Source organism: Rhyacophila brunnea, unplaced genomic scaffold, assembly GCF_057557595.1.
Source record: "Rhyacophila brunnea isolate RB1 unplaced genomic scaffold, BYU_Rbru_1.0 scaffold_12, whole genome shotgun sequence".
Lineage (NCBI taxonomy): Eukaryota > Metazoa > Arthropoda > Insecta > Trichoptera > Rhyacophilidae > Rhyacophila > Rhyacophila brunnea.
In genome coordinates, this window is record NW_028232774.1 from 34351534 (window position 1) to 34423622 (window position 72089).

At 33.4% G+C, this 72089-nt stretch overlaps 2 protein-coding genes across 2 annotated transcripts; both read left to right on the forward strand.

The window, feature by feature from the left end:
* The first annotated feature begins 7647 nt into the window (after positions 1–7647).
* On the forward strand, positions 7648–51945 carry LOC147078087 (putative divalent cation/proton antiporter TMEM165). The gene is made up of 7 exons (XM_085961194.1): positions 7648–7776; positions 12692–12817; positions 46908–47091; positions 47832–48007; positions 49073–49258; positions 49633–49738; positions 50113–51945. Exons 2-7 carry the CDS (start codon positions 12701–12703, stop codon positions 50184–50186), a joined length of 843 nt encoding a protein of 280 aa, XP_085817320.1. The 5' UTR covers positions 7648–7776; positions 12692–12700; the 3' UTR covers positions 50187–51945.
* Positions 51946–62948: 11003 nt separating this feature from the next.
* Pex10 (peroxisomal biogenesis factor 10) lies at positions 62949–66211 on the forward strand. Its single transcript, XM_085940196.1, has one exon. It carries the CDS (start codon positions 63181–63183, stop codon positions 64012–64014), a length of 834 nt encoding a protein of 277 aa, XP_085796322.1. The 5' UTR covers positions 62949–63180; the 3' UTR covers positions 64015–66211.
* The last annotated feature ends 5878 nt before the right edge of the window (positions 66212–72089 follow it).

Consider the following 72089-nt stretch of genomic DNA (forward strand, 5'->3'; position numbering starts at 1 on the left):
TATTGTTGAAATTATAAATATAATTTTCACAGAAAATGAGCTACATACAATTTTCACGCATTCCTTAAAACTAATGTGAACAAAGACCTTCCTTGCCTTTATTTGGAGAGTGTCTGTATGTTTGGCATGAAACTTGTAGTTTTCAATTTAAGCGCGACTCCAAATTCTCGTCGGTTATTTAGCTTCTCTAAATGTTCGGAAAGCTATACCATGTATTAAAAATCGTAGTATCTACCTTATTATGTAGATCTTTTAGAGCGCTCCGTGTGTTGTGAAATTAAATTGCATTTTTCTTTCTTCAAATCCTCAATTTTGGTGGCAAGACTTACAAATTTGGAGCTACATAACTCTTTGCTTGTTAAATCCACCAAAAAAAAATCTATTTCAAAAAGTGCTCGTGTCAATATGAAATGGAGACAAATTTAATTTGTCGACTTTTGCTATTGACACGAGCACTTTTTGAAATAGATTTTTTTTGTAAAAAATGTGAATTGGGAATTTGGCAAAGAGCCGCACGCCAATACCCAAAGAGCCGCATGTGGCTCGCGAGCCACGGTTTGCCGACCCCTGCTTTAGGTGGTCATAAAACCAACGCACCGACTGTCCTCCAATGTCCTCAATTTACGTGACAAACTTTAATAATTTACCTAATGCATAAATGCATAGATAGATGCTATTAGGTATGAGACAGACGTTGAAAATAACATAACACGTGTTTAAGTTTATCCCATATTTTTCCACATTAGAGATCCGTGGGTACCCTGTTATATCACACTCGGTAGGGTAAGCCATTTCTCATTCATTCTGTGTTTCATAATGTTTATTAAATTTTGACATGTAGCACAACATGCATTACATATTTGAGAACAGTCTAATCTCGCGTGTCCCTTCGTTTTATGGGCTAAAATCATAACTTTAGCTCAATTTAAATCATAACATTTGAACTCTGGTTCAAAACTACTACCGTATGCCCTCAAACCAATTGGTAATCCTGACATAGGCAGTAGGTATGTACCTACCTAAGTATTCATTTTATGTTTCCTGGGATTTATGATTTGATGGTTTTTATTTTGGAGGGTACGTACCTACTCAATCAGTGCCTCGGGTCTCCACATCTCTGAGTTCGCCACTGTAGGTATTCACATCACAAATATTAGGTAGGTACCGAAGTACCTATATCCAGTACCTATCCATCCAGAGGAAGAGTGCTGTTTAGGAAAACGAAATGGCAGTGGGCGTCACGATCGTTTATCTTTACTCATGTAGTTACAGAGACGCTCCGCGATAATTATCTTGTAGGTAATAGGAGATCCTACATTTTTAGGGGTAGATAATTTTGAGAGGGATTGGTATGTCTTACAGTTTTAATGATTCTACTATTCACGGTCTATGACCTGATATTTCGGGTGTCCTTTTTTAATGGTGAGTAGGTAGTGCTAATAGAGGCAAATAATATGTAGGTAGGTACATGCAATACATTTTATAGAAAATAAAGAAAATTACATTTTAGAGTGTTCAATTAGGACCATTGCATATCTAAAACATTAAAATAAAAAATAATTAGTACCTAGGTAGTAGGTAGGTACTTATGTGTTTGTTTAATACTCTCATCGTAGTAGGTAGGTACTTACCTACCTACCACATGTTATTTAATGGCCACAGAACAGATAATAAATAGAATACCGATAGGCTATATTCAATACGCCGCATGTTGAAGCAGGATTTTGAATGTGTGAGCGTCCTACGAAAATAATAAAAGCACGCATTATGCACGTGCAACAGTGTGTGTAATACACCAACATTAAATGAGCGTAAATGCATAAACCGAGAGCAGTTTTCAGTATTCGACGTAAAACGTATTCTTGACACGACGTGTGTAAGTTTAACACGGATTCTTCCTTACTCGAGTCGGTTATATAGGTACCTGCTATCGCCTTACCCGTTATGTATTTCAGTTCCCATTATTTCTGAGTTCCCTGTTAATGGCTATTCATCAAAAAGTTTTGAGTTTGGACCCCTCCAGGAATGGAAAAATAAATTACCTATTTAAGAAATATTACTTCTTCCTGCTCTTCGTTAAGACCGCATGACTGGGGATCGTGACCTTGATGGTTTGGCTGTTGAACATCCTTCTAACCGGGTTGGGCCCACTCGGTATTCTACGACACGCAAGTGGCCATCTGGGGAATCAAAATGTTTGTTTTAATATTCTGACGCATGCCTAAAAGATATAACAGCGCGGATGACACAAACGGACACTAACAATTCTAATAATTATCATCATTTTGCAACGCGCATTCTGTAACCACTTGTGGATGCGGCAGCTCGCAACAACTCGTAGGTGAGCTCCTTATGGCAGGCTAGGTGTTTATCGCTAGACTCAAAGTGTGGAGTGTCTGGGTATAGTGAATGTACCCTAAAGTGCGGGGGTCCTCGGTTGAAGCGACGAGAAGCAATAAGTGAGTAGTAGGTAGATGGGATAAATGTGGAAGTCAGTGGTAGGTAGGTACCTACTTGATAAATTTTGATCACCGCACTCCCACCACCTTAAAAATGAATACTACCTACCTAGCTACTATTTTTTATGGATATTTTTTCTAAAGGATTTTCTATGTGCGCGCCTGCACGTTGGTAGATACCAGTGGTGAAGGGTGGAGGCAGGCTGCTAAGATCCGCCATAAATAGTCATACGTGTTTGTTTTCATTGAAATAAGACTACAATTTTATTGAAAGTGATAGTGTTGGATAGTTTTTATAATTCAATTAAACGCTGCGAAAACCAAGCCATAGTAGATAACAGTCAAAAAATACTCGTCTATCTATAAAATACCTATCTAAATTTATGCAATTAAATCATACATATCTACTTAACTTTGAATATTTTATAGATATCTAGAATATTATTTTGTATCTAGGCAGGACTTAATGAATTAAAAAAATGAACCAGCAATATGTGTAAGTAATATGCATTCTTAATCCAACGAAAACAAATAGGTAGGTAGGTACCTAAGTAGGTATGAATGAAAAATAATTTTGTCGTATCGCCCAAAATATACGAAAACTATTATGGCTTGGTGTACCCAGGGCTTAATTATTTTTTAAATACTATCCAATATCATCTGGAAAGTGTAGTTCAATATAAACAAATACGTACCTACCTATGACTAACAAGGTTTAATGTGCACTATTAATGGCGGATCTTAACAGCCTACCTCCACCCTTCGCTACTGGTAGATACATATAGGTTGGTATAGGAACCTAATTAACAAATTGGGTAAATATACAATTATAGTGGAATGTCATAGTAGAGGTGTGAAGTGCTCTTCAAATGAACTTACAAACAACGCGAAGTCACTTGTTTGTAGTTAGCTTTATCAGTTGAGCAGACATGGCCCCACTTCTTTAAACTGGCCTCCAGGTCAGGATTTTTGGCAGGCCCACCTACTTATCGCTAAGGTTAGTTAAGTTAAATTATAAAATTCCTATGAAAAAGGTATGGTCCCAATATTTAAGCTCGATTTGATATAAGTACCTACTTAAATAAAAAGGATTTCAAGTTACGTACATTTATATGTTTTTTAACTTAATTTTATTAATAAATATGACCATAAAGAGGAGATAAATATGTAAGTAACAAATTCTGATTTTTTGTAAAATTGTAAGTTTATCTTTTAAAAAAAATATTTTTCACTTTAATGTTTTCAGATAGATAAATATTAATTCATTAATACAGTTGAAATTTTAATTATCAAAAAAATGTCTCAAATTGCAAGCTTCGTATTTTTCCGCTAGGTGCCTCTGCTGGTAGGATAAGATAGATATATCAATCATCATACCATATCAAATTGCAATGCACAGCCAAATATTTAAATTATTCGACAGCCTTAAAGTAAAGTAGTATCCATTCGAGTAAATTTGTGATGCGTGTTAATCTCACTTATCTGGTCGACCCGCCACGCTGGGTCCTCCTATGCCCGGGCCCCCAGGCTAGAGCCCTGTCATCCCCCCTTGTGGGAGGCATGAGAGCAGATGTCCAGTATAAGGTATTTTCAACGTCTTTAATTCAACCACAGTCTGAGACAGTAAGACCTGCTCGCTTGACAAATTAAGAGCGTACTTCAGTGAAACGGCAAATAATTTTCAACAGTAGGTGCGACGAAATTTCTAACTCGTCGCCAATCGGAGACCGACAGTCGAGGTGTGCGCACGTCGATTTGTTTTGTCATGGCGTCGGTGATAGCGAAAATATTCTTACATCGTGTAAAGATGACTAAAAAACTTTACGTATGTAGGTACTTAAAAAAGGAAACATGTCAATGAATATACCATTATTATTCGAAACATAACATTAAACGGAGGCATGTTGGATTTTTATGACAAATTATATTTCGTTCGGCACGCATCATTTGCACAATCCGCGTATCGCCTAGCCACGATCTTTTTAGACCATGCCTCAATTGAAGTGATAGCCGTAATGATATTATTATGCACAGTGGCGCACCCAGGAATTATTATTGGGGGGGGAGCCAAGGAGGAGAATGTAAATTAGTCCCATAGGCTCTTTTTCTTCTTCATATAAATATTTATACATATTTTCAAGCAAGGGCAGTGGTCGGCAAACTGCGCCTCTTTGGCTCCTTGAGTGCGGCTCTGCCACAGATGCTCTCTGTCATATTTGACATGGCTAAAAAGAAGAAGCAAAGAAAATGGAAGAGGATAACCGTAAATGTAATGTTGAATAGACCGAGACTTCGCGTTTATTCAAAACTTAAATGGCTTCCCGACCTGTATTTATGTGTCGGGAAAAATTGGCGCATTCAAATTTAGAGAGATAGGTACTACAAATAAAAACTCGTAATTTTGCGCTAAATATTCTGTTGATGATGCAAGGAAGAAAGCAGCTAAGGAGATTCAAGAAAAATAAAGTTCTGTATTTAATTAGGTACTGAATAAAATCTTTCAACAATGTTAATATTGCAAGTTTCATGGTTAGTAAAAAGATTTCCAAGAGAGGAAATCAAGAGTAAATTGAGAAATCGATTTATTGATGAGAAACTGGAATCGTGCTTAAAATTAAATCAACAACATACGAACCTGACTTACCCAAACTTTATAAGGAGATGCAAGGCCATTATTCACATTGAGTTTGTCAGTCATTGTCATGATTCAATTTTATGGATACCTTATTTACAATTTAATTTTTATTAATAAATAAGATCATTATTACGTATGATATTCAGTTTTATTCAGTGTACCTACCTATAATTTAATAAGGACTTTAACTAAAGTTTATTAAGTAAATTAGCAGTGTACCTACTTACTACCTACGTATATAATTTAAGTTTAAGAAATTTGGCTCTCAAAAGAAATCTCAACCGTTGTACTGTTGATATTTGGCTCTATTGACTAATGAGTTTGCCGACCACTGGGCTAGGTTATTTGACGGGCCCCCTATCCACCGCTTAGATTAAAGGCAGTGTGAAACACTACATTAACGTTTTTCAAATTGTGTTTTAGTTCAAATTGAGGGTACTTATACAGTGAATTATTGGCGATTTTCAATACATCTACTTTAATAATGGAGCTGTTGAGTATCGACACATAATAATCAGAAAATATATTGGACATTTATATAAATTAAAATGTTCATAATTATGAAGTATAACAGCGCCGCAGGCGACTTTTTTTACTATTAAAGCTAATTTATGATGTGTGTTTATCTCACTTATCTGGTCAACCCGACACGCCGGGCCCCCCACAGCCCGGGCCCCCAGGCTAGAGCCCTATCAACCCTCCCCAGCCATGACCTCTACCACTCCGGAATTCGGGTGGACACCGAGAATTTCATTAGGGAACGGATTTCTAAAAAAACCTGCCATTAGTGTTTCGAAATATTACTAAAAAGGGTGCTGGAGAATTACAAATCATTTTTTGCCGTGTTGTTTGTCTAAGCCCAAGGTATAGTTTATTGTCTTTCGATTTCAATATGTAAAATCATTCTGATGATTTTCATATTTGGGGGGGGGGGCAAGGCCCCCTGCCCCCCCCCCCCCCTGGGTGTGCCACTGATTATGCAGCACCACGGAAATAGTTACGCCGCTGCCTGTCTAACTAATGTCGGAGTGATAAAAATATCCAGTGGAATGCGCACTTGCGCTAGTAAATTTGGTAAAAGGCGGACGTGCAAAAGATGCCCTAAAAGACAGCGTTTCCGGGTCGACGCCACTGCGCGGGTAAAAAGCGGCAATAAGTGTATAGATTGTAACCCCTCGGGGAACAGTTAGACGTTAGACTCCCCTAGGGGGCCGTTTTAAACTATAAAATAGTGTTTGAAATATTTTCTCATAAAAAATAACGCACACCATGTACTTTTTTGTGTATGCGTGTGTTGTACCTACCTAACTAATGAGTAAATCTTGGGTTAGGCCGGCGGATTATAGGTAATCCGTTAATTTTAAATTTGGACGGGTAGGTACCTAGATAAATATTTTATATTCTATGATTAGATAAGGTGTGTTCTAGGTAATAGGTGGGTATGTAACTATCGCACCGAACAAATTACCAACACGTCTTGTGCTGTCATGCAGAGATGGAGATAAAGACGTTGAGATAGATAGGTATAGTGATTCACTATCTCTAATGTAATAATAATATGTAGCCAGTGTACTGTCGACGATACCAACCGTAACAATAATCACATTAGCCTTTCCTAATTCTTGCGAACTAGATCGATCCATTATAGACTATACCTACATACGGCTACGCTCTATAGGAATGTACCTACTATGCTGAATATTCCGTGTAAAATATTTTTTTTTCCAAAATAAAATAAAAATCATTACCCACCGTTATATTATATTTATCTTGGTCAACATCGATTATGTTGCTTCTTGTGTGTTTAAATAACAAAAAATAATAAGTACTTTAGTACTTAACATAACGACAAGAATTGCATTATCTAAAAAATGTTTTTTATATAAAAATGGTACCTACCTAATTTCTATTTATTATTATTTATGCATTATTTTGATTTTACGGAATTTTAATCGTCTAAAAGGTCAATCGAAAATTAGGTGAGATACTGACATCTGTTTTACAAAATGTATATTTTTATATTAACTACTGAATAATAAAAGTAGATGTCACTACTTTTATTGTTACTAGTTATAGCAGACAAAATAATACATTCGTACCTACAGTAATTGAGCATTGTTTCAATTAAATATAGTACAGGTAATAAGCAAATTTCAATTAACTAATAACATGCACAATATATTCTGTTTTAGGTAATTGGTAAATACCTATATTATTTTAATGTAATAATAAATTACAATAAACAACATTGTTATTCAACAAAAAGTAAGGTGCATCTTATTTTTAATTACCTGTTAATTACCACATTTAAATAACACGTTAATTTCATCTAATGGCCAACTGCTCCAAACGCGCGAGTCGCGGTGTTAGCACTAAATGAATTATGAAGTTACTCTTTATTATATTTTATTTAAATGATGTTGTATAAAGGTTGATAGAACAAGTACTGTTAATAAGAGATTATTCATTAAACCTTTTTGTAGTGAAACGCGAAACTATGCTTTTTCGGAACGTATGAAAAACGATATGGAAACGTCATCGATGTCAATTTTTGACAACTTGTGTCGTGCCGTGCATATCTATGGTGTCGTGAATGTTATCAATCTCTATTTCCAACAATAGGCTGCAATTCATTTATCAGCTTAACGTTATCTCTGTTCATCTGGCTGTGAGTAATCTAACGTATGTATTGTTTAATTCTTTCGCTGTCAAACTACCTACCGGCAGAATAAGTTGCTACTGAATATAGCTGCATTATTAAAGGTTAAATTGAATCGGATACTGTCAGAGTCAATTTGCTAGTTTGTCTCATTATTGCCCGTTTTAAATTTAACGAAATGAGTTACAATTTACATTGACAGGTTCAAGAACGTATTTTAAGAATAAGTCTTTGGAAAATAGCCACATTGACATAAATTTCTGCCAAATAGTGTTAATATACTTATTGACTTTCAAATTCTTTTGCAAGACTAGGTACACAGTAGAACAAATTTTTCCATCTTATCGAGCTGAAATTTGAAACTATTATTAAGAATGTATGTTGAATGCAATAACTGTAACAATTTGTTTGTTATATCAATTGACTTCCCATTAAGAATGACAGATTTATGTAGACTTTTCTGAAATATTCACTTTGTATAATTATGTATTATATTTCTTATTAAAATGCTTATGATATAAAGTGGATGTATTCAATTAAAGTGTGTCGTATCAATTATTAGACATTCAGTTTACGTGTGAGCAAAACATTCCATTCAAAGATTCTGCATCAAATAACTTGGTGTATCTATTTCGGGCATCTAATGTCTGCTTTAATATTCTGATACGGCATATATAAAAGACAAGACAGCACGGACGATACAAACGGACACTAACGATCCTAATAAATATTACGGATAAACCACACACGTTTAATCATTTTTGGATGCGACAGCTTGCAATAAGTTGTATGTGAACAGCCGTAGTTATACCTGCAGGTTTTTATCGCTAAATGCAAAGTGCGAATTGTATCTGGGAAAGTGCAGTACCTATTTTGCAGTTGAAACAAAGCTATCAGTAGCAGGCGGAGTAAATGTAGAATTCAGTCACACCTGCTAGTTTTTCTTAAACCCGCTCCCTCCTGCGGCATTGAAAATCAATAAAAAAAATACTTCAAAATGGATCCCCCTAAATCATTTGGTACTGTTCGATTATCAGGAATACAGCGGAAAACACATTTTAAAAATAGCCGATAAACTGGATTATTTGTTAGGTTAACCTAACCAAACCTAACCTAACCTAACCCAACCCAACCTAACCTAACCTAACCTAACCTAACCTAAACTAACCTAAACTAACCCAAACTAACTAACTAAACTAAACTAACTATGTCATTTTTCCATGTACACTTGAAATACCTAATTTTAAACCTAATCTATTAGGATTAACCAAAGTTGCTCTAGAAAACCTTTTGTAAAGGACTGTCTAAAAATATGAAAGTAAATCGAAGATAAAGTTGCGTAGTGTTCATATTTAAATGTTAAAAAGTTAAATTTTAACTCTTTTACTACCACGACAATTTACTGTTTACAACTACTGTCGTAAAATACCACACTGTTTTATGCCGTTTCATGGAGTTTTGTTAAAATAATAAAATCTTTTTTAAAAATAACAATTATTCTTATATTCTATTATTTAATGCTTTCTTGGAGAGAGCGATCCATCCTAAATATTGACGCTTCCGTGTTGATGTAAATTATAGACAAAAATAAAAGATGCATTTTATATCTATTAAATATGAGAAAATATACATTTGATAGCATAATGAAATAAATATCAGCTTTCAGCACTTGCACTATCCGATGTCATGATGAATAATAGTTGAGAATCCATCACACAATCACCCAAATTGTACTAATAACTTATACTATGTGCAAGAACACAGTGGTCGAGCGGGTGTCAGGGCGGTAGCGACGTACACGACTCAAATGTATAACCGTGCGTGAAATGTACGTAGACAGTGTCTTTTTTTGGGAATTTCACACACGGTTATACGTTTGAGTCTCACGCGCTGATGCCGCCACGCTGCCTGCGCGTTCACTCTGGCCAAACACTATGACTCATTAAGATAGTGAGAACAATTAATAGGACACTTATTTCATGCCTCAGTTGACATGTTTTGAAATATAAACACTCATTATTTATAAAATATGGCATCACCAATTTTTTTTTAAATTGTGTAACAAAAAATTCCATCAAAACCCGCTATAATACTTTTTCATTATGTTGAGAAAATCAATAAAAACGTTTCAGTAGTGTTATAGCGGGTATTGATAGACGCATTAATTTTGTTTCATAAATTACAGTTAATCATAGTAGATTTTGAATGAGGCGATAAAATTTTCATGTAGAGATTTTAATAACGAATCTATCGATATATATATATCTTAATTATTTAAAAAAAGTATTATAGCGGGTTTTGAAACTCAGCGACACATATATCGCCTCTTGGTATTTTTAGCAAAGTACGCAAAGCCGATATATTCAGTGCTCGAAATAGAAAATTGTATGACCCGGAGCGCTCAAAAATTTTCCGAAAATATTAACATAAGTAGTTATCTAATTTTATCTAGCGTATCTAGCTCAGGCTGTCAAATTATTTTTTCCACGAGACAGAGCGATAATTTTGCCAAATTCTTGAATCGGAACAGCGCTCCAGTATGCTCCGGTCCATTTTGACCTGATCTGTGGTATTCTAAAGGCGGCCATAGACGGACAGTTTTCGTAGCAGTTTGAACATGGCACAGATAATAACTGTTCAATAACTGTACGTTAGTGGACACACCACATATCAGTTTAACTACCCCATTTAAATCTGTCGAACTGTCAACAGACGTGCCCATATACGTACAGTTATTGTCTGTGGCAGATCAAGTGTCAAAAACTATGGAGGTTATGTTCGCCGAGATCATACACAGGGGTATCATGTTTGTGTTAAATTAGTTTTAAGTAGGGTATACTTGAACGAACGATTGATCTACGAATATTTTTACTTTGTTAGATTTATTATGATTACAATTTATTGTTTGTGTAAATATATGTCCAGATTCTTTTATTTTGAATAAATTATTCATAGTATACTAATTGTTGTTTTAATAAAATTTAATTAAGATAAAATACATACGTATTGTTTTATTTAAATCAGGGTTATATACATTAAATTTATGTAATATGTTTTATTCAATCACCAAAACAATTTACTTATTGGTTTTGAATAATATAATATATTAATTTGGTACAGACATATTAACAACACACAATAAATATTGTTTGCGGTACCTAGTTGACACTTCACAATATTCGTAATTATATAATATGAGTAGCAAAAGAATACGCAACAAAAATAATATACTTCTTATCGAACGAACTTAGAAGATTATGACAGAACTGTCAAAATTTGCCGCCAAATCGCGCCAGCTACTCCTACTTTACGACACAGCTAGCTAACGTCACCCGAAAACTTTCGGTGAGTTGAAATTCCAACAGTTTTACAAAAACACGGGAGTGGGAGGTCGCTGGCAGTTTGAACATGGCACACATCTGAAAGGTCGAAAAGTGTCCGTCTATGGGCGCAGCAGATTATCTACCAAAGATAACTGTATGGTTATTAACTGGCATGTTCAGCCTGTTACGAGAACTGTCCATCTCTGGCCGGCATAAGGGCAAAAACAAAGATACTGAATGTAAGCTGCAAATTTTCAATTTCAATCAGCCAACATACAAAATTTTAATTTTGTAGGGCTCGCAGGGCATGACATAAGTATGAGCAGCTTCGGATATAATTTTCGTGTATCTATCGAAGACAATTGGTGCCGGTTTGATACCGCCTTTGACGAAGTGATTCTGTACAATCGACATCAATTTGTGTGCCGCTTGTCCTAAGTAAACTTTTTATTTTTAGATATTTCTCAAAATTCTACATATTTGAAAAGTCAGCAGTATTAGTAAACTCTTGTCAATTCTACAAAATTAAATCTGGCTGTTGGTCCTTTTTTTTACCTAATGTCAATGCTTGAAATGTGTTACAGGGATAAATAATTTTTGAACATCAATAGTAATTTGCGATATGTAATGAATTTATAATCTGAATGATTTAGCAGTCTCTTATTCAGCCTTTCATTTATATACGAAGAATCTCACGACTGGTTTATCTATGTACTTGTGAATATTTCCCACGATTGGTGGATTTGGGAAATATTTGTGCCAAGAGCCTAATGCAGAAACATTTAACTTAACTAAAATTTCCTCAGTACAAAACACTATGCAGAAACATCGTCCTTAGCTAAGATCATGTCGTCTATGGTTGACCTCGTCTTAAAAGCTTCGTTCGTTTTATCACCTCGTCTTAAACGCTTCGTTCATTTTTTCAATTGAAAATAATACCATATTTAAAATTTCTCTTTCCTATAGTTTAGGTAAATTATTTTGTAATTGTTAAACAATGTCAAAAATATGACAACTGCACTTTATAAATGCTATAACTGTAAATACATAATTAATATTTAATTATAATACTCTTATGTTTCCATTATCAGTCATTATACGTGATTTCGCAGGCATCGCAAGATATTTTTTTAACATGGTAACACTAGCTTCAAGCTTCAAGCCGTCACTACTGACTTCACTCTTCTCCAATTTAAATTCCGGTTCATTAAATCTTGCGTATGGATCCTTCATGTCCCTGATGTATCTCCTTGGTAAAGAAGCCTCGGCATTTTGCGCGAATTCTACCATGCGTACATTGTTCGCAATAACTGCAAACTGTTTATGCATATTATGCATGTACATGCTAAACGAATTAACATTATCAATATCCATATTGAGATAAATTGTTAAATGAATATGAGTGTATGGACTGTTTTATAGCACGCAAATTTATTTTGACAGCAGCTAGTCATGAAATTATTCACGTGTTAACTTTACCAACAATCTCGCGGGAAAGATAAGTGGACGTTCCCATGACTTGTCAAGTATCCGTAACGTGACAATTAATATCTGCCTTATGACTACCCTTATAGTCCAACGAGCAATTCAATACAATGTTCTGTTTGATTTGTAGAAATTGAAGATGGAGCGGCTGACACTATGCAGTGTCCTCATCTTCGGCCTACTGATGATAACCTCGCAGACCAGTTCAGCCAACAAAATGCCGGAGGAAGAAGCTGAAGTACTTCCATCAGTAACCGTAAGTAGTCTAATATCTACAGATCTAACAATGATATTATTTGCATGTAATGCCATATTTAAATAGATTTCAGTTGGCAATCAAGCGAGATGTGATCACTAATTTCTGACGAATAAACAGAGTGGTATAACGACTTGTCTTGTGTAATCCCTTTAGTATGACGTAGTATGAAACAATTATTTTCTCTAGTAAGAAGCAATTATATTGTCTTGTAAATAATAATTAAATTAGAAGAATTCATATAACATAATAATTATACATGATGCAATTGCCACAAATTGTGCATTTTGATTTATTTATTCATTCGTAAGTACAGTAGAACCTCGCTAATTCAGCACAATTATCTGAAGACATTTTGGAAGAAAGTTTTTAAAGAAAGCTCGAGTGTCAGAAAAGAATCATTGATAAGAGGTTATTTTGGTTTATAATAGAAAGACATGTTTTGCTACCTATAAAACCTTATTCATTATTTGTAGACGATTAAGATTACACGATTGAGGTACATCATATCGTGCCAGATCAGTGAGATTCTACTGAGAATATATAGAATATACAAGCTAACGCTATATATATATATATAAACAATTTGAAATTATTCGCCAATAATAATACTAACTAAAAAATCTATGAAACTCATTAGCGCCATGTAGCGGAGTTATAGGAACTAATATTGGAATCTTTCAGCTGCCTGTAAACTTCACATCCCAATACGTGTGTTACATCATTAATTCTGTTTTATTAGGGCGCTATTGATAGTCACACTTATGGAAAAAACGTGGGCTTATGCATTCATTCAATGGAGTAGAAAAAAGTGAAGGTAGTTTCAAGTAAAGCATAATCCATAATACCACTTATTTACATATGTATAAACTATGCATAGCTTCCTAAGTGTTCACTTAATTTTTTTTTTTAGTTTCCATTAGTTTTTTGCGATGCGGAATATTCACATTAGCTATTTTATATTTCTTGTAAGTTTTAGAAATTTCATCTAATTTTGTATGTCGCTTTCAGTCAGTTGTAAGATAATATACTGTGACAGTGGCACTGTTTTAAGGTAATTTATTACAGGGATCTGCTTTGTCAATCTTATCATGTGTTAGTTTTTACAGGTGTCGCTACATGTACGAATTCTTATGAATTTAGTATGTAATTAATTAATTTAGTACGGTCCGGTCGTTTATTTATCATTTTGAATAATATAATAGGTTAACTTTCAAATCATTTTGGAAAATACTAGCCGGATCATGGATGACATGTAAAAAGCGTTGATTTGATATCATACCCTTCATCATTATATTCGGAATTAAATAATAAAATAATTAAGTAAAGGTTTCTCAGTGTTTCAGGGTTACTTTCCGGTTCAAATTAGCTGATTGTAACCAAGTTTAACTTGGAAAATGTTTCACTATTCTTTCATCTTGTTTGCGTATGTTTTAACAAAGTCTTGCGTCACGCTAGTTGGAATACCTGTCTCAATCAATTGTCTGTGTTATCAGCAGGTATTATTTTGGAATGACGTTTTAGTTCACCATGCACCTATATCGTCGATCCATTGCCGACGCATTTTGTACAGATACACAGAAGGTTTTTCCTTTATCAATCTATAACACCTGTGATAATGCGAATCTATCATCTATAAGCGAATTATTTTAATAAACGTACATCCATATCATAGAGATAGCATCTCTAGCGAGTCCTTCAGATATTATAGTGATCAAATTGCTTTTAAATAATGGCAATCGATTTTATCTTAGTAACAAAGTGATATAATTATATAGCAATACATTGATAGTGATTTATTTGAGGCCAAATTTTTTCAAGAGATTCAAAATTGGAATGTTCTGGATATATTTTATGACAACTGCTGCATTGTTTGATTTAGTAAAAGTAGGAGAGTGGCGATGACTCCATACTAGTCTATTATTTAAACTTAACGCCTGCCTTCTCGAGAAAAATAATATTTAATTGCCTATTAATAGTTAATGTATTTAATTAATAATTACTTCATTATTTTATATTCTACAAAAATGATATATTTTTCTAACGACATCTGTCTGTAGGTATATATTATAAATTGATTGCCCTCTTGCCAAACCAGACCAACACGTACATGGCACTAATACGTAACCAGCTATGGCACTAAAAGGCTGCAAATAATTTCAAGTATACAACACGAACACTTACATACATACGATTACATAAGTATAATCAGTACCTATTATGAAATAATATTATGTCTAATAATTAACCATTATATTTTAACTATGTATTAATAAAAGCTGCACCAAACCATTGTATCATTAAAGCTAGGTTGCTAGATACCTTCAAAGTAGCCTCAAAAACTAGCCAGTAAAGGCAGTAACAAAATGTATATTAAGAATATTAAACATGTTGTGAGCTATTCGTTCGGGACTTGATATCCGAGAGGTGAAGGCTGGACCGTCTGTCTGCCGGGGCTCCCGTGATGATTGTCGTTTTCTATAATGTCATATCATTAATTATTTTATTAAACTACCTAATGTCAAACAGTATGCGATTTAGAGTTCATTATTGCAGTGGTAGTTGGTATGCGGCGCTCCGTCCACCTCTGTGTTGCCGTGTTGGGCTAAGGCTTCAATGTCAATGTCACAATGTCAAAACCAGTGTCATGCTATCACGTGAACTAAAACTGTAGGTAATTAATGACTAACGGGCCAAACAATGTAATTTATCTGAATATATTTATTCATTTTGGCACGCTGGATTCGGTACCAAATGCTCTTAGCGGTACATACTAGAGATGGGAAAACTGGTCGATTTTGAGGACTAAGTATACTTACTACCAGTATAAAAAAATACTTAGTATATAAACTTGTTCCAAAATACTTACTAGTATTAGGAATACTATATAGATGTTTGGCGTGCGTATGCGACAAAAGTTTCATACTCAACTTAAACTAAAACCAACTCCATATTATTAGTATTTTAAAATACGTATCGGCTCAGGGAACTCAGACTGTGTATCGGCTTCAATATAATCGCTAAAAATACGCTGAGCTCCTCTTATCGAAAAGTCCCATTTATTATAAAATTTTAAATTTATGAGTTGTTTTTCTGTTAGGTTACAATATTATTGTTAACAGAAATGAATAACAGTGATTTTTTTAAATTTTAAACATGTTTTGAACGGTAGGTATAAAACAAGCCTTAGCCTGTGCGTCATCTCACCACTGTGCTGCGACACAAAATTTATGACCTATTATTATTCATACATTCGAACGCAATAGACTAATAAATTAAAATATACCTATATTCAAGTGCTATTTCGTTCGTGCGCATTTAATGTCAATAGTGTTGAAAATTCTACTAACTGGCGAGTGCACAGAACAGCGACTTGGGATGATATCATCACAAGTTTTTTGGAATAAGTTTATTGGGCCACAAATACTTAGTATGGGTAGTTTCATCCGAAACTTGAGTACACAAACTGGTGACAGTATTTCCAACTCACCTCTAGTACATACGTACAACTATCGTGACAGTAGAATTTTCTAGCCCAGTTCGAATCGTGGTTGGGCATTACTATTTTTAAATATTTTTTTTAGTGCCTGTTGACTTTAGTTCGTGTACTTAATATCTATAATAAAAAGGTAAAATGTAATATTTTTTGTTCAGTAAAATACTGGAAATGTATGAAATAATCAAGAATCCAAAAAGAATGTCGTATTTTACAACTAATGAAATAATGCATAAAATGAATGTACAGTTCGACTCTTCTACGTCACCACTGTGGGTGGTTTCTGGAACTAAAACCCTCCCCCTGCAATTATTTTCACCACTATACCTATTCCCCGCGCCCATAATTCAGTGTGTTTTCGATATCGTTTAGAGTTTTATTAACATTTTTTTTTCCGACCATGTCCGATCCTAATAGGATCATTGGGCCTCCACGGAGTGGAGATTTCTATTAACAGATTTTGTTTTCACGAGAAATGGATGTCAACCACTTGCTCAACCTATTAGGTCCATACTCTGACTCATGCACAAATTGAAAAACAATATGTGTAGGTACATGCCAGACCCAGGATTCGAACCTGGGACCCACGACGCTATAGGCCGACGCTTAAGCCGCGCGGCCATCGTGGGACTGACTTATTAACATTAGCTCCGCCTAAACCTTTGCAGGCGAAGAACATTATTTCGAATTTAGAAATGTCATCCGGAGGAGAGAGAAAAAGAAAGCTTTTCCTCTAAATAATGCCAGAGATTGAGTATTTGCTATGACAAGTCAATACGCAAAGAGCATGTGACGCAATGTCATTGATGTGACGTAATAGTATCAGTGCGCGAAAACCATGTGACGTAACAGTGCCAGCGCATGCAAGGCTGTGACGTAGAAGACTTGATATAGAAGTTAGTGTATACCTAATAGTTAAGAAGTTTAGTCGTCATTTTGTATGTAGCATTTAGGTATTTAGGTAATACTAAAAGATCAGTAGGTATGTTGATTTTTAAACAAATCTAGTATAATTTTAACCTTGTGAGGAGACGTTTTAGGCTGTCTGTCGTGTCAAAAAACGCTAAATTTAACGCCTATTCAAAAATGCTAGATCTAGCAAGAGAAACGCTTAGTTGGCAACACTAAGATCTTGTCCAGATGACGCGTGTCTCGCCGCGACTGCATGTGGACGGCTCAATGAGGTCACCTGTACCTCGCGCGAGAAGTGACACGCGGCGATTACATGTGGACGGCTCAATGAGGTCACATGTAGCTGGAATGCGCGCGGGTTCTTACGCGCGAGTCAAATCGCGCCATCTGGACGAGGCCTAAGTGTATGTCCTGAGTGGCAGCGTTGAGCGTTTAGCGCAACTCAAACGTATAACCGTGTGTGAAAATGTTCGTAGACAATGTCTTTTTTTGGTCATACATTTATACGATTATACGTTTGAGTTGCGTAAGACGCTCAACGCTGCGCCGAACGCTGGCACTGAGGCCTCAGACTAAGTGCTCGGCCGTAGTGGTTTGGCGGGCGCGGTGCGGCGGCGTCTTGCGAAACTCAAACGTATAACCGTGTGTATTATGCCCCAAAAAAGACACTGTCTACGAAAATTTCACACACGGTTATACGTTTGAGTTTCGCAAGACGCCGCCGCGCCGCCCCCGCGCGACCACTATGTTCTTGCACTAGCCTGTGGTGCAATAGCGTCTGTTTCAAAACTTTACTCATTCATGACAACACCTCTACTGTATGGGTGAGTAGATACTATTTGAAGTGTAGGCATTCTCATTGCATTTTTTTAAACCTAGTACCTACCCACTCCTTTATAAGTGTCACGATAATGCCCTAATGCTGATAAGAGACTGATTTTTCTACACGTGGAAAGCCGGTAAAATCTATGTCAAACACAATAATCGCTTAATCAGTAATCATAGACAATTATTTTTAATTCATCATCAATCAAGTAGGTACCTATTAGGTAATTATTATTGATTATTTTGTAAATGGATCATTCGCTTATGAGTTTTATGAGTATCTATCAATACGTATATAAGTAGGTTGGTATGTGTTTATTATGGGCAGTGGTGGCGTGGTTGATAAAGTGCCCGTTTCTGAAACCATGGGAACGGGTTCGAACATTATGGGAAATCTACTATCCATCTTAAGGGGGATCCTTATACCAACAGCGGCACCTAGCGGAAAAATACGAAGCTTGCAATTTGAGACTTTTTTTTGATAATTTACAATCTCAACTGTATTAATTGATAAATATGTATCTAAAAACATTAAAAAGATTTTATTTTTTTTAAGTCAAAGATAAACCTACAATTGTAAAAAAATGTAATAAAATGTGAATTTGTTGCAGGGTCCCATCTTATTATTACATTATATTTTATGGTCATATTTAGATATTATTAAAATTTAGTTTATTAAGTTTTTTAACGTTTAGATTTTTGACTAATTCATCGTTTTAATATTTTTTATATTTATTTTAAAAACATAGATTTTTATAAAAATAAACATGTGTAAGTATAAGTTGAAATCCTTTTTATTTATATCAAATCAAGCTGTGTGTGGAAAGAGATGTGAAAAGTTGTCAAAGGGTGACTATTAAATTGCCTTTTGGGTTAGAAATTGCTGTCTCGTAGTCAACCCTGCTCATATTTCTATGAGTCTGCCCGATAGTGATTCCGGCCTCTTAAATAGATTTTTGACTAATTCTTAGATTTAATATTTTTATATTTATTTTAAAAATATAGATTTTTATAAAAATATACTTGTGTAAGTATAACTTGAAATCCTTTTTATTTATATCAAATCAAGCTGTGTGTGGAAAGAGATGTGGAAAGTTGTCTAAGGGTGACTATTAAATTGCCTTTTGGGTTAGAAATTGCTGTCTCGTAGTCAATCCTGCTCATATTTCTATGAGTCTGCCCGATAGTGATTCCGGCCTCTTAAAGTTTCCATGGAATTAGATCCTTAGGGGAAAACACTTTTTGGCGGTGATAATGTGTATGTTGCCTAAGGCATAAAGCCCATTGACGCAGCGAGTGCGGCGCTCGCGCAAAATTTCTACAAGTGGCGCGTAAATCATCAAAAATACAACGTAATCAAATACGCCAGCGCCCACTGGACTTGACGATGCCTTGCGCCCCGCTTGCCGCATGAGTCACCGTTTTTCTCTTCTCGGCGATACGATTTAATGAAAATACAAAGAAGTCCATTCATTGAACACGGCTACCAAAATTACGCTGCTCAAGGCGTCGTCGATCGACGGGCGAAAAGCAATTATTTAATAACAGGGAAGTCATTGTTTAATTTTATTGCGTGTCCAGTTTATCGCTGGTTGAATAATGTCGTCGTAAATATTAATTACAAGCCCCGAAATAATATAATATTTTTATTGCTTTGTTATGAGAGGCGCTGTAAAAATAATTATTTTGTGCTGCTTGGGCCGCTTATTACATAGGTGAAGGGTAATGCGCGGCGAGAGACGTGTGATTATGGTTATGAATAAACACTTCATACGCCGACTTCGCCCGCTCGACGCGTTCTATGGGCACCATCGCTAAGATTTACAGTAGGTTACAGCACTCCTATTATATATTCCTATTATAATTAACCTTAAATCTCTAGGATAACACACTATTTTATTGATATGTAATCATCTGTCAAACTATTATGAGAGTATCATTTGTTTTCTTTCACGACCCGATTAAAATAAATGATTCCTCCGATTTTTCAAATTTAGAATCACACGTTTTCTCTCATGCATTACGGATAATTCAAGACAAATATTAGGTAATTTTTTATGCAAGTTGAATAATGAATGACATTGAGAGAGTGATAGATCACGTTTTGATACTGCGCGGAAGTTAAAGAGTATGTCAATGTATAGAGTAGATAACTTCAATTATTTTATTCATTCAGTGGTAGATTGATAAATGACAATGAAGATAGAAATCAGGAAGGAACTGTTAGGGTGCATTAATACTGTGCGATATTTGAAATTAAAAATATATCATACTTATATCAATTATTATTTTATCTTGGATAATATAAACTAATTCTATGGGTCTCGTTAATAACGACTTCAGCACAGAACATAGATAAGCCAGCAATACTCGACTGATAATGTAAAACAATAAGAAGGTATCTATTAATTATTATATTACACAGATTTTTAATCTTTTGCTTAATGGCGGTCATTAAAAAAATGATATGCCATTAATCATTCTTCTTCGAGTACCGCGATCGGTTACATGTCTTATCCTGCTATCTCTGCTAGTGTCATTGTGCGTTAATAATAATATTTTACAGTTATTATCAATAGTGAGAAAAATTGGTAAATATTGTTGGGAGTGGTAAAAACATTAATATTGTTAGCTGCACTAATCAAGCCTTCATTACAGTTTAGTTTAAAAAAACGTCGTGATATAATATATTATACAAGCGGCTCTAGACGCGAAAATTAAAATGAACAGGGGACTATCACCGTAGTCCCCTAATGTTTTGGGTTTAAAGGGGATTATCCCCGGATATTTTGTATATAAAATAATAAAAGAACTTAAGTTAAGGATTTAAGGATTACAATATATAAAAACATATGAGCAGTTTTTAGCAGGGCTTCGAACCGTTATTTTTTTTCCGTTCCGATTCAAGTAAAAATATATATATCGGTTGGGTTCCGGTTTTCGTTCTAAAAAAATAATGGTTTTCCGGTTTTCGGTTCGGCTCCGAGTGATTATTTTTTAAATATTTTTAATTTCTATTAAAAAATATTTTCTACCATAATTTGAAACATTTTATGGTATTTGTATGATAGCCAGATGCTACGCTCCGACACCAATGGTTATGCTGCACCGGACGGCCGTAGCCTTAAATTTTTAAAATAATATAATATTATCAATTATAATATGTTAACGCGCGTGTTTGAATATGTACCGAACCGAAAAAAACGATATTTTTCCGGTTTTTGTTCCGGCAAAAAATAACGGTTTTCCGGTTTTCGATCTGCTTCTGGTTCGAAGTCCTGATTTTTACACCACGACATACATTGATATATACTATATTGATTTTGATGTTCCAAAATAATACGATTTATTATTCCTACTTATTCATCGATCTGGCTTTCAACTGTTGATTGATGTTGAATAATAAAAAATCAAAATATCTAATCCCACCTGAAAAATGTTAGAGCCCTCTCTGAATATTCATAGGTACTTGTGGCTGATAAAAATGTGTGATGAAATAACGTAAAATCGTTATTATAAATTTATTTATTACACGCGCATAAAGTTAATTTACTGTTCAAACGATTTATTGTCAATTTTATGGAATTATGTAGGAACAATAAGTCAATCGATTTTTATCGCTAAATTTCGTTTTGCATTTCAAATAATTGTCATTGTTTCTTCCATTGTCATTGCTTTGTATGCATGGCAGTAGGACGTCAACACTGTAGTACATCTATCAAATATGTCATGTTTCACTCATGTTATACTTAATTCTAATCAATAAATTTAGCATGACAACAAAAAGTTAATTGTAGTGTTTTGTACCTAATCATTAAGTGGCTAATGTCTGTTTTTCGATATCATTTTTTGGTTGTTATCCACATACATATGTACCCTCTGTTCTAAATTTAAAAAAATCAACAATCTAGTTGCACTATTGGTGTGATGAATTTAATTGATATTGTTGTCCTCTTTCTGTGATGTGTCCTCTTCCATAACACTACCTTTATATTATCATGGTTGCAGACATCTTACCAGACATTTGCGGAAGAAAAAAATCATATATACCCCCATACCTGCTTCCGGCTATTACACTAAGTACATAATAACATAACACTATGAAATCGTAACCAAGGCGCGTATGTTGTAAAATACTTGTTTATATTTATGTATAACCCAGGAGTTATTAGGTATATACCTACCTACAACTATAATGTGAGGCTTGACCTGACAGGCGTTGTGAGTATTATGCGTCAATTACATTGAGCTACTTTGTGAGCTGCTTGTTGGCGAATTTACAATCTGCATATAAAGTCGCCCAGTGTCATCATCGAACAAGCTAACAAGCAGATTGTAAACAATCTACCGAGAAAAGTTGAAAGCCGGTCAACTTTACACGCTACACGCCGGCGTGTGGGCCTACTGCGTCTGCGCAGTAGAGCATAGTAATAGTAGCGACCTCCCGGTAAAAAACGAACTACGTTATGTCAAAATAGTCGCTAGCTTGTTGGCTTCTCAGCGAATGGACAGTTTTGTGTGTCATCATCTCAATCGCAGTAGCTGAATCGCCCGCTTTTAAATTCGCCAACAAACAGCTGGTAAAGTAGCTCAATGTAATTGACGCATTACCGGTGTACTACGAGTTATTCGTTCTTCGAGCACCTCGAGTTATAATTGTCAATCTCTTGCTTTTAGCGATTACAAACATTTATTTTTTAATCTACGTTATACAGAAACTCGACATAATAAGGAAATGTAATTTCAACTAGGTACATAGTTATAGTTATTGAATTTTCCAATTAGTTACAATAATCCAAAAAAACTTCTTCAGTACCTACCTAAGTATTTCTTCAAATACCGACCTATTTTGAAATGTACGAAATTTAAAAAAATTATAACAATAACCCTTATTAAAGTCGGAGTAATTGACGATAAAAGTGATAAGAGTGTATAGTGTCCAGTGTCAAATTAAAAAAAATGGATTTCGCGGGTCTTTCCGCGCTGGGCCGGAGCACTTCATATGGCAACACTGCGGGAACTGTTGGAACTGCGGGTACACTTGGTACTGTCGGCACACTGGGGACCATGGGTACATATGGGGACACCTTCAGTTCTGGGATAGGAAGTACATATGACGAATTTGACTCCACTCTGGATTACACGACCACCACCAAACACAGCGGGGGTGTTGGGCAAATGATTTTCGGCGCATTTTTTATTAACGTGAGTAGCATTTTAATCAATAATTGAATCCGTTCAAAAATAGAACCTTATTTTGACAATTGGAAAAAATAATGCAAAATAAATTAATAAGTATAATTATATATATTTTTAAATTTAAATAAAGAACATTTTAGATGGTAATATAGGTATCAGACGTCCCTAGATAAACCGCCGCCATCGAAGATATAATATTGTCATTAATTCTTCAATGTCGACGTCATTGATATTAGTAACGTTCGTTTTTGTCTATGCAGTGTTTCCAAAAGTGTGGTACGCGTACCCCCTGGGGTACGGGAAAAGTTTGGTGGGGCACGCGCTGCATCGGGCTTTGGCTGCGGCTGGAGCATCAAGCATTAAGACGGTACTTCAGTGAAACGGCAAATAATTTTCAGCTATAGGTGCGACGAAATTTTGGACTCGCTGGCAATCGGAGAGCGAACGTCGAGCTGTGAACACGTCAATTTGTTTCGTGACGGCGACGGGGGTATTAATTCTTAAATCGTGTAAAGATGACTAAAAAACGTTACCCATTTACTTGAAAAAGAAAACATGACAATGAATATATTATTATTGTTACTAATAGAACAATAAACAGAACATTAAATGGACGCATGTTGGATTTATATGACAAAGTATATTTCGTTCGGCACGCGTCATTTGCACAATCCGCGCATCGCCTAACCACGATCTTTTTAGACCATGCCTCAACTGAGGTATAGCCTTATACGACATCAATACAACATCCATGCTAGAAGGTTTATCGCATGCAGAAGAAGAGCAATTATTGTTGGAGTTAGCTACAGACGAATTCTTGAAAAATAAATATAAGGAGTGTGTATACTTTAACAGCATTCTGGTTGCAAATGCAACAAGTGTATCCAGTTTTAACAGCGAAAGTCCTGAAATACATCTTGCCTTTTCCAACTTCATATCTATGTGAAGTTCTTTTTTCGGCATTTGATTAAGTCAAAAAAAGTAACAGGCTTTTGGTTGTGGAACCGCATCTCAGATTAAAATTAACAACCAGGGAACCCAATTATGATGATCTGTTTCAATATAAACAATTTCATCCTTCTCATTCATTATAATGAACGTTATTTATAATACTTAAACTTTTATATATTTCATTATGAATGAATTTTATTTTTCCTTTATTATTATTTTATTTATGTGCTAAAAAGGGAAAAAAATAAACATATTTTGTTTGTTATTAAAGTATATGCAATTTTTTTTTGACGAGGGGTTACTCAGTGTTGCGAAAATTATAGAAGGGGTACACAGATGTCGAAAATATTTGAATAATATTTGACAGGAAAATTGGTAATGCTATAGATATTTGACAAAACTCTTTAAGAATCGCCCTTATTGAAATGAAGGTAGAGTTTAGTTTTTTCAGTAAATTCAATAATAATGTAAATATTTATTACAATTCTGTATTCAAATATCCCACAATACTTAATTATTTTATTTTATATTAAAATAATAGCAACCAAATTGACGTATGTATACAAATTAACGCAGTTGGACCCTTATAACAATGTAGGTATAGTTAATTTTTCCGTCACTTTCATCTGCATTTATCTGTAAGAAAGAATAATTATAAATTTTTAAGAGTATGTAGTCATTTTATTATTCACACACTTTGTCAAGATAAGACTAAGTCAATAATAATATAAACGATTTTGCAATTACAGAGAATGACAATGGGTAGGTCCATAATGAATATCACTATTAATCATCTCCACATGTTATAAAATGTATGAAGCTACTCAATAGTATGTAAGTATAACTCCTCCTGCACCTAACTTCACAATACATAATATTTGCAGGACAGTGGCGCACCCAGGATTTAATATTGGGGGGCCCAAGGAGGAGAATTTAAATAAGTCTCATAGGCTCTTTTTCTTCTTCATATATTATTTTTTACATATTTTCACAATACACGGCGGTATATTTGAGGTTTCAAAATATTAATTGAAAATGGACAAAAAAAAGTATTATTGCATTTAGGGTGAAGTAAGGTTATTTGGTGATAATTTTTAAAGAAGCTCCATTTACAATCTTATTTTTTATTATAGAAAAATAAAAGACATCGAATTATCAGGACAATATAAAATTAAAACCTTATAAGAAATAAATATTACAAAAAAGCCAGGAAAATACACGATTTTTATAGTTTAGTTAGGGACAGTATAAGTAATTTGGTGATGGTGGGTATTTAATTTGGTGATATTGAGTTTTTTGAAGATTTGACTACCTACCTACCTATTTACAATGCAGCATCATAATTTACACAGAAATCGCACATGAATACGTTGTTAATGGCACCCGTTTGACATGTTTCATGATATTTTCCCATACAGAAACAACATTCAATCCATTTCGCTCCATTTTTTTTCTTAGCGTCGTAAGAATATGTTTTTCACACACTCCACAAATCCATTCGTCGTCATTTTGTTGTGATTGTTTTTTTAGTCGCTTGCGGAGGAAGTGAAGCAACTCGAGAGCATCCAGGTTGTTGCACCACAACTACTGGTTCTTCTTCAGCTACTTCTGGTTGTTCCTCTCCAACTGGAGTTAGGCATTTTGCCGAAGAATCTCTTTTATTTTTCACAGGTTCTTTACGCCTGGCCGTTGGATATTGTAGCAATTCCTCTTCAATAATAACACTAGTCTGCGTTCTACATGTCTCCGGTCGTTCTGTTAATCGTGATGGAGTCAAGGCCTCTGGAGAAATCGAATTTGGATTAAAGGGTATGATGCCTGCCTTTTCAAATCCACTTTTGATGTTTTTCGTTGTAAAACTCGCCACAAATGCTGGATTAAAAATTGTATGAAAATTAAATCTGCTTGGTTTGTCATTTGGAAATGACTTCATATAAATATTGAGTTTTTTCGTCCAAGCAGCTTTTAATGGTCTGTAAACGGAAACGTCCAAGGGCTGTAAAAGGTGAGTTGTATGGGCTGGGAACGTAAACAAAAATATTACATTGTCAGTTGCCAATTTTATCACATCTGGATTAATATGCGACGCATGAGAATCCATTAGATGGATAACAGGTCTAGTAGGCGAAATACCTTTGATAAAGAATTTGAACCATTCGAGAAATAGCTCCGAATTAATCCATCCTTTTGGAGATATTCTCACCATCGAATTTGGAAAACAATCTTTGATGAGTACATCGTTCCACCTTTTACCTTTAAATATTAGGAAACGTGGAATCCATGTGCCATCGGCACACACACAACCAACAAAAGTATGAGTATCTCCTCTCTCAGCATATGTTCTTTTATAAACAAATCGTTTGCCAATTTTTGCTACAACACGACTTGGTTTAACGACATAATTTATTCCAGTCTCATCGACATTCCAAATCTGTGACGGCTTATTTTGGAGATTCAGTTTAGTCAACAGTGCTCCCAATTTTTCATAAAAATCTTGGAGAATTTGCGGATTGGCCATTGACGCACGATATGCTGAGAGATTTTCAGGCACACGCACTGACAAAACATATCTTGCTTTATACTGACTCCACCAGCACTTACTGGCTGAATCACTTTTCGGGTTTAACAAACTATCGCGACCTACAGACTTGGCGATTTTATGAGCCAACTCCCTTATCTACAAAACGGTCAATCCAAAACCCAACTCCTGCATATTATTAATATATGTGAGCAATTTCTGTTCATTTTCTACTGTCAATGCAAAAGGCCTTCCTAATTTTGAAAAATGCGTCGTTGAATTGCTGTCTTCTCCCTCGTTCTTCGAAATAAATCGTTTTAAAGATGACCATGGAATACCCATGGCTTTTGCCGCTCTATATAATGTAAATGTTTGATCCTTCACCAGGTCTGCTGCTCTTTGTACATCAAAAAATGAATACGTCTTGTAACATTTGTCACTAACTTCACTTCTCTCTCCTCTTTTAGGTGCCATCAAAAAGGTGGTAGGTAATTTGGCGAAAGTCTGTATAACCTGGAATTATTTTTTATAACATAATTAAACACCCGTAAGACAATATAAAATAATTTGTTGTAATTTTTTTCACTCGTTAATTCATTTAAAAAAATATCTAATAGTGACCTAAAAATGTACTGTCGAAAAATGACGAATCTCTTAAAATTTCTATGATATTTGTAAGGCTATAAAGTTTAAATTCACTAAATAATGACAAAACCGTATTAATGGAAACATATATTAGGCCATGCACCATGGAAAACAATTATAAAAACACAAATAATGTGAATATTACCTTGATACAGCTTAAATGTTGAAAAACGAAAGATTTTTGTTGAAAAATGTGTTAATTCTCCGAAAGGCGTTCAATGCAAACACGTGTGCGTCGACTGATAGCTAATAACACTTTGAAAATAATTTTGCCAAGTCAAAGAATAGTGGAGACATCTATGCCTTATTCTTGAAAGTTTTCTGACGGGTTATTTGAATACACCTTATAATACAAACTATCACCAAATTACCTGTATCGCCACATTACCTTACCTTACCCTATACACAAACCTACTCAACACAACACAGCCTAATTTCTCGTTTATCGCTCTTTTGTCTATTGCACTCGGTGTACCTACACCATGACTCCTACATCCTGAAACGGGCCCTCAGGCTAGAATATTTGGCGGCCCCCCTACCTACCGCTAAGATTAAAGGCAGTCTGAAACACTACATTAACGTTTTTCAAATTGTGTTTAGTTCAAATTAAGGGTACTTATACAGTGAATTATTAGTGATTTTTAATACATCTACTTTAATAATGGAGCTGTCGAGTATCGACACATAATAATCAGAAAATATATTGCACAATTATATAATTTAAAATGTTCATGGCCATGAAGTATAATAGCGCCGCAGGCGACTTCTTTTACTATTAAAGCTAATTTATGATGTGTGTTTATCTCACTTATCTGGTCAACCCGACACGCCGGGCCCCCAGGCTAGAGCCCTGTCAGCCCTCCCCAGCCATGACCTACACCACTCCGGATTTCGGGTGGACACCGAGAATTTTTGACAGTTCTATTAGGGATTGGGTTTCTAAAAAAACCCGACATCAGTGTTCCGAAATTTTTGTATTAGAAATTAAAATCTAAGAATTTTTTTCTAAAAAGGGTGCTGAAGAATTACATATCATTTTTTGTCGTGTTTTTATTTGCCCAAGGTATAGTTTATTGGCTTTCAATTTCCATGTTTCAAATCATTCTGATAATTTTCATGTTTTGGGGGGTGCCAGGGCCCCTTGCCCCCCCCCCCTGGGTGCGCCACTGTTGCAGGGTTTGTAATCTATAGAAATACTTGTGTTTTATAATAAATAGGTATCTAGGTCCTAGATACATAACTCATTCTTGGAAATATGCTATGACAAAGAGGAATTATAAAATTTTATTGCAGATATTATGGTAAAATTTATTATTAGATTCGTACTAAGTTGCAGTCGAGTCACAAATCATAATAATATTATGTTATTAAAATAACTGATACTAAGTTTGTATAAATTATGTTGTTGGAAAATAATCAATTGAGGTTATACGGATTATACAAGTGACCCAATTAAAAATTAGTTAGGAGCAGTTATCACATTATTACATTACTATACACATGCGTAAAGTTTGAGAGAAAATAAATGACGTAGTAGGCGACTCCGAGCGAGAGAAACGATGCAATAAGCCTCATGTAAGAGCAGTCGGAAACAATCACCGTAACAATAATTAAATTTACCTCTGTAATTCGTGCGTTATAGAAGAAATCGCAATCTGCGGAATTTAAACGTTAGGTTTTTCTACTATGAAGAATAAGACCTTGTCCACATGGCGCGTTTTGACTCGCGCGCATTCCAGGTACATGTGACTTCATTGAGCCGTGACGACTGTCCGCTGTCGCGCGCGGTCGAGCTACATGTGACCTCATTGAGGTGTCCACATGCACTCGCGGCGACACACGCGCCACGTGGACAATGCATAAGCTTAACCAAATTAAAGTGAAGTTGAAAATAGGCGACTGATTAAATTACCTGCAAGTCATTTTGTATTTTAGATTTACATGTAGACAAACCCCACATTGTTAGTTAGTTAGTAACATCAGTGTTCCAAGCCTAAACAATTTTTTTTTTATATACAGTACACCAACATTATTTAGACCAGTGTTCCAGGTGGTCCGCAGAAATTTTATGTTGGTCCACGAATTTTTGGCGTCCAAATACATATGCTAAAATTCAAATAAAATCATTAAAAACCGTGCACCTGTAAGTATATTATGTGCATTGTGTTTTTGTTATTAAAATATATTAATGGTTTTACGCATAGAGGTATTAAATAAAAAGAGGGGCAAGGAATCGGCTTTCTCATACAACTGAACGAAGCAGGCCGATAATAGCCGACAACTTACGAGAAATAGTGACGCGATAAAAAAAAATGCAGGGCATCATGGAGGATTTACTTTGGTCATTATAACCTACCCATATAATATAATGTCAACGTGGAAATTTTGCCGCAAATTGATTACCAGCCTGCCACACAATACTTTTTGACCATACTTGCCTGCTTCACCATACTTTCATATAACCTGCCGCCCCTAGGTTTTACGTGACGAAATCAACCGCGACCAGACGTTATACGTTACTATATAAACAATATATTTTTATTTCTGCGTTAGTGGTCCACAAAAACGGTTCTCCCATTTTCAGATGTCCGCATGTCTAAAAAGGTTAGGAATCACTGATTTATACCACTGCTTGGGCTTAAGAAAACCTTTTTGACGTACCGCCCCATTTTCAAAGATATTTTTCTCAGCGCCCTATCCCCATCTCCCAGAGTGAGTTATATACGAGGGTGGGTCAATAAGTCCTTAGAAAAGCCGACAGGTGGCGCGACTAGTACTGTAAGCGGTTTGTTTTCATGCAGCGGCACTACCGATTCAGTATGCTGCGAAGTTTCAATCAGATTGGTCGGGTTGTTGTGTGTTTCTCGTACATTTAAAAAAAAAATTTGCTTGTGGAAAATGGAAAAATAGAAAATGGAGAAAATTGAGTTTAGAGTTGTTATTAAACATTTTAATATAAAAGGGTTAACAGCAAAGGAAATAAAAAATGAGTTGGATTTAGTTCACGGCATATCTGCTCCTTCACTTGCAACTATTTATAACTGGTTAAATGAATTTAAACGTGGTCGTACATCAACAAAGGATGAACCATGCTCAGGACGTCCTGTAGAGGTGACTACACCAGAAATGATCAATAAAATCCACGATATGGTGTTAAGTGACCGAAGATTAAAGTTGAGTGAGATAATTGAGGTTACAGGGATCTCAAAAGGTAGCGTCATTTCTATTTTACATGACAAATTGGGCATGAAAAATATTTCTGCAAGATGGGTGCCGCGTTTGCTCACAGTCGACAATAAACGCAGTAGGGTGGTGGCCTCTAAAGCCCTGTTGTCGCTCATGCAACGCAATCCGGATGAATTTTTTCGTCGCTTTGTGACTGTAGATGAAACATGGATACACCACTATACTCCCGAGACGAAAGAACAGTCAAAGCAGTGGATTGCGAAGGCAAACCATGCCCAAAGAAGGCGAAAACCGTAAAATCAGCTGGTAAGGTTATGGCTACTGTATTTTGGGATGCACGTGAAATTATTTTCGTTGACTATTTGGAAAAAGAAAAACAATAACAGGGGATTATTATGCATCTTTATTGGACCAGCAAAAAAACAAAATTGAAGAAAAACGGCCTCATTTAAACAGGAAAAAAATCCTCTTTCATCAGGACAATGCCCGTGTTCACACATGTTTACGATCAATGGCTAAAATTGAAGAATTGAAGTTCGAATTGGTCGACCACCCACCGTATTCGCCAGATTTAGCCGTCAGTAACTTTTTCCTTTTCCCAAACTTAAAAAAATGGCTAAGTGGACAACGTTTTTTTTCAAATGAAGAAGTCATCGATCGGACAAATGCTTATTTTGAGGACCTTCCGAAAACTTATTTTTCTGACGGTTTAAAAAAAATTGAGAAACGTCTTACCAAGTGTATTGAGCTCCAAGGAGATTATGTTGAGAAATAAAAAAAAAATACAAAAATAAAAACTGTTTTAATGCTTTTTTCTAAGGAATTATTGACCCACCCTCGTATTATCTATCTTAATTAATAATACAATTTTATTGTAAGTGTAATTTTTGAATTTTATCAAAATATTTGTATAGCTGTGTGTATTTTTTTGTATTTCAACAAGCTTATGTAAATAAAACAACTTGGAATTGAACTATGTAGGTATATACTGAAATTAAATAATAAATTTAATATTTTACATAAAATAAACTAGATTGCTTTTTATTGTTTTATCAGTAATGCAATCAGTATAATTAAAAATAATAACTAATACATATTATGATGTGCCTGGTGTTCTGTTATATAATATAATACCATCATAAATCGTCAGGTGTTCGAATTTAGAACTAAGCTCATCACATCACAGTATAAAAAGTATTGAATGATAATATGTTAAATGTTAGCATTTGGTGTCCTCACTCAGTGGACAACTTATACTGGTGGATCTATACAAATTTGTCTATATTTGGCACTATATCTCATATTGCATAGTTGGCTTTCAAACCCGTTACTGCAGACAAAAATATCCTCCAGATCTATTGGGAAACAATTAAGTAAACTCGCAAATTATAGTAGCAGTAACTAAAGCAGAGCGTCAAAATAGGCCGCCGTTGTACTATTTGGAATGTTTCTCAACGTTAAGTTGGCTACAGGTCCATTAACAACAGTAATCTGAATTTATTATTTGAAATTTTTTTCAGCGATTCATTCTTTCTCGAATTTTTTGCACTTCGAATAAATGCCGCCCCTATGCGGCGTACGATTTGCTTCCCCACACGAGACGTCACTGCATGTACTAAGGGGTAGGGGTTTACGTAGGGTGTTGATTTACACTTTCCACTTATTCACTGATTCAGGGACATTAAGTATATTTCGCTTGACAAGTAACAATTAATTACTAACAACATTTGTAAACGCACGCTTTGGCGCGAAAAAGGTAGCAAATCGTATTTAGAGGCGACGTAAGAGGCTCAAGGGTAGATAACCGACTGACCGTACCCGCTTTCGACCCTTCGTCCGCCCAGAAACAGATAACAGTAACTTTCTTTTTCTTTGTTTCGCTGTGCATCATGGTCTAGCCTTGACTCATTTACAATTACAATAATATCATTATATTCCCAACTCTGTCGATTGGAGGATTTTTGATGGGGGATTTAGGCATTATGATAATATAATAAATATTATTTGGTATCAGTACCTACACGATTTTTAGAATTTTACGTCCGCAATCGACCAAAATTCATTCCGCGATAGAATCTTTAGACCAGGGTTGGCGAACCTTTTCACCTGCGCGTGCCAACATTTCCCAAATATTATTTTTTGACTGACGTGCTGAACAGTTTTTCACGGTTTTTCTTTAAGAATTCCATTGATAAAGTTTCAAGCAATTGAGGTCGTGTGATTCTATCTTTCACCGTGTTTCTAGCCGGAGGCATATCTTTTATTCTTCGAATAATTTTTTCCTTGTTTTCAAAATTTTCATAGAGATCATGGGAGCATTTTAACCACGCTTTTTCATAACATATTCCTCATCACTAAACGGTTTTACATTTTTAGCGATTATGTTTAGGGCAAGATAACAAGCAGCTGTTCTCAACCGGTGGTCCGCAAAATTTTTCTCTTGGTCCGCGAATTTTTGGCGTAAAAATGCATATTATGCTAAAAATTCCAATAAAATCTTGACCCGTGCATATATATTATGTACATGTATAGTGTTTGTGCATTGTTCTTAAAATGGATAAATGGTTTTACGTGACAAAATCAACCGCTATCGGGCGTTATTATATGTTACCAAATAAATAAAAAAAAATATTTCTGCGTTAGTGGTCGGCAAAACGTTTCTCCTATTTTCAGTGGTCCGCAAGCGTAAAAAGGTTAAGAAACACTGCTCAAAACTATGCTTTGGTAGCTTTGGTTAAATATATTTATCATGTCAGAATGTTTTCACTTTGACAATTAGTATTAATTATAATATACCTAGTAACACATAATATTTTTCCCCACTCTGTAGTGTCTGATAATAGACTAATAATGAGTAAACATAAGATTAAAAGACCCACTTAGATAGACGAAGTAGATATATACTGATTGTGTCGTGTCCCATTCGTTTGCCAACTCTGGTACAGGATGATTGGTATTTCACGTCATGCAAATATTCATTTATAAACAATATTACTTTCTGGTTCTGAGGTTCTTATACTTGAATACAGTGACGTCCCTAGACAAAATGCCGCCCCATTTTTTATAAGTACAATATTTTTTTATCATCCGTGCTCGTGTCGTTTCTGGTCACCAAATTCGTCGAAGGGCGACGGAAATAAACTAGACATCGCGAACCCGACAAAAAATACTGTCCTGTTAAACCTTTTATGTTAATTAATACATTTTGTTTCCAACCAGTGAGCTGATTTTTTTAAAGGAAAGATATCTTCGTTATTAAGTAAGTACTGCTTAGGGAGCTATTTCTATATATACCAAATGATTCTCCTCGATTTGCCGCCATTCGAGTAACTGCCGCCCCCAAGCGAAGCTCAATCTGCCTACCCCCACGGGACGACACCGCTTGAATAACACAGAGTTCATGGTAGAATCTACCTCATCATGTACTTACCATCTCTATTATACACACCGACGATTTTATTTGACTCAAATAACGCAACCGATCCGTCAGAAAATTTAAAACGGGGTCTCCAAATAGTTCAAACCAGTTTTAAAGTTACCAACATCTATAAAATCTATAAAAGATGAGTATTTATCACTAATTGAGCGTAAAATATTACTACTACTGCTATTACCTATCTTTTTATTTATTTTTTTAATGTTTCACAATTTTTATCGATTATATATTTAAATTATACTCATTTTAATATAGCAATTGTGTACTTATATACATTATCACTCGCGAATTTACAAAATTGTTTCATTAGCCTTTATTTCCATTTTTCAAATTCCGGTTCCGATCGGCAGTTTTCATTTTCCGTTTCATCTTCTCTTGTCGTCAAACGTCTCGACGAGAGTGTGGATACGGCATTAAGGTTTCATTATGGACTTTGACACGCATGCGCACACTACTCTATTTGATGCTAATTCAAAAGAAAAATGTGCCGGCTGAGAAAAAATCTGACAGCTACCTGCCTACATAAATATGACAGTAGGTACACAAAATGATTATTTTAATGATATTTATTTTGTTTCGTTATTATGGGTGACTGTTTTTAGACAGTTTGATGTTAGTTTATTATATTGTCTGTAAGTAAAACTTAGGAAATTTGTTGTCATATCAGTTTAATTTCTGCCGTAGACCCTCTACGCCGTAGGCTTGGAGCTATGACGTGTGTCATACAGGCTTCTTGAGCTATATTATATTGGTATTTTTCTGTTTCCCAATTTGATTTTAAATTGTATGAGGAAATTCGAAAAAAAGATCGTAGATAAAGATATTTAAAAACAAAGTTATGTTTTATGGGGCTGATAGGGCTTGAGACAAAATTCAAACCATATGCGCCACCTTTTTAAGGTAAATCTTCACCTACCAGAGGCACCTTCCGGAAAAATATGATGCTTGCAATTGGAGACATTTTTTTGGTAATTTACATTTAAAGTGTTTCAATAATTAATGAATACGTTACACGGAACACTCAGTGTTTGAAAAATCACATTTACCACGACCTCAATGATGGTCAACCGAGAAGACAGTTTCTGACCTTGGCTGAACCTTGACTGCCGTGGGGATTTTATGTTTTTCGATTTTCGGATCGGCTATGGTGAGTTTTCGCTACATGTCATTTATTTAATACCTCTATGTCAGCTGTATCCATTCTAACGGCGAAATTTCTGTACCGCGCGTTAAAAAAATCACGTCAAAAAAACCTATTTTACATGTAGAGGAAATGGCAACATGGCTAACACGATTTCTCATTTCTTGATGTAGTCGCAATTTTTATCACATATTAGGTAGGTACCTATTTATTATAACAGCGAAGCCACATATTGTTAGGTAGGTATGTTATATATTATAATATGTTATTTTATATAGTGCAGTTAAGTAATTCAGTTTGTTTGAACGTGCACTAATTAAGTATGCCCGATAAAATGTTTATCTCGAGTTCATGCGTTCTCGTGCGACCATTAATGATATCAGTAAATTGCATTTTCCAAGGTTATGGCGGTAAATAATTATTATTTTAAATTGAAAAATATATATTTAGAACTTACTTGTCATAGATTATTGTTTCTTTGGGTTGTGGAGAGCCTAATGCACGACGAACAAGAAATTTCATTGGCTATTTGTTTACGCTCGATTAATCACTCGTCCAATAACAATAATGCTTTCATTGTATTGTCTACTTGAAGGTTTCCTTTAAATTAATAATACAGCATCTATGTCAGCTAAATGTTGCGTATTGGAAATTTAGTTTCTACGATATGGTTTATTGAATGTATTCTAGTCTAGGGAATGCCATTTCTTGGCGGGAAATAAGACAAACGTTTTGCCCTGAGTGAGAGCAAACGATACAACATTGTTTATGTAAATACAGTGTACATTCGAAACCTTAAAAATAATCGCGTTAGCCACTGCTTAATTGTTGCGCATGTGCTCATGAGATTTGCACCCACGATGACTTAGTACAGGGATGGCGAATCTATGGCACGCGAGATGATTTCGATTAGCAGGCGAACGTTTTATTTTGAAAAGAGAAACATTTACAATAATTAAAAAAAAAATACAAAAAAGTTTTACAAATAAATGTACCCATAAGTAAGTAAGTATATAATATTAAAAATGATGACGTAGCAATGCGTATTTTATTCGGTTTTTAATATTATTTTTACCAATAATATTTACCAATCGATGCGTAAACGGAAACGACGAGACATGCAAAAACGACAGTTCGCATTGTATGAAAAATAGCAGGCTTCAGGAATAAGCTTTACGTTTAATGTAAATATATAATTGCATATGTCTGTCCTTAAGTTTTATGTATCACATAATATTATCGCACTGACTTCATCAGGCGACAGGTGAAGCCGCGCCGCAACACTTTGATTTTGATCGATAAAAATAAATATATTCAACCAAAAAAATTGATGAAATTTATCGGCAGTCATTCAAATATAAACAGTTACTTATTATTTTGCCTCAAACATAATCGCTAAAAATGAAAAACCGTTCAGTGATGGGGTGATAGTAATAATATTATGAAGTTAAAATGCTTCCACGATTTCTTTTAAAATTTTGAAAACAAGGAAAAAAAATATTCAATGAATAAAAGATTAGCATTCGGTTAGAAACATAGTGAAAATAGAATCTCAAGAACTCAATAGTAATTTTTAAACATTTTTAATAACATTCTTAAAAACTGTTTTTTTTTCATTTTTCCCCCATGAAAAACTGCTTCGTCAGACAGTTGAAAAATAACATTTGTGAAATTTTGGCACGCGTACGTTAAAATGTTCGCCAACCCTGGCTTAGTCTGTAGATCGGCCGTTAGGTTAGGTTAGGTTAGGTTATACTTTTGTGTTGTGGTGTTGTAGGTTATATTGTGGAGACCCATATGGATGGTCTGGTGAGAAACGATATTTGTATTTTACTTTATTTACTTCGTAGGGGATGAAATAATTGAAAGACTTAAACGAGTACTTATAACTAGAGTTGGGTTTCGGGAATTTCCCGACGGGAATTCTCCAGAAATTTTCAAGATTTTCCATCCCGAATCTCGAGAATTGAAATTTTTAACATTTCGGGAAATCCCAGATCCCGAGAATCTTTTCTCGGGATTCGGGATTTCTTTATTATCAAATAATAATTGAAAAAAACGATTTTCTATATGGAAAAAGTGGACAGCAAACACAAAATTCAAGGACTGATCGGGGCATTTAACACAATTAAGCCAACCTTGACTCAAAATGAGCGCAATTTTTGCAACATCAGGGAATTTTGTGTCTCAAAAGCGTACGCGATTGTCAGACACAGCGATTGACAGTCTGTGTTTTTTAAAATTCTATTTTAATAACTAATGTTTTGAATTATTTTTGTTTTCCTACTTCTATTTTGTTTGTCTTCTTACTATGTCTACGTAAATAAAAAAAATCATATTTTTTTGGAATTTGTCGGTTTTTACACTGATATTAGGATTTTTACTGGTTTTTTTGAAATTTCCCGATAATTCTCGAGAATTCATTTCTGGTAATCCCGAATCTCGAGATTGAGATCTCCTCGGGAAATACCCAACTCTACTTATAACCAAACGTCGTTAACATGTTGTGAAGATATTTTGGCGTCGTTGGGACTATTATTTTATTAGAGTTTTAGACGTTAAAGAAGCTGAAAAAGGAAAAGCTGATGATTAAATTAGTTGAGAGCCATATTGTGTGTGGGCAAGGATTTAAAATACAATCTTAGATTCATTCGTACAGTCAATGGTATATATTACTATCATTAAATATCCAGATATCTCTACGATAAACCATGAAACTTGAATTTGTTTCGAAGATTTCGAACATGAAGCCAGTACTTAACTAATATTGAAGTCCCCTACGATAAGAAAAATTGCAATCGAATTTTCTAAATAAATCCATGCGATTATAAATTAGAACGATTTAGTATTTTTATTTCGTATAAATTATACAAACATGGTCACGGGTATATGATTAATTAAATTTATTCGTGTAAAAATAATTGTTCTGTGGTGTAAACAGACTCATTTTTATTAGTTACAATACATACATACAGCAGTAGGTATATACTTGTTATTCAATTTGTACCTGAAATACGCATATTTTTTAGATTTTTGTATGGTTTAATAATTTTTTAACACTATTTGGAGGCCTTCTTTTAATTTTCTGATGAATCGATTGCGTCATTATCGTCAAAGAAAATCGCCGCTGCATGAAGCGTATCCGATACACATAACTGTCTGTGAAAAGATATGCTAGGTACTTATCATTAATTTTATTATTGTAAATAGATAGTAAGCGACACATATAAATATTACATACATACATAGTGTTATGACACGAACAATACCACGGAACAGAGTATTCCTTGGTATATATGTTACGCCGAATGTGCGAAATTGACTTACATGAAATGGGCAAAATTTTACATAATTCATGTAATAGTCAAGCCCGTTGCCTTATTCATGAATTAGGTAAATTATCTGCCGAGTGCGTGAATTCGCCAGTGTATGGAATTCTTAAAATGTCAACATGACAGTAGAAAAGGTAAATTTAATACGGATGGTTTTATTAGTTACAATTGGACGTAATATAATATTATTATTATATTAGGTTAGGTTGAATGTCCATTTTGAGGTTACCTAACAAGTGTCAACAAACTATCACAAACAAACAATCGACCATTGCACGATTGATACCCAAGCACGAATCGAATCGCGAAAATACCTTTTAATAAAAATTTTCCGTTATTATATTATAGTTCTAGATTTTTTTTGGGCATATTAACGTCATTGTAGTTATTGATTGGTATGTATATTTTTATATAATCAATGACATTTGACACATTTGGTTAGTTTGATTAGTTGCAAAAAACACCACCGGAGCGCGACCATCTATTTTGACCAATGCATGAGCATTTGACACATTTGGTTTAGTTGCAAAAAACACCACCGTTGTGCTACTACCTAATTTGTCCAATGCATGAGCTAGGCAGAAAAATTACTGCCGAATTCACGCACTTGGCAGATATTTTGCCTAATTCACAAATAAGGCAACGGGCTTTCATTTTTCATGATACAGGCAAAATTTTGCCCATTTCATGTAATAGTCAATTTCGCACATTCGGCGTAACATATTATACACACACCTTAGGAAACCATTAGGATCAAGAATTTGTCATGACTCGCCAACATGTCACGATTTTTTTTTGCGTCGTGATATCATTTATTTTTTTGTGAATTTCCTCTATTCGCTTATCTCTAAAAATCAATATATATATTAATATTTTAATTACTTTACGCCTATTTTTTTGCAATATTTTTTCGTTATCTATTAATGCCAAATTTGTAGTAAAAAGATTAAGTAGACATGTATACGATTATTCAAAGGTAAATGACACTGGAGAAATTTTGAGGTGAATTGATAATTAATTTACAATTTACAAATTGTTATCTAGTTGTAAACATTTATTATGAAAAAATATAATAGCCTTGCATAATTTCATTAGGTAAACAATATTTTTTTTAAATCTGATTAATAATTTATATTATGGATCCTTGATGGAAGGTCACTATATAATTTCGATGAAAAACAATTACATCACCTGTCCTTTTAATTCTATATACCTACTTAACTACTTAGCAGTGGCGTGCGGTTCATAGATGGTGCAGAATGTAGATGCAGCGCATCCCCATAAATAATTGCTAAAATGCTTTGTAATAATAGTATTATCGTGGAGTTACTGCCAAAACGTGGTAAATCTCGAAATCTTGTTATGGAGTAATTGCAGTTTGAAGTTTGACATGTCCTCTAAAATCAGGCATGATGCTAAATTATTTGTGTTTTATGTGCATGTTCTATATTATGTCGGACGACCTTGAATAACAGTAATTCCGTTGAAAACGTGATTTAAAATTAACTATTTTGAAAAATGCATGGTAGGTAAGGTTAAATTACATTGGATTTATACCAATGACATTAATATGGACGAATCATCTGGGAAAAAAATGACACTCACGTTATTGTCGGGTCTGCCGAATGGCATAATCTGTTCTAACGCCATTACAATAAAGGTGATATTGCTATAAATTCCTGGTGCTTTTTGTTGGGTCTGCCGAATGGTTCGGTTCGAACAGGTTCGCTCAAATGAACATTGACATTAGAAACACTGCTCTAACGCCATTACAATAAAGGTCATATTGCTATAAATTCCCGATGCGTGATATCGCATAATCGAAATTGCGTGACGTCTACTTATACATGCGAATGCGCGAATTTACTTGCTAGCTACTGTATTGAGTGCATCGTCCATTAATAATGTCATTGATTTAGACACAAAAATATCTAGTGTTAAGTGTTATTTTAATTTTATATTAAATATTTGTTTTAATATTTGACATTATTTGTTAACTTTACGGATATTTAGTTGGATAATGATAATAAAGAACGACAGTAATCACATCAATGCGATTTGATTTTACTCATTTTGAGGTAGGTAGTGCTACTTACAAAATTTTTTAAAAGATGAAATCGTATTGAAGTGATGGTACCAAAATCAGGTAGGTAATCGAAATATAAAAATATTGTGAATCAAACATACGAAAGTTTACAACTGCATGACATATTATTTTTTCAGTGCACAGTGTCATTTAATAGTAAACAGCTGATTCATATTTTAAAGTTTACCCACTAGGAGATAATACTATACCTACGCCCCTGCACTGTAAATTTATTTGAATAGCTCTGTGTATTATGAAATATCAGAACGTTGTAAGCGTCTCCAACATGTTTTTTACAGATACGCAAAATGTTGTGAAAATGGCGTATAAAAGTCGATTTTTAAAACGCCATAATAATATTATTTATTTATTTAAGAATACAAAACATTGTGGACATGACAAATCTAAATTCAAGACGTGCACAACATGAGATTTACATTATAACAAATATTACCCTCACAAGAGAGAAGAAGAGAATATAGAAAATAATAATAATAATAATAATAACAGATTTTTTTAAATCAAAACATACCTACTTAAGAAAACAAAAAAAAAAATACAATTTTTCAAATGTGAGTTAGAATAGTTCTGCATTCAGCTGACGAAAATGCAAAGTACATCATTGAAAATGTCTATGTCTTTAGGGAGCGCATTACTAATCTTGCACCCCTCGCTAATGGTGCCTGATAGGCTTGACACGAGGAAACGGTTCCGATCCATAATAAATCATGGCTGCGACCATGTAGGTAATTGACAGGCGCAATATATTTGGTTGGATATTTATTTAATTAAAATAAATCACGTTATAATGTTACTACCGGCATATGGAATAAAGCGAAGTGAAAATGTAAAACAACAAACAAAAGCGGTTCTTCAAAATTGCTTAGCATAATAATTAATAATATGGGCGATTTTTTTTCCTTTTTTGAATTTGGATCGCATTTATTCTGATGTGCTACGTGTTCGAGTGTTACCATTTGCGAGAAATAAATTAGCGAATTAGGCAAATATATTTTTAGCCGGCCACTTGCGATTCCGTGCCGGCGATTATTTAAAAAATAATCCCGTCTGCGAAAATTCGCGGCTTTTTTTAGAACGTGATTCAAATTCTTTAGCAATTGAGGTTATGTGGTATCGATTATATTTTTTTAATACAGATTGTAACCTACTGCCTTGAAACAGAATAGCATTGTTGTACCCGGGTACTATATTATAAGTACACATTTTAGACTTTCCATGGAAAATTGTTGGTGTTCGCATGACACGAAATATTGTGTGAAATCGACGCAACTTAGTTTTATCAGTTTATTAAAACGGTGATATTCAAATTTTGTTCGCAGCGGCACCTGTGACTATTGAAGGATTATAAATTAAATGTACTCTTGTGCGTTGTTTGCACAATATTATTAGTTTATCTAACGTTTATAAAGTTATATTGGCTCTAATAATATGTAGGTAAACTCTCATACATAATTTTTCATTATCAAAAAATTGAAGCCTGAATGCTCATGAGCCTTTGCTTCAGATTTTACAGATAAAACAAGATGGCGGCCAATTCTTTGATAGTCGTCTGATTTGATTGATTTTCGGTTTTGACATGTATTTTATGGCGGTGAAAATTAATTCGAAGTTCAAGTTAATATTTTGCAAATACATTATTAATTCGTTATCCGCGCCTCATTTCATATCGTTGCAAGTGCGTTATTTTTGAGAAGTTATTTTTGGAATATTGAGAGTCAAGATGAAAGTCTACTGAAAGTCAATTAAATTGGTATCAATAAATTAGCCTAAAAGCTGTGCAAGTTTTGTATACCGATCAGACAGGCAAATCTATACACCTATAATATTGTATTCATGGCCCCCATATCCTGAAGCGGGCCCCCAGGCTAGGAACTTTGGCGGCCCCCCTATCTATCGCTAAGGATAAAGGCAGTGTAGCACTCCACATTAGCGTTTTCCAAATGGTGTACATGGTAGAATTAATGTGTATATTTTTAGCGTTTTTTTTTTTTTTTTAATGTAGTACATCCATTTGAATTATGGAGTTGTCGAGTATCGATACACAAATAAAATTTGTATCGTATAAACACATAATTTAAAATAATAATAATAGTGAAGGAAAATAGCGCCGCAGACTTTTTTACTATTAGAGAGAATTATTTGTGATGTGTATTTTATATAGTAGTATAGATATAAGACCCTTGAATGAGCTTTCCACATGGTAAGATTATATTATTTCTAACCACATGTTATCTAGTAGCTACCTATTAATAGTTTCCAACTTACAAGGTTGCAGTAAGATGGCAAAATATGATATTAACGTATTTTTGGCAAATTGAGTTATGTATACCTACAGATTCGTTTCGGTGAGATCTACAATAAGCATATCAAAATTTGGGAAGTATATGGTCTTATAGGATGGGAGAAATAAGCTGTGTCAATAACGTCCATCGTTTGAATTTCTTTCGAAGCTTAAAATTGCTGTCCTGAACAATTTAGAAAAACGGACATATCGTGTTTTGCCATATTACTCTTACTACAGAAGTTATTAATAATATCTAATAAACTATTTCATTTGTTCATCGAATAATTCACAAGATTTCAGAATGTAACATTCTATCAATGACATTAATATGGACGAATCATCTGGCAAAGAAAATGACACTCACTTTATTGTCGGGTCTTCCGAATGGCATAATCTGTTCGAACGCCATTACAATAAAGGTGATATTGCCATAAATTCCTGATGCTTTTTGTTGGGTCTGCCGAATGGTTCGGTTCGAACGGGTTTGCTCAAATGAACATTGACATTAAAACACTGCTCTAACGCCATTACAATAAAGGTCATATTGCTATAAATTCCCGATGCGTGATATCGCTAATGGAAATTGCGTGACGTCTACCTATACATACAAATGCGCGAATTTACTTGCTAGCTACTGTATTGAGTGCGTCGTCCATTAATAATGTCATTGCATTCTATATATTAAACATACATAATTTGAAAACATCTCATGCATGTACCCACTAGAAAAAACATTTTTTTTTATTTTAAATACTTCTTTTAGTGGGTAATTATGCATGAGTTGTTTTCAATTTATGTATGTTCAATAATATATAAGTTTCATATTTTCCTATAAAGTAGGCAAAAAGGCGTGTAGTTAGTACAGCTCCTTTGTAACCCATTCGCTACGTCTTCAGACGGTCCATTTATATATTATTATACCTACAGACATACAATATTGCAACGTATGGAACATTCAATACGTTTTTTATATTTCACGAATTTATTAACATGCAATGTTTGTGGGGATTACCCAACTTTTTGTTTTGCTGCCTCAGTACATCGGTGATAATTAATAGTGCTGGCCATTCTATAGTATTTTCTTTCGACTACTTTTTATATGTAATTTATAATAATTACAGTTTATGCTGTATAGTTATATATTGAATATGTCAATCTTGTTGGTACAGTGCTAGCACATTTATCTTAAACGTAATACTTTGTGATATAAACATTACATTATTTGGTAGATTTACGGATTGTTATGGACGATAGTTTTTGTGTTTAGTTATATTTGAAAATGTCCAACGACACTTTCCCTGGTGAGGAATCGAGTATTATCAAATCGATATTGACAGTAAGTTGTAATTTTTATTATTATCATCAAGGTGGAAACGGGGGTCCGAGGCTTCCATGTGCTTGAGTTAATCTGTTGGGTTTTAGGGTGTGAGGTGATCATCCCACAGCACTCGAATTACTGGTGTTAAGCCAACTTTATATTACTACGCCTCCCTTGAAAAAAAATCTAATCTTGGCGCCTCCCCCCACTTTATTTCATTAAATAATACGGACACTTTTTTAAATAGTCAAAATTGTATCTACTAATACAAAATATGAATCAAAACTTAGGTACCTAATTATAAAAATAAACAAGGTTATTTTAAAATATTAGCTATATTATATTCATTTTTAAATTAATTTGGTTTTCATGCGATGGAAGTGCTTGTTTATTAGCACAAAGTGCTCTTTTTCTAATAAACGGGATCAATATTTTTGGATTTCATTGCAGATAAAGCAAAAAATTCCGTTTCACATAAATATGATGTTACAAATGGTAGCAGTTGCATTGGTTTTAAGTATTATATTATTCTTCACTTCGATTCAACCAAAATTGAACTAGGGTTTTGTTTCAATGAATTATCGCATGCTAATTCTATCTATTTTTACTTTTCAATAGTAGTCGATCCAAATTCATCATCGTTCATTGACAAAATGGATTATATATACACGCGAACTTCGAGAATCGAGATCTTATAAATAAATAATATGAAAAGTGCATTATCAAACTATCCAAGTGCTCAGTAAGTAAATAGATTTTTGTTTGCTTCAATATAGGTAGGTATCTGGCGCAGAAATCATTTAAAAGTGGAAACATGATGAACTTATTTTTTTGTAATTTTGATTTCCAAAGCTCAATTTTTTTCTTTTTAGTGGTTCTTGCATTGATTTATTAAATATTTTTGTTTAAATTTCAACCAAATAGACAAATTAATACCAAAGTTATCGTTCCTAAACAAATTTACCTCAATAGTATTTATAGAAGTGAGGTATAATAAAATTAGTACCTATCCTTATCTTCAGACAGGTTTGCAAACAACCTTTTATTTGACTGTTTTTTTATGTAGTTTATAACTAGCGGCCGTTTTATAAACTATGCACTTGCAAACTGCAAACCTGTGGCAACATTTGTATTAAACTTTTCGCGCCCCTCAGTTTGGAAATCGCTGCCTTCGGGCCTGTGAACATGCCCTGGTTTTCTGTAGGGGGTTTTCTTCCCGTAGCCAGAATGTACCAGTTTTTAGGCGCTGGTGATTCGCCTTGCACCCCCCACTATCTGCTACTCATACTCAGCATTTCAAATGGAAGCACACCTGATCTGGCATCGGACATACCCCACTGAAGTCATACCAACTTTTGGCAATGCTTACAATTTATATTTTCATTTTCACTACTTTCTTTCAACACTATATTATTATCTTCACTTGGGCAACTTTCTAATAAGTGGAAAATTCAGTGAAAATGTAGACACTTTTTTTTACATAGCTATAGTATATTTCTACGGATAGAAATATTTTCGAATTTTCCTTAAGTTAGGTACTAAAAGCCATATCAAACAAAATATCAAAAATCTTTGAAATATCGTCGAAAATAAAAGTGGTAATTGTATTTATATAGATAGCTGTTTTGATTCATTTAGAAATTAAATCGATCAACATTGTTAATTGAAATATGACAAAAATATTATGTTATTCTACCAAAATGGCTAGGTACCTATATCTACGCGTTTCTGTGCCAATCGTTTGTAGGAAGGCTCTACAGTAAAATATAAAAAAATATTATGTACTAAAAAACTCGATGTTTGTACTCGAAAAATATTGTAACTACACTGCCCTGGTAAGTAAAAAGACAGTGTTTTTGGTTTTAGTGAAATGTGAACCTAAGTTGAAAGTCCAAATGACATTTTCTCTTATATTATGTAACGTTATTGGATTGTTTTGACATAATATCTAAATAGACAGTGTACCTATATTTTACATAATTTAAGAGAAAGGGCACCTTCTTTAATCAGTAATGTCTTAAGTAACCTATAAGTAAATAATTTTACATTTTCATAATTTTCAAAAGTCTCAAATGCGCACGAGTCTTCTGCGCAGTTCCAATTTATTTCAAAAATATTATTTTGCATTCGATAACAGATGAACAAAACAAATGAAAATAGCGTTGCTGTCATTAAAATTACGCACTTAAAAAATAGTTATTAATTCAATTATACATGCATATTATATATTGTGGAGATTCCTTTAATTAAATGCTGGAGAACATTTTCCAAAGCATGAAAAAGATTTAGTGGAAGGTTTTAGAAGACGCTAAGTGGATGACTTCATTAATAATTATTATTAATTTTGTAGGTACGTAATACTTTTACATATGCAAGGTATTTTCTCTGGCAGTGATAAAAAAATATGATGAATTGGGTTTGATGACCTAAGAAGTTTGATTAGGGCTTAGGCAATCTTTTTCTGTCATTTTATATTATGAGGCATGTTCTTAAAAATAACAGCATGACGTTACCAATAATTATCAAGAAGTTAGATATTTTTCATACATACCTGGATGGGCTTTACCTACATCTGGTATGATAATAATATTTAACTTTTATGTAATATAGAAACCCTAATTTAAAAATTTCCATCACATTAATTATATTTCTCTCTACTAAATCACATCACATACATTTATTCTCCATAGGTATCGGTACCGGGCAGCTAGTAATGTATTATTTTTCATTTTTTTTCCAGCACATCGAAAATGACGCGAACTCCGGCTTCACGCAGGCCTTCGTGGCATCCCTCTCTGTTATCATCGTCAGCGAGCTCGGTGACAAGACATTCTTTATTGCAGCCATCATGGCGATGCGACATCCCAGGACTCTGGTATTCGCGGGGGCTATTTCGGCACTTATTCTAATGACTGTGTTGTCAGGTTTGTTACTTAAAAGTGATACATAATATTTTGAGGGTTTAATGCTTACCTTGTAATACTAAATACCTAATATTAATACTATCAACCGAAGGTACTTGATGGAATTAGAATTTAAATCCATTAGAATTTAAATAGGTAAATTGAGTTGTGCGTTAGTCAACACAAACATGGGCTCACCAAATCAACCCAACACTGTATATCTAGGCCCTACGCTTGGATGTGAAGTTATTTATACCTGGGGATGTCTCAGGAGTAGTTACCCAAGATTGTAAAATAGCTCATAACCAATTGGCGCCACTATTGGCGAAATTGAAATGACAGCCGCTGTCAAATATCTATATAATTTAGGACAAACCAAGATCATTAATATTTAGTACCAATTATCTACGCAAACACGTACCAGAAAAGAATGAATAATTTGCAAGCATTTAATCGATAGAGAATTTTGTGGATAATATTAATGAACAATTATTAACAGTGTGTTGCCGTTTCAGTAATAAATAAAAATAGTGCTGGGGATACTTAATCAGCATTTGCGTGCTTTTATTCAATTAAACCACTAATAAAGTAGCAATAAAATTATTGAAAGTTTATGTTGTTAACTTATGCATTTATATATTATGCTATTATATATTAATAATTTATGGAATAATGAAATATAAATACTGATAACATTTCTGATCGCGTGAAGCATCCACATCAATAATTTTCCTTAAAACATTTTGTTTTTATTATTCTAGCCGGTTTCGGTTGGATAGCCACATGGGTGCCAAGAGCTTACACATACTACTTGAGTGCCGCTCTGTTTGCGCTCTTTGGCATCAAGATGTTGAGAGACGGATGGAAGATGGACCCCAACGAAGGCCAAGAGGAGTTGGAGGAAGTTCAACAGGATCTCAGGAAGAGGGATGACCAGGTAATAAGATGAAGATTCTTAACTCGAAACTAATATTCTATAGAGAAAACATAATTTTGAAAAATCTAAGAAACATACATATTGGAAAGTGGACAAAGTGCCCTCGAACACAAGTTCTTCGCAAATTGTTATTGTCTGAATTGAATGCAAAACATTTCATAAAGTTTATAAATACTTGCACTTGTTGATTAGCTTGTGACTATATATGTGTATGCTTTTCAGTGGTGAAGACTGTTTATTGGAAACAAAACAATAGGAATAGAATAACAATACACATTTAAATTGTGATGCATTGGTTATAAAATACCTGCAGTATATCGCATGCTTAGAACACAATGGTAACATGTTCACAAAACCGTATTAAGCAGCTTTTTATGAATTAGGAGTATTGAATATAAAAATGATAATTTTCCATTAGTTGTACATACTTCATTTTAACTGTCTTTCAATTGGAAGTTCCTTTTGCTTTTATTATCTATATATTTTTAAATACCATTATGCTTAAACACTAATATAGCACTAGTATACGTGCATGGATTTACTGGCAAAAATAGTGTGTAAATTAAACTCACAATATAACTGTTTACACGTAAAAGTGCTGAAAATTGGTAAATGTAAAAAAACTCTGCGCGGTGAAGTTCATATTTTTTTTCCAGCAGATTCGCCACTATCATTCTACTAGGCATGCGCATACCTCATGCAAATTGCAACTATCGCGTGAAAATTCAGAAGCCGGTAAACTTTTTTGATCCATGCATGCAGTCTTGCAACTTGCACAATAATACGTGTAAATAATAGGTACATTTATTGTATTTATGTGGGATGTAAATTTTTTGGTGTTCAATCCGCACAACAGTGATTGTAGCATGCTTTGTCAGTTTTCGGTAACCCGGTTTACCGGTAAATATAGTTAGATTTCATTACTGAATTATCGGTAAATTTATATGAAATTACAAAAACCTGTTCTATGCGATACCGATAACGGCTGTAAGGATGAAAGAACATGATATATTAAAAATTTCTTACGTTGGAAATAATAATAATAATTGGAGTATCTCCTTTCAGTACGAGAAAGAGGCAGCGATGTCTTTAGTGGATCAAGAAGCGGCACGTGGAGCCGCAGCGATAGCGTCTCGAAAGCGAGCGTGGATTGTGGTGTTCCGCACGTTCATGCAGGCTGCCTCCATGACCTTCCTGGCCGAGTGGGGCGATCGGTCGCAGCTCGCCACTGTCATACTCGGAGCCAGAGAGGTGAGATTCAGTCTTTTTGTACCTCTTTTCAGCTAGTAACATGCAGCATTGAAATTGTAATTTTAAAGACATTGAAGCTGTAAAAATATCACTAAGACTAATGATAAATTAGCTGCATGTCATTTCATATGGGGAATAATTTGTAATAAATTTCATGGAACTGTAAATAACTGATGGCGTGCGTATTAATGCACTCGAAACAGTTAATTTCATGTTTGTATTATTAAATTGATATTGCTAAATTTGTTATATTATAATGTTTGGTATATTCAAATACCTTTGTAAATACAAACTGTTTCTATTATTGAGTTGAGAATTCTCATTGATTGATATAGTAATTATTCATGGACTGACATTGTTATAACTTTTTCCAGGATGTATTTGGTGTGGTGTTGGGTGGCATAATCGGTCACTCGCTGTGTACTGGACTTGCCGTCCTCGGGGGCCGAATGGTGGCCCAAAGGATCTCAGTTAGAACTGGTAAGACCGACAAATTATCTCATATGATTTAGGATGCCGAAGGGCTTTAAATTCAACTCGACACTATCCCTCAATCTTGTACAAGATCGATCAGGTTTGCCTTCCAACTTCCCAAATGTTATTTTTTTCTGTTGCGTGACTTGTTCATTCTGTGTACATGGCTCAGCCATCTAAGGCAGACCAATTTGGTAGACTGTATAATATATCTTCAAATATTGAATTGTGGACATATTGGTATTTGAATAAAAAAACAAATTAAACATAAGCCATCCAAGGCAATCAAGGAAACAATTTATTCATTGTGCACTGTTGATTCTATAATTTTTACTTGATAATTTTTTAAATAACTATATTATCTTTCTTCTTGTTCACAGTAACTCTAATCGGAGGTGTCGTGTTCCTGGTATTTGCAGTCAGCGCATTGTTCATCGATCCGAACGACTCATAAACCAATCATGGACTTGCCGTAATGCCAATAGACAATTTAATAGTAACCTAATATCAACTTGGATGTGTCAATCATAGATATTAACGAACATTTTGTATACTTTAACGTTTACCGGTACTCAGACAATACTTTATATTGTTTTAAAACGTAAAAAATGGTCGAAAAATAATGCATTAAGTTGTAGCTTATTAAGTAATAAATTTTGTATCTAAAGATGGTTTTTAAATAGGTTCTATCGATACATAAATAAATCTTTTATAACTAGTTGAGGCCTCTTTCCCTTCAAGATATTAAAATATATTAATTAGGTCTTGTATTCACAAGGTTACTGTAACCTTTAAAACATTTAAAAGCAGTGGCAACAAAAAGAACTTCAGAATCATTGTTGTTATTGTTGCTCGGTGAATACAGGACATTAGAAAACTAGTTGCAACTGAATGATGAATTTATTTAGTTAAGAAGTTATATTTGATGTCTTTTATTATTTTTATTAGGTATGTAAATCTATATATCAGTAGCGAAGGGTGGAGGTAGACTGCTAAGTTGCCATAAATAGTGCACATTAAACTTTGTTAGTCATACGTATTTGTTTTTTTTGAACTTAAGACTACAATTCGAGTGCTTAAAGTCAGACAACGTTATCTACAAAAAGTGTTTTTTTTTTTTTTTTTGAGATAACGTTATTTTACATCTACGGCTACATGATAGTCAAACAACGTTATGTCAATCTTTTCTAATTTCTTATTAAATCGTCAGGAAAGTTTAACGCTAACTACATAAGTTACCCTTGTTTTCATATTTTTTAAAAACTATCCCTAAAAATTTTAACATCATCATAAGCAAGACAAATGTACAATACACAATAAATTATAAAATATTAACTTTAGGTTTTAAATAAACATTTCCCTTGTTGAGTTACAAGAATCTAAAATAATGATTTTTGGCTCTCCTGTAAAGTTGCACTTTTGTAGATAGTATTGTTTGACACTAAGCCCTCGAATTTACAGATGGAATTGGTTACTTTTAAAAAATCAATTAAACCATAATAGTTTTGGTATATTTTGGGCGATGCGTTAAAATTGTGCACACTTTTTCAGTCATACTTTATTTGTTTTTGTTGATTTATGAATACATTCGACTGTGTTTAGGAAAAAGGGCGTAACCTTCAATTTTTCGAAAAATGCTTTTATTAGATATTAACAATGTTTACAACTAAATACACGTTCTACAAAAAGGAAGTAAGCCGCAAATGCCGAATTATTATTTAAATTAGGTTTTAATTGAGATAAATTAAGTTTTAATTTAAGGAAAAAAGCATTTACCAACAATTTTAATGATTTTTCTGTAATAACTTCTTTAATTATTATTAGATCGAAAATATCTTACACCAAATCATCATTCATCATGCACCCAATGTATGTGCCTATTTAAAAAAAAAATATTAAACTAAAATCATTCAAAAAACGTTTTTTGCCCCTCCTGTAAAATTTTTTCAGTGAGGGTTACACCCTTTTTCCTAAACACGGTCGATATTATTATAAATGGTGTTGGTTAGTTTCTTAAAATTCATTAAGCCCTGGATATGCAAACCATAATAAATTAAAAATATCTATGAGATATCTAAAATTGTGTATGATTTAATGGCATAATTTTAGATATTTTATAGATGCACAATTATTTTTTGAAGTTTACGTAGGGTTTAATTAATTTTAAAAATTTACCAATACAATCTGCATATTATTGTAGTGTTAGTTCAATGAAAAAAAATATGTATGACTTATAAAGTTTAATGTGTACTATTATGTTGGATCTTAACAGCCTACTTCCACCATGCCAGTGATATAAATACATTTCTAGAGCATCTCACAAGCGTAAATCAAAATTATTATGTTTGTTATTTAATGTTTGATTAAAACCATCCAAAGTTGTTAATATTAAATGTAATTAGTGACAAATTGTGTTGACTTAACCCAGTATGAATGAATGTATTTCCGGTAGGATGAAATTATTATTTTTTTGTATGATAAGATTTATATTATGATGTATAAATTTATTTTATGGGATATTTATGTAAATTCAATTGACGTTTACATTCGAAAATAAAGAAAATTGTACAAGATGTGAAGAAATTGTACAAAAAATTATTTCTTGTACTCTATATAAAAATAAAATGTTTAGTAGCTGTTCACTTAGCATGCTATAAAAATATGACATAATATCCCATTCGTGTTTTCCTGAATTTATCTAAGCTTAACTCTACTGTTGTAGCAGTTTGAGTTTTTATTAAATTATAAACTGATGATTTTTTGTTTCCTTTGTTAAGGTACGAGATTCGAGAAAAATACAATTACTCATGTGAAAGTCTGAAACCCTAATCTCCTTCAATGTAGTCTTCTTGGGGATTACACGCATTTTTCCCAGCGGTTCTGCCATTGTTTCTTGAGCATTTCTTGAACCTCTGTTTGAGAATGGAGTACAGCCGTCGCGTTCCGTATAATGTCTTCTCTCTTCTTGTGACTCAAAGCGGGTCCCTTTTAGCGGTATTTTTCAACTGGTTGTACTACTCCTTAATTTGTGTGACAGCTATGGCACTGTCGCTGAAAGCCTGTTGAAACTTTCAAATGGTTTCCGTTTGCGTATTGCCAGACGTCATCATCAGGCAAGCCGACTGACAAGCTGACTTTCTCAATGGATGTGCTTCATTTGTTTCCGTGAGAAAAACAATGATTAGCTACTTTCGGAACTGCTTATGTAAGTGTATACATAACAATGTATTTGTCTCATCAGGTTTATTCTAGCAAACGTGTAAAAAAAAAATTAAAGTGGAATTATTTATCACATTGATAACGTGTATGCCAATTCATTATTTTTATGATATTTTTATGTGATATTTTTACGGTATGATCAGGTGGTACTTTCAGCTTTAATATTAAACTGCTAGAATAAGCCTGTAAATAATCAATTGTGGTGTCAGGTAAACAAAAATCATCATTATTAATTGTCAAAAATATTAGCTGTGTAATTCCCAGTGTTTTAAGTTTGACTAACTTCTTGGTCATTTATTATTTACTATTGCATTGCTTTCCAAACTTGAAAAAAACTTTGTTTTGCAAAAGATTTGAAACTGTAGTGTTAATTTTTCTTCTTCCATAAAGATTTTTTTTCATATTAGTAATTCATGCAGTTCTGACAACTTTACAATTATATTATGTAGTATTTTCACTATAATATTGATCCTCGTACTATGTAGTATGTATATTATTATAATATGCCAAAAATTAAATATTTTTGTTCACAATATTGTCAGAAATAAGTAAAAAATATCCTATACACTCGGGTCTCTATTTATACACTTTTGAAGTTAAATTCTTAAAATTCTGCTACATGCCTCGTTGTTGAGATAGGCAAGTCCAACCGGCAGCGTTTTATGGAAACGCTGGGTCATGGCCAGTATAATGTGGCTAAAACCAAGCGAGATCGAGCATCCCCTCTCCTTTCTAAAGTTACCAGCATATTATTGTTTATGTAAAATTGAGCATTTGAAATGAGACGCTGATGGTATACGAACAGCACCTTCTGGCTGTTTTTTTAATAAATGTGAATCTGTGAAGTTTAGTTTTTAATTGTTTGTCTTTGTTTTTTATGCGGTATCCTGTGGAACGCATCTACCGCATAAAAAGAGGGAATGGGACGATTTGACACCGCGAACTGGCCTCCGGTAATTGGCCGCCGGTACAATCGGACGCCGGCCCAATTGGACGCCGACCCAATTCGACGCCGACCCAACTGGCCTCCGGGAGATTGGACGCCGCACAGTTGAATTAAATGCGCAAAGGAATTGACGTACGTTACGATTTGTTGGAGTAAATAAGCAAGTCAGTTTAATATGCTTCTATCTTCTCAGTAGGTGTACCTTATACATTTCGCGCTTGACACATTTTTAATATAGATTGAGAAAAATTATTATGCCTGATGATGTTTATTAAAAGAAAATAATTCTTCCCTCGCTAAAACTTAAAGATGTGCATAATCAATTAATTTATTGTCTATACATGGGTACTTATTTATATTTACAACAAATATTTAAAATAATGTTGGATGTTAGAATGAAAATTACATTATATTTCAGCGTTTTATCGACTTAATATTATAATAAAGCTTAAATATGTATATTATTATGCATAAATGCGTATTTTAAGATAGTATGAAATTACAAACAAAATATTAAGTAAGTTATCTGCTAAGTATAAATGTTTCAGTAGTTTGATTGATAAACTACTTAGGTACTGGATGCCGGATGAAATCCCGAAGGCCGAAATCCCAAATGCTGAAATCCCGAATGGCCGAAATCCCGAAAAATGAAAAAATACAAACATCAATAATTGCGCAATTTTTGCAAGAGAGACAAAAACCCATTTTTTGTGGAAATATAAAAAATGTAAAATACAAACATCAATAATTGCGCAATCGTGAGCGCAATTTTTGTAAGAGAGACAAATCCCATTTTTTCGGAAAATGGGTTTTTCTGATTGCGCAATTTTTTTCAGGAGAGACCATTTTGTAGAACGAATGGATTGCGCAATTATTGATGTTTGTATTTTACATTTTTTTTATATTTCCACAAAAAATGGGTTTTTGTGTCTCTTGCAAAAATTGCGCAATTATTGATGTTTGTATTTTTTTTATTTTTCGGGATTTCGGCCTTCGGGATTCCGGCCATTCGGGATTTCAGCGTTCGGGATTTCGATATTCGGGATTTCGGCTTTCGGGATTTAGGCTTTCGGGATTTCGGCCTTCGAGATTTCGTCCGGCACCCAGTACCTAAGTAGTTGATCAATCAAACTACTAAAACATTTATACTTAGCAGATAACTTACTTGATATTTTGTTTGTAATTTCATACTATCTTAAAATACGCATTTATGCATAATAATATACATGTTTAAGCTTTATTATAATATTAAGTCGATAAAACGCTGAAATATAATGTAATTTTCATTCTAACATCTAACATTATTTTTAATATTTGTTGTAAATATAAATAAGTACCCATGTATAGACAATAAATTAATTGATTATGCACATCTTTAAGTTTTAGCGAGGGAAGAATTATTTTCTTTTAATAAACATCATCAGGCATAATTATTTTTCTCAATCTATATTGAAAATGTGTCAAGCGCGAAATGTATAAGGTACACCTACTGAGAAGATAGAAGCATATTAAACTGACTTGCTTATTTACTCCAACAAATCGTAACGTACGTCAATTCCTTTGCGCATTTAATTCAACTGTGCGGCGTCCAATCTCCCGGAGGCCAGTTGGGTCGGCGTCGAATTGGGTCGGCGTCCAATTGGGCCGGCGTCCGATTGTACCGGCGGCCAATTACCGGAGGCCAATCAGCGGAGGCCAGTTCGCGGTGCCAAATCGTCCTAGACCCTAAAAAGAGACCCTAGTGTCCTTGGATATGAGAAAAAAAAGCTTTTTCAATTCTTTTGGCAGTTCAGAAAAGCTATTACACCGGTCTCGAATCTGACTGAAGGAAAAATTTTCTATTGGCTGGTCAGATTGTCAAATGTAGGGTAAACCAGTAAGGGGGTAGTGGCATATTGTATGTTTGGGAAGCACTTGCAATCTAATCAATGCATGATATTTTCTTCAATCTATTCGCTTTTGTTTTTGATTAAATTTTGTTTGAGTAATGTTATTTCTGATGTTTAATATTAATTGTTAATTATGACTATTATAAAAATTAATAATAGTGTTGACAGAAATTTTGACACAAAAGTGATTCGATAAACTAGCAATGAAATTATTGTTGATGCATTCACTTTTATAACATTAAGGTGCAATTTTACTGGTTGATCCGCATGCGTGATCTCGGGAATATACATGACTGAAGCTATGTTTAAATGGGATTCAGTATAGATATGCTGGAGTGAATAATATGCTGTTACTGATTTGCTGTAGTTACCTGATGCCTCAAGATGCTAAAAACATTAGTGAACGAATGCTCGTTTACCTGTACACCATTCCATTTTTACATGTCCACTTTGTCATTTCCCTATTTGTTCATATCTTCGGCTTGACCATTAGAATTTCACAATAGTATTGATTTATAGAAGAGATGAATACATTAATTATTAGTCATGTAGCAGGGGACAAAAAATGGATCTTACCCTACATGGGTCTGATCATTCTATTTTTTTGGATGCTTTATAGTCTGTACTATTTTTCGACCATGATGCATTTCTGCTGGAGCGGCCATTTTGTAAAAATGGCGCCCAAAATCGATTTTTCAAAATATCTCTTCACCTGTAGACTTTAGATTAAAAATAATCATCATCAATTTTATAGAAAACACAATTCCCTAAAACGTTTGTCTGAAATATTTTGTTTTTTTATATGTAATAGGTAGCGAGTTGCAGCACTAAAGTGGAGGGAATATTTAAAAAATACAATAAGTAGGACAAAACTACCCTGCTACTGTATATTTATTTATAACTATATTTTTTTTTATTATTTCTTGTTGAAAATGATTTTAATTTTGGTTAGGTTATGCAAATTTCATTCATATTTTAAATTTATTATATTTATACTGAATCTGAAGCTACATTGATGATATAAATTATAGTAGTCTGTGGCTGGTATCTAGTTAATATTTATCAGTGGCGAAGGGAGGTATGTAAGTATGACTGAAAAAACGTGCAATATTTTTTATAATTTTTATATTCCCATAACACATCTATAGTAATATGGTTTGGTTAGGCAGGGTTTAATTGATTTTTAAAAACTAACCAGCACCATCTGCAATTTGTATTCTTAGTTCAATGAAAACAAATTAGGATTTCTGTGGGTCTATTCTATACACAAGGCGGCTATCGACGGTCTTTTATCATATTTATGTATTGAGTATTATAATTGTTACAATAAGTTAGCCGTCTAAACTGTAAAAAAGAAGAGATCCAGTGACAAAGTTTAGTGTACACTATTTATGTTGGATTAACAGCCTACCTCCACCCCTTGCCACTGATATTTATAGTATAATATATAATATTATCATATAATAAATTTTAACTAGGTAATTGTCGAAAACAAATCATTAAATATCTATTAATAATTTTTATGATGTTCTTTGTTATTTTTTTCATTTTTTCAACTGATTTATTCATTCATATTTTTTATATTAAAGGTATTATAAATCAATAGGTAGATGATTTATAGACAAATCTGAGTTTTGTTTGACATATACTTGTAATCTACATTTAAAATTCATATTCGTGTATATATCTGGAATAGATATGGTTAACCTGCATAACTTAAATGACTTGTTATAGATTCGATATATTCAGTTAAGAGTCTTTGTAATAAGTCTATATAGGGACCAAACATCACGATGCATTATGTATAACTATTGTAATACCCACCTATATAAACAACCTTCTTTTCCGCAAAAATATACAAATGAAAAAATGTAATTCAATAAAAAATTCATCTCAATTTGAGTAGTCATCTTACCTAATATATCTCTTTCATAATGATATGATAAAATTTGTATAACTTAATTTATAAATTAATAGGTTCAATGTAGATTTAATATATATTATCTCAATCTGTACAGCATTGTGTTTTTTTAAGTCACTTTACAATACACAGAAGATTATGGCAAATGGTCTACTGTTTGAGGTATCAAAATGCTTTGACTAGTGACTTGTGATATGTAAATATAGATTATAAGTGAATGTGAATTTATTTTGAAATATTTATAAATTAGTAAAAAATGTTAAAAAATATATTTGTATCAAATACTAAGGGCTTGTTTAGACGGGCTTATTAGTAATCATTAGTACTTGCTACTCGCACTAAAACCGACCATGGTAACAGGCTGAATATTAATGCTTATTACATACCAGAGCTTTTTTTTTTTAAAAAAAAAGATGCCGGAATTCACTTGTCAAGCTTTTTACCAAAGAAAATTATATTCAAATATCATTTAAATGAAATTTAAAGCAGTTTTTCCTATTACTCATATAAAAATTTAAAAAATTATTTGTTTTTATTTTAGACATGTCAAATCTAAAGTTAAAATAAATAAATACAAATATAGGTACAACTAAAGTTTAAAAAATAAAATTGTAAAAACATAATATATTTGAATAAAAGTTTATAGTTATAATTCTCGTCTGGCAAATTGTCTTGATTCCATTTCTTAGTATTAGTGTCTATGGCCGAATGTCTTCCTCTGAGTAACTACCTATCAATGTATTTTAAAGGATCGAAAAGTGTCAAAAGTGGTCCACGAGTTTGATGAACAAAAGTGCTGAAATTGTTTTGGTCTTCAACGAAGCTCCTATTGGGGTAATAATTAGATTCATTTACGAAAACCCAAACTAAAAGTACTGTGAAAAAAGGTGTTGGAATGGCGTTCCTGCCTTTTTACTATAGTCTTACCATTATATCTTGGCTACGGGCGTCATATCGGGGCTCAGGGCGTGATCTGGGGAACTTTCAGGTATAAATCTACGGCCCTGACCCCTGCTATAGTCCGTAACACTGCATACAGCAGATATAAAATCGTAGCCAAGATATGATGGTTCTAGTGTAATTCGGACTGTTTACACATAGCGGTATTAGTGCGAGTGGCGATTACTAATGATTAGCACTAAGCCCATATAAATAAGCCTTAATAATTGTGATTTTGCTTTATCACGACAAGTAAAGCTGTTACACTAAGACATTGTATTAAATTTAAGAGCTAAATTATTGTGGGAGGCACAAGATAGACTGCACATAACGTTTGAAAAAATTGTTTGTATCTATGTGATAATAGCATTGCGAAATTTGAAATATTTTATTATTCCATGTCGTATCTATGGTGTTTGAAAGTAAGTGAAATGTCATTCTCTGTTTTATGATATGTGTTTGTTGTAATTATGTTATGCACTATTTTGTATAGCCTCTTCAATATTAGTTCTGTATAATTAAAATGAATATGTATTAGTTTCCATTCAAATTCACTTCTTCACCATTTTTCTGTAGATAGCCTGATATTATATGCCGCATCCCTTCTCCTGGATTTGTCTAATAGGACCGCGGATGACAGATCAAATCTTTAGCCTTACACAGTGTATTAATTTTTTTGGATATTCCATTGTTCGATAACATCCAATGTAACATGTGTTATGTGCACCTAATTGTGTTAACTATAATGGTATTAAAAATTTTAAAATAATTGTAAGTATCATAAAACAATTTCTCTTCAACCATAGATATTTTTTTCACTGAATTGTCTCTTAAACATTTTAATGGTAAAATTTATTATGTTAATATTTATTATTTAAATAAATGAAAATAATATGTATTGACACAACATATATTTTAATATTTTAAATTATTAATTCCAAAATCAATTAAAGAAAAAATGTAAAATAAACGGTAACTGTTTTCTAATTTACTGTAGGTTTGATTAAATAAAAAATGACTTATTATTGATGCAGTATTTAAAATGAGATTAAGTTATGTGACTATTGAAAGTACTATTTAGTTTTCTAAGTTTATAATAATTAATAATAATATGCTTATTAGTTAAGTTGTGAATTAATTTTGTTTGGTATAAAATATGTATCTATATTAGTTGTAATCTAATATATTTGAATTGGGCTTTATATTTCAATGCTATTGCAATGGTTGTCGCCAATTTAAAATGGCGCAATTCAATGGTAAAGCTCACTGACTGTTGATGGTGGTAAAACAATTGAGAGCTTTACATTATCTATGTGTCAGTTTTACAAATAAAATATTATCACTAAGTAGAGTTTATATGATTAGTCATTGGATTGGGGTGATCTTGGAAACATCGAAGCTTTTGGTTACTAACCGTCAGAATAATTGTATCAGAACCATTATTATGATCGGATACATTATAGTGCGGGTGGGTAAGATTATTTTTTTTCACGGCCCGATCACCCAACGAAGAATGCCGAACACTCATATTTCTAAAAAAAATCCTGACAGCACGACTAAATGCAGCTACCTATACCTACATTTATTAATGAATTAATTAAGATTGTATCTTTTGGCAAAAATCACTGTTAGTAGATACACTAATACTTTCTCTTCAATGTTAATTTTGTGTAGTACACATTATGTTTAGTGAGTTTTACATTTGAACTGACAGTGATTATGCGATTTTCCTATAAAAATTACAGAAGCAAGTTCCAGTGCCATCTTTGAATGCAAATAAAAATAAAAGGTGTACTTCCTCATTTGAGAGTTTGTCAGGGCTCGAAATGGACCGGAGTGCCGTTCCAGTTCGTGAAAACCCCGAAATTATCATTGTCTTGCGGACATATTAATTTGACCATCTGAGCTAGATTTGCCATAGAGTGCTCCGGTTCGTAAAATATTCCATTTCGAGCGTTGGAGTTTGTATGAAAATTAGTACAGTATTCCAGAGGTCCTTTTTTGTTTCTTGTAATATGTTTTAGGCTCCATCTCTAAGGAGGTTTTCTTCAATGTCTATTTATAAATATTAGGTAATTTCAATAATTTGAAATATATTTTTTCTATTCTTTTCTTTTCCTCATAATATGTGATGGGCAATTATTATTTTTCTTTTGCTTATTTTACGCATACACTATTCTGTGTGAATGGTCTTAATATTGTATTGAAATAAATTAGATAATATTAATAAATAAAAACAGATTAATTTCAAATAGACAATATTTTTGTATAAACAAAGTTGACGTTTTCTGAATAGACTTAAGAAGCATCTATTTAAAAAGTGCATGATCATGTATCTAGAATAGTAATAAGATGTAAAAAGTACTAAGCACGTATTATTGTAAAAGAATCGATAGGCATAGAATTTGTATAGATCCGTTATTATACTATAATATTAAATAGCTATTGTATGTAAACATATGTCCTGTATACAGGTGCTGAAAAAAATATTGAAAAAATATACTATATCTTTAAAAGAAAATGTTTTTGTTTTTTTTTCCACAAAAATATTATAGTACAGGTAACCCCCCCCCCCCTATTCATCGCGACCCTGGCGATTGTGGATTCATTATATCGTGATCTTTTTTTAAAACTGGAAATTATGGAATGGGGAAATTATCCACCAAATTTAATTTTTAATGTGGATGAGACTGGACTCTATTGGAAAAGAATGCCAAGATGTGCGTTTATTTCCATATAGGAGAAGACTCCTTCTGGATTTAAAGCAGCCAAGGATCATCTAACTCTTCTTCTCTCAACTCATTGAAGAAATTGATGGAGGTGATAGAGATGCCATGTGGGTGTGGTGGAAACAATTTAATATTATGAAAGCTATCAGAAACATCGACGAAGTGTGGAATGAAGTCACTCAGTCGTGTATGAAGGGTGTTTGGAAAAGGTTGTTCAGTGAAATTGTTGAAGTTCACTGCAATTGTGAAAATGACATTCAAAATATCTAAGAGATTAGTCTTATAGCCATATCCGGAAGCATCGAAGGTGTTGATGTAGATGATATTCAGACTTTGTTAAAATCACACGGTGAACCCACATGGACTGCCATACGTACCTAGTGTTAAAACCATTGAAAAGGCCCATTCTCTTCACAATCAATGCATGGAGTTGTTAGAAGAGAACAACGAAGATTGCGAGCGAGTGAATGCTGTAAAACGTGGCTGTATTGCATTACTTGACAGTATGTTATCACAAATTTTGCACAATAAACGTAGAGAGGCTAAACAAGAGAAACCTCTGTTGATCGCGAAATTTCGCTTATCGCTACCATGTTCAGAGTGTATCCCCCGCGATGATTGGGGGGGGGGGGGTTTACCTGTACTTACTTACTCCATATTGTCATTTTGGTTAAGGTGGATTGAGATGAAAAACCTAATAACCTACTGAAAAATAACCCAAAACCAAACACAACCTACATATTTTTGGGATACAGTAGGTGTTAGGTTTTTCGTCTCAAAAGACTTCGATCATAAAAACGATAGGTATAGAGTACCTACTTACTAATTACCAAAGTTTGGATTAAAATGGTCGCGTCGGAGCGAATTTTATGCTATTTTAACTATACACGTGTTGAATTTCGAATTTAGAATTAGGAATTTCATAATTAGAATTTGGAATATGGAGTTTTGAATTTTGAATTTTAAATTTTGAATTTTGAGGTTTGAATTTCTAATTTTGAATTTCGAATTTTAAATTTTGTATTTTGAATTTCGAATTTAGAATTAGAAATTTCATATTAAGAAATTTGAATTTGCAATTCTTTATTTTGAATTTTAAATTTGGAATTTTGAATTTTGAGGTTTGAATTTCGAATTTTGCATTTAGAAGATAAAATTTAAAATTTATGATTTTGTATTAATTTTGAATTTTGAATTAGGAATTTCATATTTAGAATTTAGAATATAAATTTTGTATTCATTTTGAATTTTTATCTTTGAATTTTGAATTTAGAATTAGGCATTTCATATTTAGAATTTGGAATATGGAATTTAGAATTTGGAACTCTGTATTTTGAATTTGGAATTTTAAATTTTGAATTTCAAATTTCGAATTTTGCATTTAGAAGTTATGATTTTGTATTCATTTTGAATTTTGAGGTTTGAATTTCGAATTTTGAATTTTAATTTAGAATTTTGAATTCGAATTTAGATATAGGAATTTAGAATTTAGAATTTGGAATTTTGCTTTTCATTTTTAGTAATGGCATAATAATTATGGCAATACAATATTGACAATTTTGACAGACGATAAAAAGATTGTTTTCAAAGTCCACTGTCAAAGTTTTCATAAATTTAATTATATTGAGTTGCACATAATTGGCTGATTTACGAATATATAAAATAATTGAAGGTTGGAGGTTGTAGATCATGAATACAGTGACAATGTGAAATAATCTAAATATTAATTACTGCGGAGTTAATTTCGATTTAAAAAATTAAGCAACTTCAGATAGACAAAAGTATATTAGTCTATGAGATAGACTATGGCGCTTCCAGCTGCATCAAGCGCTGCGATTCTTCGGGCAGCTCAAAAGGATGAATATTTTACGGAGAAACTGACCGGTTCTGGCTCCGAAGTATTGAGATTGCTCGGCAACAAAGTATGGCATCAATATTCGAAATACATCCCTTTCTTTTCTCACCTAACCTACAATTCCCTGACAACACTGCGCGATCTTCAAACATTCGGAGAAGAGTATACGGGAATTGTGCAAGTAGACGATACATATGCTCAAATTCCTGGCAAATTTTTACAAATAATATACATATTACTTGGAGCTTGCGGCGAAAAGGTTATAAAGAATATTTTAAACAACCTTAAAATAAAAACTGCCAAAAATAAAGAAATGCTGCCTGGACCAAAAAGAAAGATCTTGAAATTGTTGTCTATTATTCATTGGTCTTTGCCACTGATACAAGAACTGCACCAGGCATACTTTTTTCTCGGAGGCTACCATTATAACATCCCGAAACGGTTGATGTTGATTAATTACGTTGCCGCCATACCTGGAAGGAGGCCACGCGTCGGGGCGCTCCGTTCATTGGGTGTTCCTTATTTATTGCGAGCAATTCTTAGTGCTATTCGTTCACCACCGTCATTTGAAGATGTCGACTTGAAAGAAAAGCAAAAAGAAACCTTTCCGTTACGTGCAGCTTGTCCAGGATGTTTGGAAATAAATATGACTCCTTCAGCGTTGCCGTGCGGCCATGTTTTGTGCTTCAAATGTTCCCGTTCGGCGATAAGTTGCGGTCTATGCCGGGCACCGTATCCTGTTCATAGAGTAGTTCCTCTACAAAATTACGCTATGATGAGTTGACATAGTACAAGATTCACCGAAATTTATGAAAATGTTGTTTGGGTTTTGTAAAATCTTAGTGCAATATTTGGTGATGGATTTTATGTAATTTAATAAAGTATTAAATATATGAAATTACATATTAGTAATAATATATTCAGTACAGTAAATTCTCAATTATCTAGGTGCCGACTTTTGATTATTAGTAAGAATAGTTTCCTACTGATATATGAAAATCATCGGAAGATTCTAAAAAAAAAAAATATGAGGCGTCTAGTTCCAAAAAGCGATAAGTTCACATTTGGTCAAAATCGAGAAAAAAATACGCACGTATTCTTTGTATACTTTTACACAATGTGAATTGACCTATAAATTCCAAAACGCGACATAACCATACGAAAAAAAATATTTTAAGTCTCGATTTATTACAAAAAGCGCCAAGTCCGTGTTTCATATTATTTAAAGCTTGGTTGATTTTGCGCGTGTTTAAGTCAACCAATAAGGGAACGTTCAATATTGAAAAGGGCGTCTCCCATGCTGTAGCATCTAGTAAACTCATGACAGTGCCACGGAAATATGTGCCTTATGCGGAGTAAATTAAAAAGTGAGGTACAAATAGCGCTATGTCCAATTTTATTTTACCTATATTTATCACATTTAAAAGTTTATCGGCTGAAACAAATTGTCATTTGGTTCTAATTTTGACATAGAATACAACGGAAAAAATAATCTCACGTTAAAACAAATAATTGAAGCTTGAAACATAAAAACGTTGTTTCCCGAAAATATTGAATTGTGGACTTGTCGCTTTTTGTAATTAGACACCTCATATGTAATACATATTAAGTAAATAGGGGTTGCAATAGGTACCGGTATCCCAGTATTTTTCAATACCAAAATACCAGTTTTAAAAATCAGTATATTCGGTATTAGGAAAGAGGAAACAAAATGTATTAATAAACATGAAATGTTTATCAGGACTGTAAATTTTTTGTCAGGTTACGCGATGTTTGGTTTGCTTCCGTTGTCCTTGGTGAACTGTAATGCTATTAGTATCAGCAAGGTATTAATACCGGTATTCAATAGGAAATAGCGAAATACAGGCGACCCTCGACTTTCGAACATTCTACTTTCGCACAATTCGCTATTTCGTACATTTCTTAAAGTTTAGATTTTTGTTGATAATGCAAAAAGTGTGCACTTCCATGCAGTCACTCCTCTCTCCGTCACCTTCTCAAATACGTAAAAGGGTGGTATTCTTTATTATACCCATTGATAAATAAATATTTTAAAGTACACGTTTTAATGTTTTTTTTTTACATCCCTCTACTTTCGAACACATTTTCAGGAACTAATTACGTGCGAAACTCGAGGGCCGCCTGTACTGTTATTGATATTTTTATTTGGTATTGCAATCCCTAATATTAAACATGTAAAATAATAGTTACCCAATTATAATGTTAGAAAGAAAATATGGTAAATGTGCCGCAGCGGTGGCCATGAGATTTTACAACTTTCTTTTTAGACCAAACCAAACCAAACCTAACCTAACCTAATATTACCTCATATGATCTTAGTTTGTGATAATGGTGCATCAAAATGTATGAAAAATTTAAATTTTCAATTAACGATTATTGGATCGAAAAACCGATGCGCCGACAGAAAAGGGTATTTATTATAATTGTCTACTTAAAATAAACTGTTTTTGTAAAAAAAAAAATATAAAAGGTTATACAATTACCGAAAATATGTTGATATTGTGTCATAAAAGTAATTACCTATCCCAAATACTTTTATAGGGATGTCTAAAAATATTGATACTCTCCTTCCGGATACTTATCTTTCAGTACAGATACTTTTATGAGTGTTCATTATCGCTTTATTTATTAGATTGTCTTCGTCAAGGTTAACTTAACATCGACATCCCTGCAATTATTAGTCATTGATGTTTTTTGACAACCTATTTCAGTATGAACAACAATGTTTTAGTACCTATTATAACATCAAATTATAATAATATTTTGGATTATTCATATTTTTCATTTCTCTGTGGTCTCATCCCCATCATTTGGCCGGATAATTGAGAGTATACTGTATTTTGTGTATGAATATTATAATACAAAACTATTAGAACAGAATGTGAGATTGTACATAAAATTGTCTGGAAAGTTTGTTGAAATGTTACTTAAATAAACGCACAGTCATTGACTGCAATGAATGATTTTGACTTTATCTAGACATATATCTTTCAAAAATGTCCTGTTTCCTTTCATCCTTTCTTCAGAGCCGCCGCGAGGGGTTCAGTCGATAAAAACCAATGACATTAATATGGACGAAGCATCTGAAAAAAAAATGACACTCACTTTTTTTGTCGGGTCTGCCGAATGGCATAATCTGTTCTAATGCCATTACAATAAAGCTGATATTGTTATAAATTCCCGAAACTTTTTGTCGGGTCTGCCGAATGGTTCGGTTCGAACAGGTTCACTCAAACGAACATTGATACTAGAAATACTGTTCTAATGCCGTTACAATAAAGGTGATATTGCTATAAATTCCCGATGCGTGATATCACATAATGGATATTGCGTGACGTCTACCTATGCACGTGCGAATGTCACTATGGGCGAATTTACTTGCTAGGTACTGTACTGAGTGTGTCGTCCATTAATAATGTCATTGATAAAAACAGATAACATAATATTACCGATAGGTCGATAGCGACACATGCAAATTGTAAGGCGACATTAATACGCTCTAGCGTAGTGGTTTCCAAACTTTATGTCACTACGCCTCCCTTTAAAAAAAAACTAATCTTGGCGCCTCCCCTCCCTTTATTTCATTAAATAATACAGACACCTTTTTAAATAGTCAACAACGTACTAATACAAAAATGAAAAAAAAATAAACAAGGTTTTACTAAGTACTTATAAATTCATTTATAAATTAATTTGTTTTTCATGCGATGAATGTGGTTATTTATTAGCACAATCAATTTCAATAGTAGTCAATCCAAATTTATCATCGTTCATTGACAAATGGATTCTATCATGGGCCCTACATCCTGAAGCGGGCCCCGAGATCAGGATCTTTCAACCACATATTTAAAATATTTAATAGCCCTGAAACAGAACAGTGCCGCAGGCGCCTTTTTTACTATTAATAAAATAATATTAAAAGTGCAATATCAAACTAACTAAGAACTCAGTAAATAGATTTTTGTTTGCTTCAATATCTGGCGTAGAAATAATTTAAATGTGGATACATGGCGAACTTATTTTTTTTGTAATTTTGATTTCCAAAGCTCCAAATTTTTATGAATGTCTTCACTTTGTCTTTTTAAATCAGTGAATGCATAAGTGGTCCTAGCATTGATTTATTCACTCATTTTTTTTTAATTTCAACCAAATATAACAAAATTATCATTCCTAAACAAACTTGCGTCAAATTTCAACGTTATGATTTGACCCTTATTATGCAGACTTAATTTTTTCACGAGATAGCCAGTGCGCCTTACAATAGTGTAGAAGTGAGGTTTTATAAAATTTGTTTTCATATTTTCAGACAGGTTTGCAAACAACCTTTTGTAGGGCTGTTTTTTTGTATAGTTTATAACTAGCGGCCGTTTTTGCAAACTGCAAACCTGTGGCTACATTAATTTTTTCTTCAATTTTAAATAAATTCAACATCTACATATTCAAATAAATATTCGTCACGTCACTTTCACTGTATGAAAATATGGATTCTGGTTTTAAGTGAATTGTGTTAAACTTTTCGCGCCTCCCTTAGCAACACTCCGAGCCTCCCAGTTTGGAAATCGCTGCTCTAGCGTTTTTACTTTTGCACTGCTTAAAGTGATGTTATATTGAAAACTACAACCACTCAGTTAATTTCTAATAGCAGCCATTAACACAGACCAGGTGCTTGGACCATCTGTGTAATTTCAGTCTCAGTATAATGTCTTCAGTTCATGAATTGTTACTTTATACCCGAGCCGTAAGTAGAAGACTGGCGAGCGACGGGGATTCTTGATGGCGCCAGAGGTGTCCATATGCTGAGGAGCGGATATGGTCAAAGAAGAAGATGAAGTAATGATTGTAAATTATCAATAATATGAATTTTAATACGATAATAGGCACTAAATGGCAGTAATATGTATTTTTTTGAAAATTGATAGTTACTTACCTACCTAATAATTAATAAAAACAATAAAATTTTCCATGTGTTGCTTCGGGGCGGTACATAATTAAGGGAGGAATGCAACTAATAAATACAAGCTGAATCCATACATTTACATACATTGAATAACTGGATAAGCAACGTTAAAAACTGTAATTTATAATAAAAATGTACAAAAATTTAAAAAAATGTGTGTTATTTAAGGCCTGAACAAAAACGATGCATGAGTGCGAGTGAGAAAGTATTCGGCACCGTTATAATCTCTGCGACACGCGCTAGAGTAAGATAAAAGGTCTACATATGTGTGAGTTAGTTTCCAAAAGTGTCGCCGGCAAATCGTGGCGAATCACTTCACTTAGCGTCGATAACCTGCGAGCTTGTGTTGCTAAAATTGCTATTTTTTTGTGTTAAACATAAAGTCAGTGGTAAATATTTTTAGTTAATTAAGTAGAAAAGATGGTTCTGTGTGTTGTATTAAAAAATGGTAGCCGTACTGATAAGCAAGAAGATGGTATTACGTTTCATAGGTAAGTTGATACATGTTCATGATAATTTATTTGTATATTATTATATATTTTAATATCAGTGACCTAGTGTTTCTTTAAAATACCTTAAATTATGGATATCTTTATCTAATGGTTGCATTTTGACCGCTTAAAAATACTATATAACATAAAAAAAATGGAAAATTATATTTTAATTCTAAGCGTCTAGTGCGAGCACTTTGGGCAAACACTAGCGAAATGGTCTATGGTCTCGAATATTTGTAGACGAATGCGTTCGCTCGCCCACAAACCAAGCGCACGGCTTCATTTAGCAATGCAACGGGTGGCGTCTAGATGTATCTATAGTCTATGGTTATTTATATGAAAACCCCATACATCTTTGATTCTAGCAATATTCACTCAGCTATTGAAGCAATTTTTTTATATTTTGATGTTAATTATCTTCAAAACACTTGTGGGTTATCTAGTTTTTTAAACACATCCCTCAAAAGATATAACTTTTCGGAGTAGATTCTTTGTTGGTAATACAATTTTTGTCTGCTTCAGTGCTATCAGTTACTTAATTATTTTGCATACAAATAAAATTGTGTTTAAATACAGTAGGGTGTGACATTTTGAGTGAAATTTGTAATTTTTCATGGACCGGTTAGATAAGGTTTCCGCAAGAATTTTCAAAATGCGTCAACGGTTCAATTATACATAAAATGGTGGGAATCACTGCTATAAACCATTAGTAGTAGCATTATATATTCTAGTGTAATTCTTCTATACGCTACATATTTTGCTGAGATGTCATTTGGGGATTGAATTAAGCATCGTCCGAAATAACTAAAATTTCTCAAATAGCCATTCAATGTTTGTAGGTACCAGTGGCGAAGGGTGATTTTTGGAAACAGGTAGGCTGTGGAGAAAGCACACTTGTTAGATGTATTTACGGAAAATAATCCGACATAACTACTGATGAATAGGTAGGTACACAAAAACCGATGAAATTTCAAAAGCTCACTGATGGTATAAAATTAAGCAATTAATTTGAATTATGTATTTTCTTAAATATATACGCAAGATACGCTCAGAATATATTGAAAACCGTTATTGTGAATCTGTTCCATAACAATTTATAATTAAACCTGTAAACTAGACATTTTAAAATACTTCTATATTTAAAACACAGACTTGGATACAATATCAGATTTCAACGTACATAATTGGCTGAATAAATTGTCTTAGTCTATGAATAAACTAACTGACAAAGAAAATCATGAGATAAATTATTTATTATTTTTAACAACAATCAATATTTATATGTGATTGAATCCCTAGAAATTATTTTTTTAAATTATCTTATAAATTATTTTGAATAAATGTGCACTTACGTAATATGTAAGCGTAAGCGCTCCTTAAATAGCTTACCAATTTATATGGGCCGCCGCAGACGTCTTGAAATTATGAGAAACAAACTTCATATAAAAAAAGTTTTCGATTCACGCGAACGTAATCCATACAATATGTAAAGCGAAACGAGATGTCACTTATTTTTTTAAACCTTCGAGACATGCCATAAATGGTGCTTATTAAAATAGTGGAAAAGATCGTAAAATTATTATGACAATTATACGATAGATGTCGTTGGGCATATTGAATGTATTATTATGTGATTATATTATTTAATGTCAATATATTATTAAAAAATATTTTTCTTAAGAAGGAAGGCTTTAAATAATCGCCTAGTATGGAGTCTTCGCCACTGGTAGGTACGTTTCATTCGTTGGCATCTATTTTACCTTGGCTTGATTGAAATGGAATCCTATTTTCTTCCATTCTGCTATATTTTAAAACGAGAGAACTGGCTAGTGTAAAGCTTTCATAATGTATAAGAAAATACTGGCGACATTGGTTGGAAGAATTTAAAATAAATATTAAGACATTTTTTTTTATGAAAACGTAACAACGTTTGTATATTTATTTCATAAATTACTTAATTTATAATTACAACAATTATTTACACTTACAAACTACTCAACACCAAAATAAACTCTTCTTTTGTCGTATTAAAATAAACTATTAAAAAAGCACATTTTAATGGAGTACATTAATTATATTGCATAACGAAAAAATTAAGTAAAATGCTTAGCAAAATGATTTAACTGTAACTGTAAATTATTCATTGCAAATAAATAAATATAATTGATTTTATAATTTAAGTAACATCGTTAATTCAATTTATAAATAATATATGAAAAATTCAATAATCACTGATAAAGGCTTTATAAATTCATTTGAAGAATAACAGGGTATAATACTAAGCTGGTTTGACAACACCAAAATGTCAAAAACAGTTAGGTTTATAGAAATTGTATATTTCGTCACCATTTTTCTAACTTGATGTAGGTAGGTGACAAATTACATTTTTTAATCTTAATTGTGTTTAAAGTTTTGATTAATTCTCTTTAGTAGGCATTGCTATATTTTAATTTATATGGGTTAAGTCGTTATCTGGAAATTTATTTTGCCATATGTACCAACGTCACATTTTCGCGTTCTGGAACCAGATATGTAAAGCTGCATTTTGACCGAGCGAGCGAATGTTTGTTCTTCCCCCACTCCAGCCAAATTCTTATGCTCGCTCAACAAAAAGCGAGAGAATTTCACTGTAGTGGGGGAAGAACAAATATTTGATCGAAATGCGGCTTTAGACAATCAAATCTAAAGATTTTAGCCTCAATAAACCAAGACATAAAGCAATGAACCCAAAAACAACATTAATAGAACCGATAGATGTGTAGTAGTGACAAGTTTAAAGTAATGTTTCGAGCCACGGCTGAAATGTTTCAAGGATTTTAATATAATTTATTCCAGCACACACCACATACAGTTTTATTAAATGTAAGACTGTATTTTTGTGAGTAACCCCAGAGTAAAATGGAATTTGGTTTCAACAGTTTTACTGCACAATAGTGATTGTTATATTGTTAACTGAACACTGTATTTTTTTGAGATATTACAGTCTGGTTCCAGGATAGTGATATATTTAGTTTCAACCTTGAATCTCAACTAATTCTAAACAAATATAGGTATCGCAATTTATTTAAAGTTCAAACTAACCTTTTGACTGCATTAATTGGAAAGCGTTACACATTTGTAGACCAGATAACATATTCTAAAAATGAGTTATGTATGACAATCATAAAATTTTTTCCACTAACTTTTTCTTGTATCGAAACCCGGTTTTAATTCGGTGTCTGCGGTTATAGGTCTGCTAATCGCGAGCCTAATACTACAAGGTTCTAAGTGTTCGTCCTTGAAAAAACAAACTCAACAATGAAGTAGTATTCTAAGCTGCCACATTGTTACTTTTGTTTCGTCATGGACAAACACTTAGAACCTTGTAGTTCTCCACTCGCGTAATGT

Coding starts and splice junctions, on each gene's coding strand:
- LOC147078087 (XM_085961194.1), top strand. CDS start 12,701: ATGGAGCGGCTGACACTATGCAGTGTCCTCATCTTCGGCCTACTGATG. Junction 12,818..46,907: donor AAGTACTTCCATCAGTAACC/GTAAGTAGTCTA, acceptor TTTTTTTTCCAG/CACATCGAAAATGACGCGAA. Junction 48,008..49,072: donor TCAGGAAGAGGGATGACCAG/GTAATAAGATGA, acceptor ATCTCCTTTCAG/TACGAGAAAGAGGCAGCGAT.
- Pex10 (XM_085940196.1), top strand. CDS start 63,181: ATGGCGCTTCCAGCTGCATCAAGCGCTGCGATTCTTCGGGCAGCTCAA.